Source organism: Martes martes (genome assembly GCF_963455335.1).
Source record: "Martes martes genome assembly, chromosome: 6".
Classification (NCBI taxonomy): Eukaryota; Metazoa; Chordata; class Mammalia; order Carnivora; family Mustelidae; genus Martes; species Martes martes.
This window is the reverse complement of record NC_137893.1, coordinates 90,014,398-90,085,225: the sequence shown is the minus strand read 5'-3', so window position 1 is coordinate 90,085,225 and position 70,828 is coordinate 90,014,398. Positions and strand designations below refer to the sequence as shown.

The window sequence follows — 70,828 nt, the reverse complement described above, 5'->3', positions numbered from 1 at the left end:
ACAAGTCAGGATTCAATGAGTCAGTGAATACAGAGTGTTTAGGGCCCAGGGTGTGGCTGTTCCAACTTTTATTTCCTGAGAACCAACTCTGTGCCAGGAATTGTCATGGCATTTGGTGGAAACCGAATCCCTTACAGGGAAGGAGAGAGATCAGCGCTGGCTTGGCTGAGGAAGGAGGCCTCATGCAAGAGTTGGTACCACAGTTTGGTCTTGAAGGACAGAGCTAAATAAAAGGTAGCCCTGGGGGAGGGCACTCCACAACACCCAGGCAGGTAGGCACAAAGTGTGTTGGGGGAACTCTGGAAAGGCCAGAGAGATTATGGTGTAAGGGAGATAAAATTAGAAAGTGGGCGTAAGCCGGAGAAACTTCTAGAGCATAGAATGTGGCCTTTATCCTATAGGCAAAGGGGGTCCCAGGAAGTTGCTAGGTGAGGGGATCCTATGGGAGAGATGAGGGTGATGTATTTGACTGAGACAGCAGGCTTAGTTTCTCTAGATGAATAATATCAGTGATTAGAATGATAATGAGAAACCTCTCTTTTTGTAGATGATGAAGGTCACGGGGAGTGTTTTCATGGGCACGTCTTGGCTGGTCATCATGGTCAGGCAGACAGGTGAGTAAAACAGAGGTTATCACCGGCCCCTGACAGACAGGAGGAAGAGGCTCCTCCAAAGTCAGCCAGCAGGAGGGATCTAAGTTCCCTTTGGGGGCTTCTGCCCTGACTTCAGGAGTTGGCAGGCCTGTGAGTGTGTGTTTGCTGTGGGGGACAATGAGAGTATCTGTGCAAGGAGCCCCCCTCCCCCACCATCCTTGCTCCCCCAACAGGCCAGTGTTGGGTTTGTTCCACATCTTGCCCACTGGGCCGGGGGTGGGGGGTGGCTGGTGAGCCCCCCTCTCAGCACACAGTAGGTGGGCACCTAAACCCCTGCACATAGGTACTGAGAACATCGGGGACTTGAGTGGAGGATTTGACTGAGCCACTGCCAGGGGGTTTGGTGGGGGCAGGCGGGGCTGGGGTGGGGGTGGACTCATAGCTCTGCGCTTACCTTATGCCCTTGGCTGCCCTAGAGGTCTCAGCTAAGCTGCAGCCAAGCAGGATGGATAGAAGCCTCCAGGTGCTGTCCTGCCGGGCTCCTCCTGTCTTCTCTGGGTTCCTGCCACAGGGCTGTGAGTCTGGCTTCTGATGTCTGATCTTAGCTCTTTCCTCTCTTAGGATCCCACCTGCTTGGCTGATACGCCCTCTCCTTCCACACTGGGGGTGGGGGGACTTCCTCCTCTGATGTTCATTTTCCAGGTCCAGGAGTTCCCCAGCAGAGCCTGGGGGTGGGGAAGGAAACGGCAGAGCCCTGGCTCCCTGAACCCTTCCCCCTACACTACCCCCAGACCAGACCAGGCTCACTGACCTCTCTTAGGGGATCCAGACCAGGGTGCACCTCTTGGCACAGCCTAGGTAGCATCTGTGGGTACTGTCTGCCAGGGCCCCCCTCTGTAGGGGATTCCAGGAGCCTGAGGGGGACCAAAAATGTATGCGCTGGAAAAGGTACATCATAACAGAAGTTCAAGAGCAGCCCCAGCAGAGAGCTTTGCTGGTGCTTGGAGCAGGTGAGGTCATGGAGCAAGAGTGGAGGCAATCGGGGCAGAGGTGGGGGGGAGCTTCCTGATGTGGGGTTCCTGACTGGAGCTGAGCCTTGAAGGGTGTGGGGCTTGGAGAGGGGAGGGGATTATCTGGGTGATTCTTCCCAGAGGGTGGGGAGCTGGCCTTTCTGAGCTGCACACAGCGATGGGTTAAGGGGGAAGAGCAGAGGGGTGTGGGCGCACTTGCCCTGGCCAGCCCTGGAAGACATGTGCATCATGGCCCTAAAGGCTGGGCAGTTATTATTTTTTTTTAAGAATTTATTTGTTTATTTGACAGAGAGAGATAAAGAGAGAAAGAATACAACCAGGGGGAGTGGGAGAGGGAGAAGCAGGATCTCCACTAAGCAGGAGCCTGATATGGGGCTCGATCCCAGGACCCTGGGATCATGACCTGAGCCGAAGGCAGAGGCTTAATGACTGAGCCACCCAGGCACCCCGGCTGGGCAGTTACAGGCTGTTTATTCTCTCACTCGTTTATTATTCATTTGTATTTACCTAGTACCTTCTCAGTGCCAGGAGCTGTGCCTGAGGCTGAGGGCTTAATGCTGAGCAGGACAGATGAGCAGGACAGAGGTGTCTCTTCGCTCCTGGAGCTCCTGGCTTAGATGGGAAGACCGATGAGCAAACAGGCCACCCCAACACACTGATCAGTGCCAGGAGGGAAGAAATGAGTGCCCCGTGAAAGCAGAGAGGAGGGCTTCTGCTTCAGACCCTGGTGGGGGGTGTGAGGAGGACCAGAGACCTGCAGGCTGATGAGTGAGGTGGGGGTGGGGGCTGGAAGGAGAGGAGGCATCCCGGAACGGGGAGGGGTGCCTCCTGGACACAGGCATCGTGAAGGCAGGATGGTGGCCTTCTTGTTTTTACCCCGTGGAGCCCAGTGGGGAGTGTTGCCCAAGTCTCATAAGGGAGGCCATGTGGGGTCCCGGGTGATAGCTTGCCTTCTCGTTCTCAGGGTCCCTTCCTCTGGGGGAGGGGTGGCCACGGTGATGGTGGCCCCATTCTCTGGCACGGGCAGGGAGAGATGAGGAGCCCCATTCTGGGTGAAGGCTGCTGGAAGCAGGCCGAAAACCTGTTGGATGAGGCAGGAAAGAGCCAGCTGTCAGAGAGGGAGCTGCTCTTCACTAATCCATTAATACTGGCATTCCTCTCCCCTCAGGTAGTTAATTTAGCCTTTAAGAGTAAAGCCCTGTGGTTCCCATGGATCAGAGTGAAGATCCCATTGCTTGGGAGAGGGGGTGTTGGGAGGGAGAATAGCTTACCCCAGACTAAGCTCAGCTTGGGAAGAGGGCCGATGGAACCCCAGGGATGAGGGTGAAAATCAGTGCCATGGTCAAGGGGACAGGTGGGGCTGAGCTGGACATCTAAGGCTTCCTGCCCTGAGAAGGATGGGATTTGTGGAATCTGGGCCCCTGGGGCTATCCTCTGTACCTGAGCACCTCTGCAGGCCACCTGTGTGGGCTGGGGGATGGGATGCCAGTGATTCAGGAACCTTCCTTCTCCTCCACTTCCCCATAGCACAGCCCTCCCTTCCAAGGGGAGAGGGGAATGGGAGGGCACAGGAGGGCCGTGTGGCCAAGCCCTCAGTTCAGCCAGGCCTGGGAACCCTGCCCGAGGCACCCGAGACAATGCCGGGAATGGAGGCTGGTCTGGCCAGAGGCAGGCCCCGGGGAGGGGGCAGGAGCTGTGTCCAGTCCATTCACAGTCCTGGCCCTGCACGGCATGGCGGCTCTCAGCACCACCCCCGGCTCTTGGGCTGCCTGCCCAGTCCCAGGCTTCTGCCCACCCACCCCTTGGCAGCTACGAGCCATGCCATTCTTCCAGAAGGCCCCTCTCCTACCCAGCCTGGTCCTAACTGCTGAGGGACGAGCATGTATGTGGGTGTGTGTGTATGAGCGTGTGAGTGTGCATGATGGCAGACGAGTAAGTGTATGTTGTGTGTCTCTGAGTGTGTGGATGTGTGTATGAGTGTGTGTGAGGGCATGTGTGTGAGTAGTGGGAGGGCAGGGGGTGAAGTGTCTACTTTCCCTACCCACACAACCTTGTCTTCGGGGAGGAAGATGCGGCCACCATGTCTGGGGGCCTCCTTCTTCTCTAGGCCTGGGGAAGGACCCTGCAGCCTCCCCACCTGGCCAGTCAGAGGTCCAGGGGAGGTGGAGCCCACTGCTGGGGCTCTGGGCTGGTGGGGTGGGGGTAGGGAAGCCAAGAGGTTAGGCTTCCCAGTTCCCAGCCCCAAGCCTGGCCTGGATTTCCCTGGAGGGGACAGTGAAAGGGAGCTCTGGCCCACAGAGAACCGGGATTTGGTTTTTAAACAAAGTTGCGAGTTCAGTCTGCTTTCTGGCCAAATTTTCTTCCCGCCTCCCTTTCTCCTCAAGATAATAGAAATATCCGGGAGAGGTTCCTTTCCTCCCCGGCCCTGCCATTGGCCAGGCCCCTGTCACGGCAGCCACACCCCCTGGGCCCAAGCCAGCTCCACCCCCCCACCCCACCAGAGGGAGCAGTTACATCAGCGGCTCTCTCCAGCGCCAGTCCTCTCTGGGAGAGGCCTCTGACCCGTTCCCTGAAAGGCCCTTCTCATCCAGAAGGAAAGAGGTCATCCCCGACCCCGCCTCAATGACTTCGGTCTGTCCCTGACCCTGCTAGGTCCCCGAAACCCTGGTAGCAGCAGGGATTGGTTGGGGCAACAGTGGGCTTGGACTTGAATCCCAGTTGGGTCACTTTCCAGCTGTGTGACGTTGGGCAAGTCACTTACCCTTTCTGAGCCTCAGTTTCCCAGTCTGTAACTGGAGATCATAATAGCGCTGCCTCTACAGGTTCGTTCTGGGGATTCAATCAGTTCGTTCAATTAGTTAATATTCATAACAGGCTTGTACTTTGTCTTGCACTGTGTAAGTGCTGGTTAACTAAATACCTCACTTTCCTAAATGATGGCTAGCTAAGGAATTGGTGGGTGGACGGCTCACTGACCCCTTATCTCCCAGTTTCCCACCTTAGCACTTACTCCTACCCTGGCGATAAGCTGTTACCCAGCATGGACCCGAGGAGTCTCTCTGACTTCTGCCCCCTTCCTCGGGGTTGAATCCCACCCCATCACTGAGCTCTGACGGCAGAGCATGGAGCCCCGGGGGGATGCAGAAGAGAGTCTCTCTCACCCTGACCTGTCTCGCCCTGCTCTTTGGGCTCAGCAGCCATCCCCCTGTGGCGGCTCAGAGGAGGAAGAGCAGCTATGTGGCAGGTCTCTCCATAGAGCCTTCTAGGTCTTTGCTGTTCTGGAGAGAGGAAGCGGCAGCTTTGCTGGCTGGGTTGGAGAGGTCGGTTTTGGTTTGAAGATGGAAAAGATTCACTCATGGAAACTCACCGGCCTTGCTGAGACAACCATCCTCAGCCATTACCAGTCACTCGTGCTGGGCTGGGGCAGTAGCTGGGGTGGGGGTGGGCTGTACTCCACCCTTCCGGGGTGGCGGAGGGCTTCTCTGTCCTCTGCCCCCTACCCCCACCCCAAGCAGCTCTCTCCTCCCCACTCTCTGATCTCGCTGGAGGGACAGACTTCAGCCTCGCCTGGTCTTCCCTGCACCTCTTGTCTCAAGGACCACAGGGAGTCTTGGCCAGACATGAGCCCCAGGCGGGGGTCCCACACTGCCCTCGGCCTCCGCCCAGCCCCCTGGCAGCCTCTCTCCCACCCCGCTCTTGTTGCGTTCACTGTGAATCTGGAGACTGAGGTAGCTTTTCCCCTGAGCCTGGGGGCCTGCCTGCTGCCTGGCTTCTTTGGTGCTCAGGATCCTCCGGTTCAATTCAGACTTTTCACTTTTGTCACGAGGAACTGCTCTGTGCTTTTCTGTGCCTGGTACTGGGGGGCAAAGATGAGAAAGGCCCCAGTAGCCCTAGTCACTATGGTGGGAGTTCCTCAACCAGAGAACATCCCTCAAAGAGAAGCCAAGGGCCTCCAGATGCTTTCCTTCCCTCTTGCTCCCTCCTTCCCTTCCTCCTCTGAATATTTACCGAGCCCCTCCATCGTAGCAAGCATGGACTAGGCCCTGCTCTGAAGGTTGGAGAAACCACACAGAGCTTTCTTTTCTGAGGTCCACAGCTCTGCTTGCTGGGGGTTCCCTGAGGGCAATGCCTGAGGTGTCTCCCCCTCCCAGGATCTTCTTCATCCATCGATAGTTGGCTCAGGGGGTACCTGCTACATGCGGGCTCTTGCTACATGCCCGGGTCCTGTGGATGAGAAGAAGCTGCTTTTGGGAAGGGGGTCCTGGGCAGAGGCAGGCAGCTCCTGCAAAGCCAGGAGCCTGTGTGCGACTGGAGGCGGGCCCTGGGCTGAGGCAGGAAGGGCCTTTGCCTGTTGCTCTGACTCACCAGGGAAAGCAGGGTCTGCCCTGGAGCCATGGAGAGAGGAGCCTCTGAGAATGGTTGATTTCACTGCTGTGGCAGGAGAGACAGCCCAGGAGAGTGTCAAGTATCTTGCCCAAAGGAAGACAGGAATTCAAAATGTGTGGAATCCCTGACTCATCGCTGGGGTGGAGAGAGGTGGGAAAAGGCTGGGCAGCGAGGCCTTCCAGAAGGACCGCAAGCTCCTTCCTCCCCGACTGCCCCCCTTAACCCCCCACTTGGCTCCTGGGCCTCCCTGAGTTCTCCCTGTGGTCTCATCGTGGTCTCTCCTGTGGTGTTCTTGCGTGTCCTTGGTGGAGATGGACCACCCTGTGGCCTGGCAGAGGCCTTCCCTATCCCATCCCTGTCCTAGGCCCCCGAGGCTGGGCTTAGTCGCTGGGAGGCAGCTTCCTCCTCAGCCCCAGGCTAAGCCTCCACTGTCAGCTCTAGGATGGCCTGTGTCTCAGATACACACTGAGGGGCGGGGGGGTAGGGGGGTGGGGGGGTGGGCAGTTTTCTGCAGATGGAAAGCAATGCGTTTTAGGGACAACATGGAGCTATGCTGGCCCGAGGCTTGGTGCTGCTGGGGTCAGATGTGCCCAGGCCTCACGTGAGGTCTGCTCAGACTGTGGGGTGGATGAACGTGGGCGGGGCCCTGCGGTCTACATCTGGAAGGAGGGGGTTCCCTGGTGACTTCCCTGGTGTTGGGCCCAGTATGGGTGACTGAGGGTGCTGGAATAGAGAAAATGGGACCCCTCCTGCGTGTGGGGGTCCTCCTGCGCCCCACTGCTGGAGCTCCACAGTGTCCCGCTTGGGTTCTGAGGGTCTCTCTCTCTCTCTCTCTCTCACCATCTTTATCTCTTTTTGTTCTTCTCTCTCCCCACCCTTCTTTTCCGTCTCTGTCCCTTTCTTCTTTCTCTCATCCTCCTGTCTTTCAGGCACTGACTCCTCTGTCAGCTTCTCCTGTCTTTCTACGTCTGGTGTTTCTCTCCAGCCCCCATACCTTGGCGGCTTTGTGATGTCTGGCGCAAGGCGAACCCCCTTTCTCCATCAGGATTCCTGCCATTGGACACCAGGTGACCCCTGTCTGCGTGCGTGCATGTGTGTGTGCAGTGTGTGTGTGAAGGGGGATGCTGGGTGGGTCAGTGGGCAGCCACTGCCACAGGTGGGGCAGCCTGTAGAGGGTCTGGCGGAAGGTAGAGGGGTTGGGGTCTGGGGCTGGGCTGCTGTCCCTCTGGGTAGAGTCAGTCTTTCTAGGCAGAGGCAGCCCCAGCCCTGACCTGGCACCTTGCACATTCTAGGAAAATGACAAGAGCCAAGGGCCCACAAAGGGCATTTTCCCACTCCCCTGTCCTTGCCTCCCACAGCTGATAATCAAGGTAGGGATAGGGGCTACTCTGGGGCAGGGACATGCATGCTAGGCCTGCTGACTCTCAGGAATGGCAACCATACCTCTCCTTGCCAGCTGCCTGCTCTGCACACCTTTTCCTGTTCTGGGTTCTGGCCAGGCTGGTCAGCCCCATATCCCCTGCCCTAGCATGTTCTTTTCCACAAGTCTTTGCAAAGGCTAGGTCTCCTGCATGGGCAGCTCACCCTTCCTTCACTCCATTTCTTAGTCTTCAGCTCCTGGCTACAACTCACCTCCTCTGGGAAGCCTTCTTTGATTGTCCCCTTGGCATTGCAGCCCATCCCTCCTGGGCCCTGCCAGATTAGTGGACCCACCGTGACTGAGGTCCAGGTTTCCTGGCTGAATGCTGGTCCAGGGAAGAGCTTGGGGAAGGGAGTTGTGGGGGGCAGGTGCTGACCCCCACCCAGTACCTGCCAGACACTTCCTGGCACTGGTGGCTTCGCTCACATGACATTTTATTTCCGTTTGACAGATGAGAAAACTGAGGCTCTGAGAGATTGGCTGATTTGCCTGAGGCACACAGCAACACCCCCAAAATAAGACACTCTCAAAGTGACATGGGAATGGCAGGGGCTTCCAGCGTAGAGGGAAGGAGTTTCCCCTCCACCTCCAGGAGTCCGAGCATCTCAGCTACTGGAAAGTTTAGGTGCTGCTACCAGAGTTTGCAATGGAGGCAGAAGGATGGGTGAAATGACCCCTTGAGTGCTTACCTGGGTTTAGGCCACTCTCTTCGTCCTCACTGTGAGACCTCCCGGCACCACCTGCTGAGAGCTAACCTCTCTTGCCCTCCCATGAGGGCAGACACTTAGCAGCTCCCACGCCCTGCACAGTTCACCCTGGATTCCCTTCTGGCTCCCTTCCTCAGGGCTGGCCCCAAGGTGCCTGAGGAGGCTTGGCTCACAGCAGCCTGCTTGTTCTCTCTCACCCTGCTCCCCTAGTCCCCTGCTCCCTCCCAGACCACCTTGGCTAGGATTCATTTGGGATCTCCATCCAGGGCCCTTCTCTGTCTTTCGGAAGGGCCTGGATTCAAATTCTCCATCCCCGTAACACTGCATGAAGGCTGGCCTTCCTCTTCCTACTGTGTATCTGCTTTTCTTTCTCTCTTCCTTCACTCTCTCTTAAGAACCTTCGGGCAGGGGCTCCTAGGTGCCTCAGTGGGTTAAGGCCTCTGCCTTCATCAAAGGTCGTGATCCCAGGGTCCTGGGATCGAGCTCCGCATCGGGCTCTCTGCTCGGCAGGGAGCCTGCTTCCCTTTCTCTCTCTGCCTGCCTCTCTGCCTAATTGTGATCTCTGTCTGTGAAATAAATAAATAAAATCTAAAAAAAACCCCAAACAAACACACATTAAAAAAAAAAAAAAAAAAGAACCTTTGGGCACATGCTATGGCCAAAGCACTGTGCTCCTGTTGGACCCAGGGCCTGATTCCATGGTAAATGGGTCCATCAACAAACAGACAGAAACATGAAGTAATGGAACAGGCGTCCAGGCAAACACACTGTGGGAACTTGGGGGAAAACAATGAATGCGTGTTGGCGCCATCTTGGAAACTGTCCTGCAGAGGACCATGGGACCAAGCCTCCAAGGGCACGTGTGTGTTAACCTGGCAGAGCGGGTGGCCTCGAGACTGCTCTGTAGTGTTGAAGAGCCAGAGGAGCTTTCCGACTTGACTGGGAGCTTCTGGGGAAGACCTCTGTGCTCTGAAGCAGTGCTTCTCAGACAGCCTGGGCGAAGGGCCAGGTTTTTTTTGTTGTTCTTTTTTAAATTCCAATTTGTCCTAGACCAATAATATTATAAAACATACAAAGAAATGATCAGAAAAATAAAATAAGACATATGGAGTACAAGTCCTAATATTTTATTGTTGGAGTCAATAGATATAAAATGGCTGTCCTATTGGGCAGTCTGAAGCTTGCACTTGGCCTCCCTACCAACCCTGTCCCAGGCTGGTCATAAGCGGCTGTGGACGGGCCTCATGGGTGTGGATCACTCCTTGAGTGTCACTGCCCTAGAGTGGAGTTTTCAAGCTGCAGGTCATGACCCGTTGGTTGGTTGGAAATTAATTCAGTAGGTTGGGACCAGTGTTCTAAAAACAGAACAGAATGGAACCAGAACAGAATGGAGAATAGAGGCTTTGCCTGCGTGCAGTGGGGGAAGCATGGTTCCGGGAATGTTTATCCCGGGTGTACACACACATACGTGTGCTGGTCCTGGGTTGGGAGGTGGGATGTGTGACCGTGGGCTGTGGCCGGTGCCTGTCTCCCCACAGTGCTGAATGGACAGAATCTGCTCTCTGATGCTACTACTGACACGGGGCCTCCTTGTTTCCTCCCTCTGGACTCCGTTTATCTCCTCCCCTGGCCGTCTCGGAGTGTCTCCTATTTCTAGGCGTTGATACTGCTCGAGAGACATTGGCCCTTCTGCTTGCCTCTTCCTTTTTTCCTGGAGTGTCTTCCTCCCCCCACCCCTTACCTTCCCCAGATGTTCCCTTCCTCCTGGGCCCCAGGTAATCAGTCCCTAAATGCTGCGCTGGGCCCGGGGGCAGCCCCCAGACACAGACAAGTGGGGCTCTGCCCTCAGGAAGGGAGAGCTGTGCTGGGCGTTGGGTGTTAAGAATGCCTGATATCAAGAAATATGGGACAGGAGCTGACCTGGGATCAGCCTCGGACCCCTCGGCTTCGGCTGGGCTGGGGGAGGACCTGGTTTCCCTCCGTGACCCACGATGGGGGAACTACATGACCCCACCCAGGGACCCTGCTTAGCTGTCGCCTCCTTTTGGGGGCTCTGTGGATAGGCTTCTCCCACTCTAGGGATGTGCCATAATTTAGTCAACCAATTCTCCATCAATGAACCCCTGGGTTCTTTCCACTTCTTTTAGACTTAGAAACAGTGCTGGGAGGAGCCTCTTCATTCTTCTCTTTCACCACATCCGAGCCGCTGGTTCCCAGAGGCCCCTCACTCCACCTCCCATGTTTCGTGTCTTTATCCACACATGGTCCACATTCCTCCTGCTTCTCAGCCCCCGGCTGGCTGGGTCCCATGTCATGGGGCTAAACATGAGCCAGAGGTTTGGAAAATGTGATCTCCTTCCTCCTTGGGCCACACACCCATCCTTCTCACAATGACTCTTGGTTTCTTTAACCAGGCTTCCCAAATACCCAGCTGCGTCACAAGGATCCTTCTTCGACTTGCAAGTAACAGAACACTCAACTCGAGACGGTTTAGACAATTCAGGATGTTTTTATTTCATAAGAAAAGTAAATTCCCAAGGGAGGGTGGATCCTGGGCAGTTAGCACCCGGATTCTTTCTTTCTCCTTTGCCCTCCTCCGATGTTGGCTTGCTTCCCTCATGATTGCAAGATGGCTGTTGAAGTTCCACACATCACATCTAGACATGATATGTCTGGAGGTTGAAGAGAAACTATCTCTTCTTACAGGTCTACTTTTTTTTTTTAAGGATTATTTTATTTATTTGAGAGAGAGAGGGGATGAGCAGGGGGAGGAACAGAGGGAGAGGGAGAAGCAGATTCCCCGGGGGCTCAATCCCAGGACCGGGAGATCATGACCTGAGCTGAAGGCAGACGCTTAACGAATTGAGCCACGCAGGTGCCCCTGCAGGTCTGCTTTTAAGATCAAAAAACTTGGGGCACCTGGGTGGCTCAGTGGGTTGAAGCCTTTGCCTTTAGCTCAGGTCATGATCCCAGCGTCCTGGGATAGAGCCCCTCGTCGGGCTCTCTACTTGTTGGGGAGCCTGCTTCCCTCTCTCTCTCTGCCTGCCTCTCTGCCTACTTGTGATCTCTGTCTGTCAAATAAATAAATAAATAAATAAATAAAATTTAAAAAAAAAAGATCAAAAAACTTTTCCTGAAGTGACCCTAGCAAACTTACCCTCACCTCTCATAGGCCAAGGTTTAGAGCATTTGCTGATTCCTTTGTTAACTCTTGGTGGGAGAATGGGGTTTGGCTGGGGGGCAAGGTGCAGGACTGTGTGAAGGGGAGGTTTGGGTTTGGAGCAAAGGAGCCTGGAGACAGAAGTTGAGAGGACGACCCACAGCATCCATCGTGAGTGAGTAGAGAAAGTTCCTCTGTGGGGAGGACTCCATTTCTGTGCTTCACAACCAGCTGGGCCTGTGGCTCCTGTCAGGGAGACTAGACTTGATTCTGATTCAATTAGAAAACATTTGTTGAGGCAATGAGATACAGTGAGATACAGTTTCACCCTTACGGGAATCTGTTGTAATGTAGGAGAGGAGAAAGGAGGGCCTAGCCCTCCTGAGAAAAGAAGGCTGAATCCGAGGAAGCTGGAGACAGGAAGTACTCTAGCCCACCTCTCTGAGAGATGGAATGAAGGAGGAGTCTCTGTTCCCGCTGGACTGGATGCAGGAGACTGACGGAGATGACCTTGAACTGGGCTTCCCAGCTCCTGGGGTCAACACTGTTTCAGGAATGGAGAGGTCAAGGTGCAGGAGGTCCAGAGACAAGAGGGACACTTACATGGGGCCAAGGTCCTCTTTCTCCTGGCCTTCAGGTGGGTCTTGTCCTTGCCTTTGTGTCAGAGAGGGACAGGCAGGAAAGGGGGTGCTGTGAGTCAGGAGCCTACCTGGGGAAAAGGAAAAACACAGGAAGTGACTCAAGGTCTCTAGGGCAGGCAGGTGGCCTGTGGTGCCCCCGGACAAACCCTGGGGAGTTGCCTGAGGGCGAGGGTCCCCTCCCCAGAGGCTGCCGGTGCACACCGTCCTGGCTATTTCTGCCAACCGTGTTTCCCACAAACCCTTCCCTTTCTCACCACAGCAGGCCGCCGGCCCACTCACCCACAGACCCAGCCACCAGCTGTCGCAATTCCTGGCCCTGGTCCACCCACTACATCCGGGAGGGCTCCTCACCCCTGACCCCAGAAGGTGGGTCAGGCCCTTTCCCTGCCTCTCCCCTGTTCATCGCCCTCTGCCCTCATCCCCACAGGGGCGAGATGCCAGAGCCACTGGACAGTGAGTTCACCTGAGCAAAGCAGCGGCTTCTGCGCGTGCGTGTAAAACAGGGTGGTACTTGGTTGGGGTCAAGGATGTGGCCTCAGGTCAAGTGAGGGGTGCAAACATAGAGGAACACATGCCTTGTGAGCCTCTGGGCCCTCTGCTGTGTGCAAGGTGGAGGGGCCTTCGTCCCACTCACTGGAGTTCAGGCTTGATGTCAGAGTCTCAGCTGGTAACAAAATGATATTTTCCTCCCTTTACCACTGTTCCTAGGTGTTAAACGTCCTTAAGGACCTATGAAGGGGGAGTGGCTGGGCCAAGGCATGGTTAAAGCATGCTATTTTAAATTTTATTTTACAAATGTAAGTTATCACATACGTAGGTTTAACAACCAGTTTCTTCGCTTATCATCTTAGACATCTTTCCGTAATAGTATATATAGAAAGCTTCCTTCTTTTTTTTTTTAAGTACAAAAATATGGGGCTCGAACTCAAGACCCTGAGATCAAGAGTCACCTGCTCCACCAGCTGAGCCAACCAGGCATCACTGAAAGGTTTCTTACTCTTAAAAATATATATGTGTGTGTGTGTGTGTGTGTGTGTGTGTGTGTGGTTTAGTTATTTATTTGAGAGAGAAAAAGCCAGAGACAGAGCAAGAGCAGAGGGGGAGAGGGGAGGGGGAAAGAGTGGGAGAAGGAGAAGCAGGCTCCCTGCCAAGCAGGGAGCCCAGTGTGGTACTTGATTCTAGGACCCTGAGATCATGACCTGAGCTGAAGGCAGACACTTAACCAACTGAGCCACCCAGGAGCCCCAGTATATATGTTTTTTTAAATATTTTATTTATTTATTTGAGGGAGAGAGAGCATTAGCAGGGGGAGGGGCAGGCAGAATAGGCAGAGGGAGAAGCAGGCTCCCCACTGATCAGGGCGCCCGATGTGGGGCTCGATCCCAGGACCCTGGGTTCATGACCTGAGCTGAAGGTAGACGCATAACCGAATGAACCGCCCAGGCGCCCCTTCCTTATTCTTTTTAATAGCTGCATAGTATTTCCCTCCATGGTCGTACTATAATTTATTTAACCAAAGCCCCCTGTAAATGTTCCCCCCAACTTAAAAAAAAATTATAAACAGTGCTGCAATGAACAGCTTTGTCCATTTACCTTTGGGCTCTTGCATAAATACTTTTGCAGGATAAAATCCTGGAAGTTAAACTGCCAGCTCAAAGAGTATGGACATTTAAAATTGAATAGATTTGCCTAATTGCTCTCCAGAATGTACTAATTTCCCTTCCATTGGCACTGTATGAGGCAGCCTCTGTAACCGTAACTTTCACAACACTGTGTTAAGAATCTTCTTAACACTGCCAATCTGATAAGTAAAAAATTATTATCTTGCTTTCATTTGCACTTGAAATTGTGAGATGGAATGTTTTATAGATTTTTATTAGCCAGTTGAGTTTTTTTGTGTGAATGGCCTGTTTATGTTCTTTGCCCATATTTCCCATTGGATTGTTTTTTTTTTTTCTTATTGTTTGTAAAATACGTCTTTTTTTTTTTTTCTCCAGAATTAGGGAACTGAGCATTTTGTCACATATCTTGCAAGACTTGTTCTCTTAGTTTGTCCTTTGATTTCATTTATGAAGTTTTTCCTTTTAAAACTTTTTTCTTTTCTTTCTGGGTAGATACATCTGTTAATCTTCTCTGTTATGACTTCTGTTTTGTTCCATGATTAGAAAAGCCTTTGCCACCCCAGAGTCATAAAAACATTTACACGTATTTTCTTCTGGCACTTTAATGGTTTTGTTTTTCAAATGTTTTTTTCTTTAAATTTTTGATCCAGTCACAATTTATTTCGGTGTTAGGAGTGAGGTAGGGAATACAGACATATTTATTTTTGTCCTGAATGTGTGGCTAGTGTCTCAATTTATTGAATTGAATTCTCATGTTTATTTGGGTCAATTTCATATTTCTGCATTCTTTACTACTGATCTGTCTGTCCCAGTCCCATACTAGTTTAATTATTGTAGCAGTATAATATATTTTTTAAAAGATTTACTTGTTTATTTTAGAGAGAGAGAAAGAAAGAGCATGGAGGAAGGGTAGAGGGAAAGGGAGAGAGAAACTCAAGCAGACTCAGTACTGAATGCAGAGCCCAATGTGGGGCTCGATCCCATGACCCCGAGATCACAACCTGAGCCAAAAACCAAGAGTCAGGCACTCAACCAGCTGTGCCACCCAGACGCCCCTGTAGCTGTATAATATTTTTAGAAGTGTTTTATAGGGCTACTGCCTCCTTGTTATTTTAGTTTTTCCCCTCCAGGAAATTTCTGGCTATTCTTCCATATTTATTTTTCCAGATGACTTTCTAACCATTTTGTCAAGTTATCTCAAAAAAAAAAAAAAAAAAAGGAATTCCACTGAATGTATAGATTTCCTATGGAGACACTGATGTGCTTACAATAGAATTAACTTTTTATCCAAAAGCTGGGTCTCTCTTTCTCCATTTGTTCAAGTCTATGTTTATTTTATTTTATAGCTCTTTCCATGGACACCTGGACAGTTTTTTTCTGTTTCATGTTATGATTTTGTTGCCTTCATGGATGGGACCTTATTTCTTGTGTTGAGGAGATCTTGCTTATTTTTTATTTTTATTTTAATTACCTTATTTATTTATTTTTTAAGTTTTAATTTTATCCCTGTTGGTTAACATGCAGTGTTACATTCTTTCCGGATACAATATAGTGATTCAACTCTTCTATACATCAGCCAGTGCTCATCACCTGTTACCCCTGTTCCTCCCCCATTTCCCCTCTGCTAACCATCAGTATGTTCTCTATAGTTAAGAATCTGTTTCTTGGTTTGGTGCTCATTGTCTTTTCCCCTTTGCTCGTCTGTTTTGTTATATTACACACACGAGTGAAATCGTATGGTTATTTGTCTTTCTCTGACTTATTTCGCTTAGCTCTATACGCTCTAGCTTCATCTGTGTTGTTGCAAATGGCAAGACCTCATTCTATTTTTTATGTCTGAGTAATATTTCATTGTATATACACACCACATCTTTTTATCCGTTCATCAGTCAGTGGACCCTTGGGCTGCTTCCCTATCTTGGCTATTGTAAATATTGCTGCAATTAACATAGGGGTGCGTGTATCCCTTTGAATTAGTGTTTTTGTACTCTTTGGGGTAAATACCCAGTAGTGCAACTGCTGGGTCATAGGGTAGCTCTATTTTTAACTTTTTGAAGAACCCCCATACTGTTGTCCAGAGTGGCTGCACCAGTTTGTATTCCTACCAAAACTGCAAGAGGGTTCTCCTTTCTCTGCATCCTTACCAACATCTGTTGTTTCTTATAGATCTTGTTTTTAAACTAGTCACCTTGCTAAATGTTCTGATTATTACTAAAAATTCTTTAGCTGATTATCTTAGAGTATCCATGTATAGAATATTATCTAATGATAATATTTATGCTTTCTCCTTACATTTATATCTGTTATTTTAATCTTTTATCTAATTGCATTGTCAAGTAATTCCAGAACAATGTCAAATAGTAGTGATGATAGTTTATGGTGACAGCTGACATCTGTCTGTAATATAGAACTGCTCCTAGAGTCTCTCCTTTCAACATGTTGGAGAAAAATCGATCTCTCTATTTTACATAGTAAGATAGTGGATTATGGGGGTGCCTGGGTGGCTCAGTCATTAAGCGTCTGCCTTTGGCTCAGGTCATGATCCCAGAGTTCTGGGATCAAGCCCTGCATTGGGCTCTGCTCAGCCGGAAGCCTGCTTCTTCCTCTCCCACTCCCCCTGCTTGTATTCCCTATCTCGCTGTGCCTCTCTCTGTCAAATAATAAATTTAAAAAATCTTAAAAAAAAAAAAAAAAGAGGGGAGCCTGGGTGGCTCCGTGGGTTAAAGCCTCTGCCTTTGCCTCAGGTCCTGATCTCAGGGTCCCGGGATCAAGCCACATATCAGGCTCTCTGCTCATAGGGGAGCCTGCTTCTCTCTCTCTCTCTCTCTCTCTCGCCGCCTGCCTCTCTGCCTACTTGTGATCTCTGTCTGTCAAATAAAGAAATAAAATCTTTATTTAAAAAAAAAAAGATAGTGGATTATGTTGAGTTTCCCAGCACTTGGTCATCTTGCTTTTCTAGAAGGAACTACTCTTAGCCTTAATGTATTCTGCTTTTATTGACACAATTTTTTCCTTTTTTTCTCTAAGTTTTATTTATTTAAGTAATCTCCATACCCAGTGTGGGGCTTGAACTCACAACCCCAAGATCAAGAGTCTCACACCCTTCCAACTGAGCCAGCCAGGCACCCAATACAATTTTAATCCAGATGCCCTTCTTTAGCTCAGAACGTCCTCCTTTGGAGTTCATTCCTCCCTTGGAAGTAGAGGCACAAAAACAGGGTGAAGTTGAGGTGGGAGTGTGACCACAGAGAAGAACTGAAGCTTAGGGTGTGGGCGCTCAGTCTCCTGTCGCCAAGGGAATGGGGATCTACAAGAAGCAGAGGAAAGAGAGCTGAGCAGGGGGTAAGGGGGGTCAGAGCAGGGCGGAAGGCTAGCAAGGACTAAGGAGCAGGGGCAGGGGGCTTTGGAAGAAAATCAGATACCTTTCTGCTTATCCCCAAAGATTTCTTGCCCCATCACCCTCAGGGCTATCTCGAGCCCCAGTCTTTCGGGGGAGACGTGGTTCTGAATGCGGGGCTTCTCTCAGGTTCATGGAATCGATGTGGGTATGTGTGGACATTCCCATTCTAGTGGAGGTGAGGCAGGCTAGATGAGTCCTCTGAAGCTGTTAAGAGATCAGGGAAGACGTCCAGCCTGGTTTGGCCACTTCTCCACATTTGGATTTTACTCAGCGGCTTCGAGCAATAATTGCTTATCCCCTCCACCCATCTCCTTCAGGGTCCCAACGATTGTTCTTTTGTCCCAAACATATGACCTTGTTCCACCCTCCCTCTGTTTCCTGAGGCAGTTGTGGGGTCACGGCCATGACCCTTCATCAGGAACTTGGCCGACTGCATCATCACCCTTGGGGGAACATGGCTGTGCCCAGGATGGGGGCCAAGTAGAGAGAGAAGGGGACTTTCCAGGGTGGGCTATGACAGGTACAGGGCACGAAGGTGGCTGAGGGCACCTGTGTAGATGATGGGCTGAAGCCAGGGACACAGAAAGAGACAGGAGGACCCTTCAGATGTCTTCTCTGAGCTGGCCTCCCTCTTCCAGCTATGACAGTCAGTTCTAGGGGCACAAAAAGAACAAGTCCTTGATCCAGAATGCCCGCATCCTCCAAACCCACGAACTTCCTCTGACCCTTCACTAACCCAGTCATTTAAGAGGAAAGGAAGCTGTGCTCATATTACCTTGGTGGGTATAGACACATCCCCCCTCTTTTCTCCTGAGAGAAGATCAGGAGCATACAGATAGGTGTGTGGGGTAAACTGAGTTTCAGGCAAAGTGAGGAAGAGCATGGCCAGCCATTGATAGGGGACCAGCGAGAGTGAATGGTGGGCACCCCGCCCAGAGGCAGGGGTTTAAATGCAATGCCCTCTGGATGTTGATGATAGCCGTGAGGAGTAAAGGGTGCTGCTTTGGTGAATCCCACCACAGGCAACTAGGGCTAACCCCCTTTCTCCGCCATCAGGGGTTGGTCAGTAGGAGAGGACCCCTACCATCAGATTGGAGCTCAGGATGGAAATCCAGCTTCTGGCAAGATGGCAGGAGGAAGTCAGATCCTAGGCTTGGGGGAGTCAGGACCGCTGTGGGCACTTGAGTCAGGGGCTTGGACAGAAAGAGGCGAGATGGGCCCTGGAGTTTGGACGTGGGTTCTGGAACAAAGGAGAGTGCAGGCAGAATGAGGAATGTTTGGGGTGTTCGAGTTGGCCACCACCAGCCACAATACAAAAGGGCTTTTCTTAGAATCATCTTGCAAAATCATGATAGATTCTTGACCGTTGTGGCTTCCTGTGGAAAAGTAGGTACCACTGGAAGGTCCCGGTAAGTGCCCTGGCATGAGTCTTATTCATTTCCAGTCTTCTCAATTTCTGCGTGCCATGCCCCGGCCCTGGGGTGGGGTGGGGGGGCAGGGAGCTGGAGTAAACCCTTCCACAGGCTACCTTTTGGAATAACAATGCAATTTCCTCAGAAAAGCCTTCTTCGAGGGGCAGACACCACCTGGTGTTGGAAGCTTGGAGAGACCAGAAGAAGTTGTTGGCAACTCAATTACCATTTCCTTTCCCTGGGTCTGCGCTTTCCTCTGCCCAGCTGGGGGCTGGAAGCCAGGAAACTAGAATGCGGGCCAGTCAGTGAGAGGCACGTGGACGAGCTCTGGCAGGTGGAAGAGAGGCATAAATCACAGCGTCGTTCTTCTGGCAGCGGTGGGCAGGTGCGGGGGCTTGGGCCGACAGATTTTGGAATACCCTTCAGGCATTGTCTCCACTTTCAGTGCTGGAAGTTCAGGTGTCCTGTGGCTTTTCAGCAACCTCCTGATGTCCTAAAAGCTAGCAATGAACTTGGTAGCCAGCACTTCCACAGCTTTGTAAACAATTTCACTGGACTAAGTCTCTTTCTGCTTGAAATAGTCAGAGTGGTTTCTGTGTTTTCTAGCTGACTGATACAGCGATCTTGCTGACCATAACAATTTATAACCTGCTTATTTTCCCCTAATAATAGATTCTGAAGATAAGTCTGTCTACAGGTCAGTCAATAGTTTAAAAATATTTTTTTAAAGAAAATCTGGGTTTCCATGGGTGCGCGCTAGGTCATCATACAGATATGTCATAATTTATTTAACCAGCTGTCTGTTGTTCAATATTTAGTTTGTTTCCTGTTTTTTACTTTTGTAAACCCTCACTGTCAAGTACATCCTTGGCGATAAATCTTTGTACACAGCCAAGAGTATTTACTTAGAAGTAAATATTCTTGAAGCGCAATTTTTAGTTAAAGGGCATTAACTTTTTGGAAGCTTTTATGCATATTTTCAGATAAGCATCTGTGTTTTATTCCCTTGGCCTTCAAGACACCTCACTCTGCTGGTTCTCCCTCCACTTCTCTGGCTGTGCCTTCTGTCTCCTTGGTTGGTTCTTTCTTACCTCTCTGACTTCTAACCAGCGGAGAGCCCCCAGACTCAGTCCTCACTTGTCTTCTCTTTTTAATCAGTGCTCATTCTTTTGGTAAATACTATTTGTATGCTGATGACTCCTTCATTTACACTTTAGGCCCCTGCCTTCCCTGCACTCCAGATTTGTGGAGTCAGATTGCCTGCTCATCCCTTCCATCTGGGTGTCCAGTGGGAATAACAACCACCTGCTTTCCCCACAGTCTGCCCCATTCCAGTCAGGACAAATCCTTCTAAGTTCTCCAGACCAAAGAACCTGGTAGTCACCCTTGATATCTCTCTTTCTCTTGAAACTTTGTGCAGTCCTTGAGAAATCCTATGAGCTCTAACTTCACAATATATCCATAATCCCATCTCTCCTCACCAGCTCCACCTTCACCACCCACTCCAAGCCGCCATCTTGTCTCAGCTGGGTCATTGCCTCCCAACCAGTCTCTCTCTTCCTCCCCCACCAACTTAGTGTATTCTTAACACCAGCCACAGCGATCCTGTTAAAAGATAAACCAGACAGACCACATCACACTTCTGTTTAAAACCCTCTGGCGGGTCCCTTCTCCCTTAGTAAAAGCCAATATCCTTATAGTGGCTGGCAAAACCTTAACCGACCCCCGCCATTGCCTCTCTGATCTCCTCTTCTCCTCCTTCCAGAAGGGGAATCTGCTGTGTACTGAATCTGGCCCCTTGAGACTTCTGGCTGTTTCTCAAACATTCTAGTCAAACACCCATCTTGAGCCATTGCTCACCCTGCCCCCTGTGCCTGGAACACCTTCCCCAGATGTCCACATGACGAGCTCCTTCACCTCCTCAGGTCTTAGGTCAAATCCTCAGTGAAAGCTTCTCTGACCACTCCCTGCCCCGCCCCCATGTAAAATGATAGTGCCTAGCCACCTTGCCACTCCCATTTCCACTTTACTTTTCTCCATGGCTCCCATCACTATCTATCAAATATATAAAAAGATAAAACTCATTTATTTTGTTTATTGTCTCCTCCTATTAAAATTCTCCACCTCTTTGAGGGTGGGAAATTTTGTCCGTGCCGCTCACTGTTGTAACCTCTAAGGGAGTACGGAAAACAATAGGTACTGGATAAATATTTTTTGGATGAATACATACATTTGGTATTTTTCTTTTCTTTTTCCTTTTGCTAAAGTTTACACAGTAAGGGGAAGAGTGAAGCTTGAATCTAGGACTCTGATTCACAATATTTTTTGCATTAAACCAAATGTATACAAAAACTTAATTAAGGGTGTGGGACTCACCCCCAAAGCCGGAAGGCTAGAAAGAGCTAGGGAGCTCTCAATGTCTTTCTGTTGCTTCAATTCCCTCCGTGATGTTTTGGCCAAGTAATCATTTAACCTCTGTTGGAAAATCTCCAGGGCTGGGGGCCTTACTGCTTCCAGAGTGAGGCTTTCAGATACCCATGCTGTGTATTATGCTGGGAAGCCAGGGGGCAGACAGTGTTAGGTGTCCACCAAACACCTATCCTCCCCACCCTCCTTATGTAATTCCGGTTCTCTTCAGGGTAGCCTTGTGTCCAGCAAAAACTAGACCCTCCAGGCTTCTTCACCACTAGGGTAGGCCTGTGACATGGTTATGGCGAATGAGATGTAGGTGGAGATTAGGTGGTTTTCCTGATTAAAAGGGAGGGAGTATTTAGCAATTTGCTACTCTTCCCTTTTCTTTTCCTGCCCGGAATGTGGGTGTGATGCCTGGAGGTCCAGCGGCCATCCTGTGAGCATGAGGAGAAAAGCCACATGCTCAAACTGTGGGAAGGCAAGGGAGACTCGGTTATGGAAGGCAGAATGGACGTATAACATCAGTGTTGGCTGCTGTTGCTGCCGTGCTTCTCAGCATGAGAAGAAAATAAGCCCTCCTTGGTTAACCTTGTGAAGTCAGGTTTCTGATATTTGCAGCCTAATGCAATCCTAACCACTACAGTGACCTGAGTGTTCTGCAAACAGGTAGGCTCTGGGTGGTAGTAAATGAGTAAACAGGTAGGCTCCTGAAGGCAGCCCCTGAGGAGCAGCCATCCCTAACCATAAGAGTTAACATGATGGGAGACTTCCCACAGGGCACTCTGCTCTAAGGCTTTACCTGGATCCATTCACTTAGTCCTCAGAGTCAGCTGGGAGCTAAGTATTACTACTACCACCTGCCTTGCACAGACGGGCCAGCTTAGACACAGACAGGTTCACTAGCCCCTACCAGGTCATGTACCTGGCCAGGGACAGCGTGGAAACATCACCCCAGGCAGCCTGGGGGCAGAATGTGGGGCTGAGGCCCTCTACCCTGTTGTGTGAGAGTTCTGTATCAAAGCGCCTCTTATGGGCAAAGCTGCCATTAGAGAAGTTTGAAAGGAAGAAAAAGAAACAAGAATATTGAAGACGGCAGGATTTTTCCACACTACCTTTTCCAGATCAGTCTTGGGATGGGTGCTATTCTCATACTCGTCCCCTTGGACTCTGGTCTTTTCCTCTCCTCCTCACCGTCCTGAAAACCTTCTGCTTGTCCCCAGAGAACCTAAGCTCTCTTTAATGGAATCGTATTACGGTCCAGGACCCACTCGTCTGGGGCAGGCGTCACGTGGGTGAGGCAGGGGTGATGGAGACAGATGGCAACCAGAGGAAGATTCGATTACCTGCTTCTTCCCAAAGCCGATCTGCCCTGTAACCATGTTATGGCCCATTATTGATAGGCTTCCTCTTGGCTGCTGCTTGAAATTTGGTTTGTCTGGGACTTGTTATATCCGCTGAAGTTCAGAGATGGATGAGCTGGGGCCCAGCTCAGAAGTCTGGGGAGGAGAGGGGAGGGAGGCAGGGGGAGATGAGACCTGTGAGCACAGGTTGGGGAGCCGGAGGTCAGCCGGGGCCAAGTAAGCACAGGGCAAGGGTGTCTGGTGACACAAGGGAGAGAAGATGGGGTCAGAAGATGGGGTGTAGGGGCCTCAAACGCCAGGCTGAGAGGGCTGGTTTACCTGTGGTTTGTCATAGGGAGCTATGGTAGGCTCTTGAGCAAGGGAAGTGACAGGTGAATATGGTTTTGGAGAGGAGGGGGAAGAATTAGGTGAGACTGGGATGGTTGGGGCCCTTTGTCTGCCCGTCTGAGGAGGGCAGGGGATGAAACCAGGGGCCTGGTCTCACTGGGTTCGGACAGAGGCCAAAGGGAAACAGGCATATGTGACAGACACTGTGCCAGCCCCACACCTGTGTTAAATCTCCCTCAGTCCTTGAAGCAGGCCTATAAGGCATCTGGGGAGTCAGTGTGGAAGTGGCAGCCCTGTGAGGAGGAGCCATTGCCGGCTCACACACAGGAGCAGAGGTCCAACCCAGCCTAACTCAGGCCAATGTCATGTTCTCTCTGCTCAACCACACTCCCTCCCAGGGCTCGAGAGTCAGGGACAAGGAATACCCGTTCTTTCCCACTCCTGCTGCCACTCCGAGCTCCTCCCACGGTGGCAATAGGCAGTTAGCCACTGCTTACTGAACACCCCGTGTTACACACATCCTCTCTAATCCTGGTCAGGTTTGATGATCCTCATTTGACAAGTGGGGAAGTAGAGCTTACAGAGGTCAATAGCCTGCGCGGACCGCACAGCGGGTGGCGGTGAGCTGAGCAGGAGTTTCAACATGAGCCTGCCCTCTTCCCTTCACCACACTGCGCCCCGTTCCCAGACTCTGGCTTCTGTATTCCCGGACTCTACTTGCTCTAATCCTGGGATTAGTGAGGAGTGGGAATTGGCAGAACAGCTCAGAACAAGACATTCAGCACTGGAAAATTTCTCTGAGGATCCCCAGGCCTGCCTCCTCCCCGCCTTGTCTCCCTTTCCATCTCCAGCCTCCAGTTCTCCAGGCCTGAGACCCGGGGGGCCTGGGGAAGAGGGACTGTGGGCAGGGCTGGGGAGGGTCTGGGACCCGTGGTAAAACCCGGGCTTCCTATCCCTGGTTCCCATCTCTGGATGGATGTGGTGAGTTGGGGGAGTGATGGGGGCCCTGATAAGTGGGGAACATGTCCCTGCAGGAAGCCAAGAGTCTCGGAGGAGGACCAAAAATAACTGGGCCTCAGCCCAGCCCTAATCCCTCTGCACACACTCCCGTCCCTAAGGACTTTTCCTCAGAAAAATCTGTTTAATCGTCCCAGCTCAGAGACAATGAATGGAGGATTTGGGGTAGGGTGAGAATGGGTGATGGAGGAGGCCCACAGGCCTTGCCCTAGGAAAAGATGAACAAGCGGAAAACCAGTTTTTGACATGTCCTCTCCTCCAGGAAGAAGCCAGGAATGCAGGCTATCTGATTATAGGACTGGCATAGCCCTGAGCAGCCATATGATCAAAAGGCTTTGGCTGACTGTCTTGTCTAGTTTATTTTATTGCTTGCATGTTCTCAGAATAGGAGACCCCAAAGACCGAAACTGCATGTGTCCAGCCCAGGAAATCTTGTATGGGTGAGTATAATTATTGTGGTGGGATGGACAGTGACGGTGGTGGTCATGGTGGTGGAGGCCGTCGTGGGTGTGATGACGGTGGCAGTGTGGTGGTGACGGAGGTGGTCATGGTCATGGATGCCCTGAAATCATGATGGGGTGGGGAGAGGTGGGCTGAGGGGTGGTCTTATTAACCCGGCACACTGGGCCCACCCCAGGCCTGTCTCTCTCTAGCAGGCATGTGGGCAAGTCAAGCTTCTCTGCGTCTCACTTTCCTCATCTGGAAAATGGGAATAATGAGAACTATTGGTGGAGTTCAGGGCTTGCTGGGGGGTGTGCCCCCTCTTCTCCGGGGATTCTTTAGTGTCCATCCGCCCTGGCTCTTTCCTTTCTGCCCACAGATTTCCTCCACTAGTTCCCACTGGCTCCTCCCTTAATCACCATCACAATTCTTCCTTCAGAGTGACACACATTCTAAAAAAGAAGTTTATACACACTGCCTCTGCTTCCTGGCCTCCCACTCGCTCCCTAACCCCTTCCCAGTAGCCTCTGGGTTCCCGACACTCTACAAAAACTGCTCTCACAGTCAGCAGAGCCTCCCCCACATCTCAGCCTCAATCTTTCAGGGAAAATGAGCCCCATAACCCCCAGGCTTCAAGAGAGCCTCTTGCCAGGGCCTTCAGGATCCACAGGGTGTCCCTCCCCACCTCCTGGAATTCATTCTGCCTCCCTCTGCCCTACATGCTGGGCTGGCAGATGCCCCTCTCTGTACACTCCCTGGGCTCAGTTAGTCCGCCTCATTCCAAGTCCAGTTGAGCACAAGCAGCTCCCAAGTCCATTTTTCTGGTCTCTCAGGTCATCCAGCTAGAATCCCACTTCTGGCCATGGACTGGCCTTTTCTACTGGGATCTTGTGAGCACGTTAGAGGAAGGCCATTCAGTGCTGAACTCATTCTGCTCTTACCAGTCTATCTGCTCTCTCCCCAGTCTATCACCCCAGATCAAGCTTTTGTCTCTTTATCCCTTTGTATAAATTTACACCCATCCACTGGTCCAGTCGTTTCCCTCGTCGTGGCTCTTTAAACATGAACACCGAATCTCATTTTATTTCCAAAACCTGAAACCAGCTCATCATTTAACTTTGTTCTTGATAAACCCTCTTTGGTCTTAAAGCCAATAAACTGTATAAGTCTTGGATTTTTTTTTAATTCAGAAAAATAAACTCTGTTATGATAGTCCATAACATGTTAGTCTGTTTGAATAAGCTGTTGGCTTAAACCAGAACAAACACCTTCTTAACACTGTTGCAAGTGTTGTAGAAACACATCATTGTGCTTGCTTTCAGAAACAGCAGACCAGGTCCTACAGATTCACCTTCCTGCTGAGGGCGACTAGAAATGCTGTATATTAAAAAACAAAATGAACACAAAACAACAACAAACTGAAGCATCTGAGGCTGATAGTATAAATAAGGTAGTGGGGAATTGTTGGGCTAGGATTTGGAGGGGACTGAGGTAGAAAGGATGATCGGGACTCTTTTTTTTTTTTTTTTAATTTATTTATTTGTTAGAGAGAGAGAGTGAGCGAGCACAGGCAGAGAGTGGTAGGCAGAGGCAGACGGAGAAGCAGGCTCCCTGCCGAGCAAGGAGCCCGATGTGGGACTCGATCCCAGGATGCTGGGATCACGACCTGAGCCGAAGGCAGCCGCTTAACCAACTGAGCCACCCAGGCGTCCCAAGAATGATCAGGACTCTTGAGGGTTCCTGGGGAAAGAGATAAGGGTTATCAAGAAGAGTGTTTGCTGAACTCTCTTGCTTTGGACTGGGACCCCAAAGGACTGCACTTGAGGACTTAGGATGAACCAGAAGTAGACAGGTTCTCCCAGGGGCTGAAGCTCTGCTTTGACTCATCTCAATTCCTGAAATTGGATTAAGGTGATCCAGTGTTGCCAGTGCCTTCAGGCTACTGTAAATCCTCTCCGGAAGAAGATACCATCCTGGTGTTAGATCATTTCTACAAATGATTTTGCACCTACAGTGTTCAGGGTATACTGGTTAAACAAAACAAAACAAAACAACCCATAAAAACAGAATTAAAATAGAAAAATCAGGCACATAACGAGACAGGACACATGAGCAAGTATATAAAAAATGTATATAACCTCCTCTCTAGATGTTGAAGTTATGTATGCAGATTTAAATGTTTTAAAAAATACAGTACTTAACATGACTAAGGAAATAAAAGACAGGGTTCAGAATTTTGGCTGAGAATTGAAACTGTTTTTTTCTAAATGGAAACTCTAGATTGAAAATTAAAACACCTGACACTGAGAATTCCAAAGATAGGTTTAGCAGCATGTTAGACAAAACTGAATGAAGAATTAGTTAATTAGAAGCTGGATGAGAAAAGAAAATATCCAGAATGAACCACAGAAAGGTAAAAGGATGGAAAATACAGAGGACAGTCTAAAAGACTACAGGAAATAGAAAGTTTAAAAGAAATGGAGCGGAAGCAATATACAAGGGGATGATGGCTGAGATCTTTCAAAAAACTCATGAAAGACATCAATCCATATATTCAACAAGCCCTAGGCTCCTCCCTTAATCATCTAAATCAGAATAAGTCAAAAGAAATCTACACCTGTTAGAGTAAGACTAAAAAGCACATGTTTTCTATTAGAGCAGAAATAAAAGCTGAAAATCCAAGATAAGGAGAAGAACTTGAAAACAGACAAAAACACAGATTAGCTTCAAGGGGGCAGCAATTAGATATAGAGTCAATTTCTCAGTGGAAACAAGGGAAGCCAGAAGACAAGAGAATTCTTCAGAGGGCTGAAAGAAAAAAAACAGCCAACTTATTGTTCAATACCCCTCTGGATTATTCAAGACGGAAGATGAAATATATACATTTTTAGACTAATAAAAACTGAGGGAATTAATCACCAGCAGACCCACATTAATAGGATATTTTTCGAGCAGAAGGAAATAATCCCAAATGAAAAGTTAAGAGATACAGAAAGGAATGAAGACCATTGAAAATGGTAAACATGTGGATACATGTAAAATAATATTGGTTGTGTAGAAGAATAATAATGTAATAGTGTTTAAGGGGAGTTAAGGTCCTAAGGTCCTTCCCTATATTTTGGGGGAAGAGAGTAAAAAAATCATTTAATATTAGGATTTGTTAAGAAGGCATGCTGTAATTTTTTTTTTTTTTTTAATTTGTCAGAGAGAGAGAGAGAGTGAGCACAGGCAGGCAGAGGGAGAGGGAGAAGCAGGCTCCCTGCGGAGCAAGGAGGCCGATGGGGGACTCGATCCCAGGACGCTGGGATCATGACCTGAGCCGAAGGCAGCCGCTTAACCAACTGAGCCACCCAGGCATCCCGCATGCTGTAATTTTTGAGTAACTTCTAAAAAGTGTAAAAGGGTGAATAATTTCTAAATTTATAGAGGAGGATAGTTGAATAAAATAATTCTAGCAGGAGGCAAAGTAAGGAGAAAAGAAGCAATATAGATTAGGTAGGACATACAGAAAACACTTAGTAAGATGGTAGATTTAAGCCCAAATATAAAAATTATATTATTATATGTCAAATGACTAAAATTTCCCATTTGAAATGCAAAATTTTTCAGATTTTCAGACGTATTTTGGATAAGACCCAAAATTCAACTATACACTGTTCATGTAGAGGTAACTAAACTATAGAAAGAATGGTAAAGGATGAGAAAAGGTATAACATATAACACTAACAAAACAAAACTTTATTAGAGTCATATTAAATAGTAGGTTTTAAAGCATTACTAGATATAAAGAGAGATACTTCACAATGATACAAAATTTAATTAACGAGGAAGATACAATTTTATATTTGCATGCACCTAATAACTTGGCATCAAAACATACAAAGAAAAAATTGACAGAACCATATTATTGTACTTCAGATTCCTTCTCTGCCTTTCTGGGGTCACAGAAGCTGAGCATTTCAGCTGTTAGGGCCCGCTCTCAGAAATACCTGGTTCACTTGTGGAGTTGTTTGTGGACATGGAGTCATCTTGGCTAAATTACTTATCTTATATGCAAAGAATGTGTGTGACAGATACTATCAGAGCTTTGCCTCATCTTCCATGTACTCACCGTTTTTGTTTTTCTACACAGCTACCTGGTAGCTTCCAACTGTAACCAGCTGGAACTTTTATTTTTTTGTTTTTATTTTATTTTAAATTTATTTATTTATTTGTCAGAGAGAGAAAGGGGGAGAAAGAGCATGAACAGGGGAAGCAGAAGGCAGAGGGAGAAGCAGATTCTTCACTGAGCAAGGAGCCTGACCCGAGCCAAAGGCAGACGATCAACTGACAGAGCCACCCAGGCATCCCGCACCTGAAACTTTTATACCCGAGACTGCTCCTGCATGTAGGACTTTCCAAAACGTCAGAGCAAGTGCTCCCAGGAGCAACCCTCAAACAATGGCTGGTGTGAGCCAGAGGAGAAATAGCTCCTACTCCTTTGCTCTTCAAGGAAACTCAAGAGATGTGCATTTTTCCAATGTCTTCCCAGAGACCTTCAGCAAGAGTGACCTTCGATTGCCCACAGGGATAACTGACTTGATATAATTCCCCCCATCTTTTTTTTTTTTCTATATTCCCTTTCCTGCCTGAATTCCCTACTTCTCTCCTGTTATTCCTTAAGATCACCTTCCAAATAAAGTATATTCAAATAGTTTTCTTAGGGTCTACTTCTAGGGAAACTCACATTGAAATAATATCCCTTGTTTTAATAAAAACATTATCAACCCCTGCAATGTTGCTTGGCTCTAAGGTGGTCTCCATTCCTTCATCTCATCTTCTTGACCTGTCCTTATCCATGACATCATGTATATCTTTCACTTGGGCTGTTGTGACAGTGGTTTTCTGCCCCCATATTTTCCCTCCCATTGCTTCTCCACAGGCAGCCTCAGTAACCTTCCTATTAAGCACAGAGCTCATCTTTGCATACTTTCTACTCCAGTATCTTCAGTGGCTTTCCACTGCCAACAACAGAAAATTCCAGTACTCAGCTTGGCATGCAAAGTCCACTGTGATCTAGCTCCAGTTCACTTTTCTAGTCACTCCCCATTCTCCTCTGCTTTCTTTCCAAAGCCTGTGCTCATTTCTCAGCCACCTTCACTTGTGGGCAATAGTCCTTATGCTCTACCATTGCCTATTATGTGAGTCACAAGTCCATGAGCCATCCTTCAAGGCTCAGTTCAAATGACACCACTGTGAAGCCTTCCTGATGTCTCACATTAGTCTTTGCAATTTTCCCATAGTGCCTCAAACTTGGTGACTGCTGGCAGATTTTGAGAACAGACGACATGAAATCCTCAAGAACAAAATTCCTAGGTCCTCCTCATTGGGTTACCTGTAAGACAAATGTGTTGTGTAATTTGGGGTCAGTCCCTTACTCTGTTTGGCTCATAGTTACTACAACTGCACAGTAAGTACTTCCAACTAGAATCTGTGTTTCTCCAAGGAAGAATGGGGTCCAATTCTTTATTTTATTTCCAGTAGAGTGAACAAACAGAGTTATATTAGTTTCAGGTGTACAATGTAGTGATTCAACACTTCCATACAACACATGGTGCTCATCACAAGTGCTCTCCTTCATCCCCATTATCTATTTCCCCCATCCCACCTACCCTCTGGTAACCATCAGTTTGTTCTCTATAGTTAAGAGTCTGTTTCTTGGCTTATCTCTCTCTTTCTTTTTTCTTTGCTCACTTGTTTTGTTTCTTAAATTCCACAGATGAGTGAAATTGTATGGTATTTGTCTTTTCCTGACTGACTTATTTCTTTTGGTATTACATTCGCTAGCTCCATCCATGTCATGGCAGATGGCAAAATTACATTCTTTTTTATGGCTGAATAATATTCCATTATATATGTATATCTCATGTGTTCTTTTTATATATATATATATCTTATTTATTCTTGTATGAGATTTATTTTTCTTATTTCAATTCAATTAATTAACATATAATGTATTATTTGCTTCAGGGGTACAGGTCTGTGATTCATCAGTCTTATATGATACCAGTGCTCCTTACAACACATACCCTCCCCAATGTCCATCACCCATTTACCTTATCCTCCCACCCCTCCCCCCACCCCTCCAGCAACCCTGAGTTTATTTCCTATGATTAAGAGTCTCTCAGTTTGTCTCCCTCTCTGGTTTTGTCTTGTTTTATTTATTTATTTATTTATTTATTTATTTATTTATTTATTTAGGTCTCTTCCCCTATAATCCTCTGTTTCTTAAATTCCACGTATCAGTGAGATGATATGATAATTGTCTTTCTCTGATTGACTTATTTCGCTTAGCATAATACCCTCTAGTTCCATCCACGTTGTTGCAAATGGCAAGATTTCGTGTTTTGTGTTTTTTTAATGGCTGCATAATATTCCATTGTAGCTATATATATAACATCTTCTTTATCCAGTCATCTGTCGATGGACATTTGGGCTCTTTCCAAAGTTTGGCTATTGTGAACATTGCTGCCATAAACATTGGGGTGCAGGTGCCCCTTCGGATCACTACATTTATATCTTTGGGGTAAATACCCAGTAGTGCGATTGCTGGGTCATAGGGTAGCTCTATTTTCAACGTTTTGAGGAGCCTCCATACTGTTTTACAGAGTAGCTGCACCAATTTGCATTCCCACCAACAGTGTAGGAGGGTTCCCCTTTCTCTGCATCCTCGCCAACACGTGTCGTTTCCTGACTTGTTAATTTTAGCCATTCTGACTGGTTTGAGGTGGTATCTCACTGTGGTTTTGATTTGTATTTCCCTGATGCCAAGTGATGTGGAGCACTTTTTCATGTGTCTGTTGGCCATCTGGATGTCTTCTTTGCAAAAATGTCTGTTCATGTCCTCTGCTCATTTCTTGATTGGATTATTTGTTCTTTGGGTGTTGAGTTTGATAAGTTCTTTATAGATTTTGGATACTAGCCCTTTATCTGACATGTCATTTGCAAATATCTTCTCCCATTCTGTTGGTTGTCTTTTGGTTTTATCCATGGTTTCCTTTGCTGTGCAAAAGCTTTTGATCTTGATGAAGTCCCAGTAGCTCATTTTGCCTTTGTTTCCCTTGCTTTTGGAGTATCTAGGAAGAAGTTGCTGTGGCTGAGGTCAAAGAGGTTGCTGCCTGTGTTCTCTAGGATTTTGATGGGTTCCTGTCTCACATTTAGGTCTTTCATCCATTTTGAGTCTATTTTTGTGTATGGTGTAAGGAAGTGGTTCAGTTTCATTCTTCTGCATGTGGATGTCCAATTTTTCGAACATCATTTGTTGAAGAGACTGTCTTTTCCATTGGACATTCTTTCCTGCTTTGTTGAAGATTAGCTGGCCATGGAGTTGAGGGTCCATTTCTGGGTTCTCTATTTTGTCCCATTTATCTATGTGTCTGTTTTTGTGCTAGTACCACACAGTCTTGATGATTACAGCTTTGTAATAGAATTTGAATTCTTGAATTGTGATGCCACCAGCTTTGATTTTCCCTTTCAACATCCTCTGGCCATTCGGGGTCTTTTCTGGTTCCATACAAATTTTGGGATTATTTGTTCCAGTTCTGTGAAAAAAGCTGATGGTATTTTGATAGAGATTGCATTGAATGTATAGATTGCTCTAGATAGCATAGATATTTTCACAATATTTGGTCTTCCAACCCATGAGCATGGAATATTTTTCCATTTCTTTGTGTCTTCCTCAATTTCTTTCATGAGTATTCTATATTATCTGAGTACAGGTCCTTTACCTCTTTGGTTAGGTTTATTCCTAGGTATCTTATTATTTGGGGTGCAATTATAAATGGGATAGACTCCTTAATTTCTCTTTCTTCTGTCTTGCTGTTGGTGTATAGAACTGCAACTGATTTCTGTGTATTTGTTTTTATATCCTGCCACTTTGCTGAATTCTTGTATGAGTTCTAACAATATTGGGTGGGAGTTTTTTGGGTTTTCCACATAGAGTGTCATGTCACCTGCAAAGAGTGAGAGTTCAAGTTCTTCTTTACCAATTCGGGTGCCTTTTGTTTCTTTCTGTTCTCTGATTGCTGAGGCTAGGACTTTTAGTACTATGTTGAACAGCAGTGGTAATAGTGGACAGCCCTACCGTGTTCCTGACCTTAGGGGAAAAGTTCTCAGTTTTTCCCCATTCAGAATGATATTCACTGTGGGTTTTTCATAGATGCCTTTATGATACTGAAGTATGTACCCTCCATCCCTACACTGTGGAAAGTTTTAATCAAGGAAGGATGCTATACTTTGTCAATGCTTTTTCTGCATCTCTTGAGAGGATCATATGGTTCTTGTCCTTTCTTTTATTTATGTATCACATTGATTGATTCGCGGATGTTGAACCGACCTTGCAGTTCAAGAATAAATCCCACTTGTCATGGTGAATAATCCTTTTAATGTACTGTTGGATCCTATTGGCTAGTATTTTGGTGAGAATTTTTGCATCCATGTTCCTCAGTGATATTGGTTTGTAATTCTTTGTGGTGGGGTTTTGGTCTGATTTTGGGATCAAGGTAATACTGGCCTCATAAAAAAAGTTTGGAAGTTTTCCTTCCATTTTGATTATTTTGAAACAGCTTCAGAAGAATAGGTATTAATCCTTCTTTAAATGTCTGGTAGAATTCCTCTGGGAAGCCAGCTGGCCCTGGGCTCTTGTTTCTTCAGAGATTTTTGACTACTGCTTCAATTTCCTTGCTGGTTATGGGTTTGTTTGGGTTTTCTATTGCTTCCTGTTTCAGTTTTGGTAGTTTATACATCTCTTGGAATGCATCCGTTCCTTCCAGATTGCCTAATTTGTCGGCATACAGTTGCTCATAATACATTCTTATAATTGTTTGTATTTTTTCAGTGTTGGTTGTGATTTCTCCTTTTTCATTCTTGATTTTTATTTATTTGAGTCCTTTCTCTTTTCTTTTTGAGAAGTCTGGCCAGGGGTTTATCAATCTTATTAATTCTTTCAAAGAACCAGCTCCTAGTTTCATTGATCTGTTCTACTGTTCCTTTAGTTTCTATTTCATTGATTTCTGATCTCTTCTCCTGCTGGGTTTAGGCTTTATCTGCTGTTCTTTCTCCAGCACCTTTAGGTGTAGGGCTAGGTTGTGTATTTGAGACCTTTCTTGTTTCTTGAGAAAGGCTTATAGTGCTATATACTTCCCTCTTAGGACTGTCTTTGCTGCATCCCAAAGATTTTGAAGAGTTGTGTTTTCATTTTCATTTGTTTCCATGAATTTTTAAAATTCTTCTTTAATTTTCTGGTTGACCCATTAATTCTTCAGTAGGGCACTTTTAGCTCCAAGTATTTGAGTTCTTTCTAGTTTTCCTCTTGTGATTGAGTTCCAGTTTCAAAGCATTTTGGTCTGAAAATATGCAGGGAATGATCCCAATCTTCTGGTACCTGTTGAGACCTGATTTGTGACCCAGGATGTGATCTGTTCTGGAGAATGTTCCATGTGCACTCGAGAAGAATGTGTATTCTGTTGCTTTGGGATGGAATGTTCTGAATATATCTGTGAAGTCCATCTGTTCTAGTGTGTCATTCAAAGCCCTTATTTCCTTGTTGGTCTTCTGCTTAGATGATCTGTCCATTGCAGTGCAAAGGGTGTTTAAGTTCCCCACTATTATTATAGCATTATTGAAGTGTTTCTTTGATTTTGTTATTAATTGGCTTATATAATTGGCTGTTCCCATGTTAGGGGCATAAATGTTTATAATTGTTAGATCTTCTTGTTGTATATACCCTATAATTATGATATAGTGTCCTTCCTCATCTCTTATTACAGTCTTTGGTTTAAAATCTAATTTGTCTGACATAAGGATTGACACCCCAGCTTTCTTTTGATGTCCATTAACATGGACATCATAAAAATCATAAAACCATAAAAATGGTTTTCTATCCCCTCACTTTACATCTGGAGGTGTCTTCGGGTCTAAAATGAGTCTGTTGCAGACAGCATATTGATGGTTCTTGCTTTTTTTTATCCAATCTGATACCCTGTGTCTTTTGAGTGGGACACTTAGCCCATTTACATTCATATCTCATGCATTCTTTATCCATTCATCTATCAATGGACAGAGGAGTATAATTCTTCATTGTGCAAACTGCCTTGTGCATTGTGGGATATTTAGCATCTCTGGCCCATGGCACCCACTGCCAGACCACCTCTCATCATTGTTAAAATAAAAAAGACTAACACATTTTCAAATGCTCTAGGAGTATCTCCACTAGACTGGGTGATGCCTCAGGATCTTCCAGTTTGGATATTTTTGGAATCCTCTGGTTGGTCTGTAGGGACCACTAGTGGCCCTACTGCTTTCTGTACCATCCAGAGGCCTGAACAGTAGGTGATGGAGAAAAAGCTGGAACCAAACCATCACCTGCCATCTGAGGACAGAACTAGTGTTCAGTGTCCCAGTCTTCAAAGGGGCACAAACTCCCAGCTGGTTCTGGCTGGCTTCCCAACCTGTGGAGTTTCAGTCTGCCCTGATGGACAGGAGACCAGACAGTAGGTGATGTTCCTGGTGAGGAAAGGGCCACTCACAGCAGGACTTCATGGGTAGGGACCAGCTGGGGCCAGCAGAGCAAGGGCTAGGACTTGGAGAGCACCATGAGTGATCAGAGGAGTTGCAAGAGCAAGCTGAAGAGTCAGTTTTCTTATGCAGGCCATCCGAGGAGGCTGGTGAGGTGGATGGGGGACTGCTGTGACTTGGAGAGTAGGACAGGGCTCAAGACTGATCACCAGGCTTGTGGGCAGTGGTTATGGGCAATAAGCTGGTTGTGACCTCCAGCACTGTTGCTGGAGGAGGCTGCAAACATACCTGGTTGTCCAGTCTTGCCGGTGGCGGAGGGTGGGGGCCGAGAAAGATTGCTGTGTTCAGGAGAGATGAGTGCTGACGAGGGCTGAGACAACTGAAGAGCAGCCATTCCTCAGAGGTTGTTTGTGGCTGGGGCTCTGGGGCAACCAGAATGTTGCCCAATGTTGAAAGCTCAGGGTGAGTTTTTGGGAGGTTCTGGGAATTGCTCCACTCACTAATTCACCGAGTCATCCATCCCACAAGCATCTCCGGGGCTGGAATGAGACCACCCGGATCTTGTACATGTCCTGGGACCATAGTTCCTCTGGTGTGAGGTGCCAGAGCCTTGGTGACTAGCAAAGGAGGAACGTGGCAGGAGAAGAATTTGTTAATATTTATTCAGCGCGGTCCAGGAGACGCTGCTGTGAGTTGAGACGACTGGCCTCAAGCAGGTGAGGGGCAGGAAGGAAGAGGGCGGGCGAGGATAATGCTGGATAAAGCACCCCCCGCCCCCCAGCTCATGCCCGCGACCACCCTGCACATTAGAGGCTCTGCTTTCCCCTGTTTCGCAGATGAGCAGAGGCTCATTTTTGCCTTCAAAAGGGCATTTCTCCACGTTCTTCCAGCTTGAGCTGCCCTGAGAATCTCCACTGGCCCTTGCTGTGATGTCTGCGATCTTGGGATCTCAGGCGGCGGCTGCCAGAGCAGGAGGCCAGCGGCCTCTGGGCCCTGTCTGCTCCTTCTGGCAACAACACCGGCCTCAGCAGGAAACCATACACGGGTTTGCCACAAGCCTGGTTATACAGCTGGCCTCCTGGAATCTGCTCGCCCTCAGGCAAACCAATAAAACCTAATCTTTGAACTTACCACACCAAGAACCAAGGTTTGGTGACTCCACTGTGCACCTAAGCATGCTAGCTAACATGCTTTAACATGAGTTCATGTCAGGTGCCTGGCACTGGTCTCAGAAATTTAGCTAGGTTAACACATTGGCTCCTCACACCAGTCTGGGAGGTAGGTACCATTGTTAGCTTCATTTTACAGATGAGGAGACAGACTTATGGAGAGGCTAACTTGCTTGTAGTCTCACTGGTGATAAAGGGCAAATCAGAGTTCAAATCTGGGCATGCTGGCTCCGAGGTTCCAGAATTGTGGTCAGGGGCTGGCTGAAGTGGACTGCCCCCTCTGAGTTAAGGACACCTGGATTTGGGTCCCCAAAGCCTGCCATGGAATTTCAGTGAATTAGCTATGTGCCCTGAAACACATCCCTTACTCTCCTGAATATCCGTTTTCCTCCTGGTTGAATGGGAGGATTGACATGCATGATCCCAACTTGGTTCCAGCTCTGACATTTCAAGAGGCTTCATCAGGCTAAAATAAGCAGCAAGAGGCACGTTGCGGTTGCGAAAGGGAGCCTGGGACGTGCGTGCGCGGAAGCCGGGAGGCTCTCCCTGGTGAGGAAGCACAGAGGGCTAATTGCGAGCGCATGAGCTCAGCTGGGGGCCACTTTCTCCCCTCTGTGTCCACAGCTGGCTGTGAGTCACTGACGGGTCACTGGCCACAGCAGGGCTGCTGGAGACAGGGCAGGCCCAGAGCACGGACAGAAGACAAGTCCAACCTGGTCCCAGCCTCAGGGGCCCCAGGGTGCGTTCTTCCCAGTCCCTGTCTAGATGCTACCGCAGTCCGGCTAGAAAGTGCTCCATCTCCATCTCCCTGAGCAGAACACCACTTTCTATCTCAGCTCTGTCGGCCCTGGCCCTTGTGTTGCTCACCATCCCTTCTCTGAGCCAGGGGTGGGATAGAGGCAGGTAACACTACAATTCCTCCCGTGGGAAGCTCACAGAGCAGTGGCCGGGGATGGGGGGTGAGGGAGGGGAGGGATCATGAGCATGAGCTGGACCTACATCTCAGGCTTCCGAACATGCTAGGCGGAGCTCAGAGCCAGGGCACCAGCCCTGCCCACCCCAGCCTTTGCAGGCCAGAGGTGACACCAGGTGCCAAGTTCTTCCTTCTCATTCCCATCCCCAGCCCCGAGGAGGAAGCTGCCACAGGAGCACTGACCTCAGGACAGATTCATGCCAAGGGGTCAGCCCCAGGGAAAGTAGCCCAAAGGGGGTGATCTTTTCAGGAAGAGTGAGAGGGGAATCAGGATGGAGCTGCTCCCAAGACACCTCCGTCCTCGCCCTGCTGTGAATGTTATCCAGCACGACACGTCCGGCGTTGCTGGATGGATTAGAAGTGCGCTTTTCTGTAAGTGTGTGTGTGGTGGGTGTCTCGGGGTCCATGGCTCTTTGTCCTCCTGGGGTCTGACTCCGATGCAATTCTGAGACGCAGGTCAGCTGTCAGCAACCTCCTACTCATGTATGAATACTCAGTAGTAATCATCCTCATTCATTCATTCATTCATTCACATAATAGCACCTCTGACATGTGCTCCTCCTGGTTCTGCTTAAACCCATCCAGAGAAACACCGTCTTCGGAGGCAGCCTGGTCCACATTGTGACCATCTGACTTCTAAAACCTTACTATTGATGATCTGAAATCTGACTCCCTAGGCTGACCTTCTGCTGGTGCTCCTGCTCCCTCTGGCCCTGGAGAACCTACATACAGCAGCCCTCAGACGGTTCAAGGCACCTCTTTCCTCCCTCTGTGGATGTTTATGGAGCTCCTACAATGGGCCAGATACGAGGAAAACAATAGCAACAGCAATAGCACATAGGGCCCTTAACCTCACACTGCTTACAGTTTCTTAGGGAGACGGCACAAAGAGAACACTGACATAGGTAAAGCTACTTCTGGTAAGTGCTACCCCGAGACCAGGGCTGGGTGGCAGACAGAGCATATAACCGTGGGACATGGTTGCCAGAGAGGTCAGAAAAAGCCTCCCCGAGGAAGTGGAGCTGTAGCTTAACTAGGCACAAGAAGGTTGCCAGTAGGCAAAGGCTGTGGCTAGAGCGGGAACCTCCCAGATGCCGGAGTCTTTTGTTTTGGGGGCTAAACATCCTCGTGGTAGTTCCTCCTATGATGCGGTTTCTAGATCCTTTCCCGCCCTGTCACTCTGTCAGTGTCCCCTTCAGGGAGAGATCTCCAGGTCTGGACCCACGGCTCCTGAATGGTCTGGCCAGCTCGGAGCCTGGCGGCTGCCCCCCTCTCTTCCAGCTGGCTGCTGTCCTTCCACTAGCACAGCTCAGATCTGCATATTCATTGCTCCCTAAGGGACAAGTCGCTTCCCAGGAATGTTCCCCCAAATCGATCTTACTTGTGCCCCCCCCCCAGCCTGTGTCTGAGCTGTTTGGCATCTGACCTTGCGTTGGAGTCCTTGTGTTGGGGTACAAACGCTCATCTCTGACATGGCCTGTTTGTTCCAGTCCAGCAGGGTCTGTTCTGAGTCTAGATTCTGCTGCTGGCTGTGATGTGCAGGGCTGTATTCCCCGTAAATGTGACCGGCAGGGAGTTCGAACGTCCTGTCGGCCCATCTTGGACAAGGTACTGGCAGGTGAGATCTCAGAGTGTATGGGGGAGGGGGTGACAGGGAAGGCAAGGGGCTTGAGAGCTTGGGCGGGGGAGGGTTTGGAGCATCATCTACCCTGGGGCTCCAGAAAGAGGTGCCTAGGGCCTGAGGCCTACACTAGGATGGAGCCACACTGTCCTGTGATCTCTGACCCCCTGTCCTGTGCCTTTCCACAGCCCTCGTCAATACAGCTCTAGGAGTGGGCGAGGTGCATGTGTGCACGTGTGTGGCACGCCCACATGCATCTGGGTCTGTGGGTGTGGAGTGTGTGAACATGTGTGTCTTGTCCAACCAGGCCTTGCTGTTGGCTCGCAGCCGTCTTTTGCCATTAATAATTGTGTCCCTTGGTGGGTAGCCAGGTCATCACAGCCTTGAAAGAGGTCCCACCAGACCTGCCTTGCCTAATAGCCCTACCAGGCCGTCCCGTCTGCCCTCCTGCCCTTGTCTGCCTACAGGTTCCTCCCTCACCACCCTAGACCCTCGGGGAGCTGACCCGGCAAGTGGGCAGCCCCCCCCCCCCAGTCCTTTAATTTTGTCCGCAGGTCACCCTGCCGCTGGTGCTAGCCCCCCTGGCCCCTCTCCTCACTTCCTCATCTTTTCAGACTCAGCTGAGACATGGTCTCCTCCAGGAAGCCCTCCCCGATCCACCTCTGTGTTCTCACAGACTGGAGGCTCTGACAGGGCAGGGCCCCTGTGGTATTTATTATGGTGTTAGAGGCTAAAACTCAATATATCCTATTAAACAAGTGAAACAGTAACTTCTCTGGGCCTCATATTTCTTATCTATAAAATGAAAATAATACTGTTTGACACACAGGGTTCTGAAGCGGGCGGTGGGAGACAGTGCACATGATTATTCTACTGACGGGCCAGACACACAGCAGAGGCCCCCAAACATCCCTCACTTCCCTGCCCTTCAATGTTTGTGGATTCCTGTTCTTTTCTATTTGAAAATATTGTATATTTTTGGACTCCTTTTGGTTCTGAAGCCTGACTGGCTTCTCAGAGTTCAGGTCTCCCCTCAAATGTCACTTCACCGTGAAGATGGTCTTCGATGACGCCATCTGAAACTGCCCCAGCCACCCCAACCCTCTCCCCTCCTATAGTCCTACCACAACCTGAACTTTCGTTTTTTCTTTCTTTCTTTCTTTTTTTCTTTTAAGATTTTATTTATTTATTTAACACACACACACAGAGAGCACAAGATGGGGAGTAGCAGGCAGAAGAGGGAGAAACAGGCTCCCCACAGAGCAGGGGGAGCCCAATGTGGGACTCGATCCTAGGACCCTGGAATCATGACCTGAGCCGAAGGCAGTCGCTTAACCAACTGAGGCACCCAGGTGCCCTGAACGTTTGTCTTTTCTGACTTGTTGCTCAGCGGTCATCCCTCCCTAGCATGTGAGTACCATGAGGGCAGAGACTTTGGCTGATTTTTCCACTCCTGAAGCCCCAGTGCCCGGAGCTGTGCCTGGCCCAGAACAGAGATCCAGGAGTTTCCAAGGCCAAGGCAGTGAAGTCTCCAGGGGACAAATGCCAGTGTGTGGGTGTTTGGGATAGAGGATGGTAAGGTTCCCTAAATCGGGAAAATTGGTCTCTCCAGGGCTGGGCAGGTGCGCCTGGGGGTGTCAGTGAGGGGACTGCACTCCTTTGCCTGGTGACCCTGGGTGGCTGGGCTGAACACAAGCCTTTCTCAGCACTGCTGAGCACGGTCTATCTGTTGGCGAGGAGGGGCTGGGTACTTTGGCAGTTCTCCCATTCTGGAGGGATCCATCCTGCTGCCCTGTGCTGGGACCCCATGCCCAGTCCTGCCTCTTTTTGGCGCCATCTTTCTTCCCTCTATGGCACCCGCTCCCCTCCTCATCTGGCCTTCCTCTTTTTTTTTTTTTCTTTTAAAGATTTTATTTATTTTTTTGACAGGCAAAGATCACAAGTAGGCAGAGAGGCAGGCAGAGAGAGAGGAGGAAGCAGGCTCCTTGATGAGAAGTGAGCCTGATGTGGGGCTCGATCCCAGGACCCTGAGATCATGACCCGAGCCAAAAGCAGAGGCTTAACCCACTGAGCCACCCAGGCGCCCCTGGCCTTCCTCTTACCAGTGCCTGATGGGCCCCCTCCCACCTGCCTTCCCCGTTGGCACCAAATTCTCGCACTCGCAGCCTCAGTGGTGTTGGGGGGTTCCCTGGGTCTCCTGCAGTGGGGTACAAAATGCCAGTTGGGTTTTCTGGTGCCCAGCCCCCTACAGCTCAGCCACTGAGGGGCCCTTACCAGCCCCCATTCCTTCCATTCTCCTCATCCTAGATATAGTGAGAGGGATTCCAGAAAATAGCTGCAGAGGCTCCTGCCGTAGTGCTGCCCATCCTACTGGGGAAGGGCCCTCTCCATCTCCACGCATCCCGCCCTCCCTCCAGCTGAGGGGCCCAGCACCAGAGAAGCCCCCTGACTTCTGGCTGGGGTGTGGCAGGGGTGGGTAAGGAGGGTGGTGAGCATTTGATAGATCCTGCTTTGGACCCAGGCCCCTGCCCAGTGTCACTGGACTTACCCAGTGTTGAGAGAACACCCGCTATCTGTTAGAGCTCCTTGCCCTGTTACTCCGGGGGCCCTGGTCCCTACACCCGGAAGGCCCACAATCACTGCTTCATGCTCAGAGCCCAGTTCGAGAGCTCTCAGCCATGGGAAGATCCCAGAATGCTTGCAAGGGAAGTATTTCAGGGTTCAGAGGTTTATGAGGTATGCTCTCTGGAGTGCCCTGAAGCTGATCTCTCTCTCTCGCTCTGTGTGTGTGTGTGTGTGTGTGTGTGTGTGTGTGTGTGTGTGTGATGGACTGGGGTTCTGGGCCCCCACTCCTATTTTGACCATAGAACCCCAAACATTTTCTGTGTTACTAGTGGAGATGCCACTGAAATTACTATTTAAACAGAAGGATCCATTATTTGGGGGGGGGGAAGAAAGGTTTAAAAACCATGGAAACTGGACAAAAGTCCCTTTACATATGGGGAAACTGAGGCCCAGAGGAGCACATGGCTTCTCAAGGTCACAGTGGGATCAGTGGCAGAGCTGGTACCATACAAGGCCACCTGGCTCATAGGCTGATGTTCTTGCCAAGACCAGGCTGAAATATCCCTCTCGGGAGGTGGCAGTTAGGGGTGGGGTGCCAGGAAGGCCCCATCCAGAGAAGTGGGTTAAGGTCACAGCCTCCCCACTCCACGGGCCCCCTGTGAAGGGCCTGCAAGAAGAATTGCATTGGAAAGGTGGCTCAACTCTTTCTTTTCTTTTCTTTCTTTTTTTTTCTTTTTTTTTTTTTTAAAGATTTTATTTATTTATTTGACAGAGAGAGAGAGAGAAAGAGCCCAAGTACTAGAATGGCAGGCAGAGGGAGAGGGAGAAGCAGGCTCTCCACCGAGTAGGGAGCCCGATGTGGGGCTTAATCCCAGGACCCTGGAATCATGACCCAAGCCAAAGGCAGATGCTTAACCAACTGAGCTGCCCAGGCGCCCCTGGAAAGGTGGTTTGATTCTTAACTGGAGGCCTGAGGTCTTGAAGTGGGAAGGGGCAGGATGAGGGAGGAAGTGTGGAGAGGGAGCAAGGGACAGGGATTCATCCTTTGGGTCACTCGCACCCGCTTCCCCACTCAGAGCACCAAAGGCCCTCCTGCCAGGTTGAGACTGCTTCTACATTCTCCCATGGTCACTCTGACAGGTGTCCATAGAAGGAGGAAGCTGCTCCAGTGGTCCTCCCCCACCCCATAGCCTGTGACCCGCTGGAGGCAGCCCCTGTCCCCAAACACCTGATTTCCAAGCAGAGGGAGCTTGTGCCAGGCATGGACAGGGCTGGGTGGCTTCCATGTGATGACTTCTGGGGTGGGAAAGCTGTGAAGAAGGGGGTGGGGATTTCAGTCTCAGGGGTCCTGTGGACACCCCCCTACGGACAACAGCAGAAAGGGCACAGTAGGGGGCCCTGTGGCACTCACTGTGTCTCCCCTCAGTGTCCAGATGGGCACCTGGAAAAATGCTGTTGGATGAATGAGTATGTCCATCTTCCCCCCGACCCCCAAAGTCACCAGCTCTTCCCTCACTCCACACCTTTGTCCTTTAGAAACTACAAGGACTGAGTTATTCTTAGTAGGTTTCATTCATCAAAGCATGACAAACGGTGTCCTGGGAGGAATGCCTGGGTGTTGCCAGAGCCAGAGGGCTGGGGTGGGGTGCAAAGGCCCCATCTCAGGAGAGAACCCAATGCCTTCAAGGAGCTCCAGGCTCAGGGGGAGACACAGCCTTGCTCTCAGGGAGCCCCAGTTTGAGGGGGGAGACACAGCCCTGCCCTCAGAGAGCCCTAGTCTGAGGGGGGAGACTGCCCTGCCCTAGGGGAGCTTCCTGTGATGGAGGGTACTACCTCCACACCCCAGTCCCCTAGCCCTCAGTAAGATCCTAGACTAAAGGGAGAGATCTAATATCCTGCCCTCAAGGAAACTTTAGTTTCATGGCAGAAAAGCAGTTGTCATCCCTGCTGAGGAAGGCACACCTAAGGCGCAGATTGAAACTGAAGATGAAAAAAAAATGGGGTACAAAAGGGGTTTCCAGAGGCATGTGCAGCTCCCCAACCACCGCATGTGGGAAGTCTAAAGAAGGGCTCCCAGGGTCACTCACCTGGGCAGGCTTACCAAGAAACGTGCAGACTACCAGGGGGTGGCATTAGTGCAGACAAAAATCCTGGCACTTGAGGAAAGGTTAAAGGCAAGGCCAAGTGGACTGGTCTCAGTCAGGGGTCTCAAACCCAAATGCCTTTGGGGACTAGTTTAACAACACTGACCTTTGTCAATGGGGAGGGCAATCAGACAGCTCACACTGTCAGCTCTCATATTCAATTAAAAAAAAAACAACAACAACCACATACTCATTGCAGGCCAAACAAAACCTCACTAAAGATTAAACCTGGCCCGAGGCCACGCGTCTGCAACCCCCTGGACATCGGGAAAGAATTCCTGATAGAGGAAATGGAGCCTGGTTTGGATAAAGAAGCTGACAGCCAAGTTGCTCCTCCTGCCGCCCTACAGGGCCTGGCTTCTGGGTCTCAGGGCCTCTCCCACCCTCCCTGGGATGCAAGACTTTTTAGCCCCTCCTCACTAGCTCCCTTCTGACCCACAGGCCACAGCTGGTGGGCCTTCTGGCCTCCCAGGGGGGTTCCAGGTCTGCGATGGGGGTATCACCTTTCCTGGTGGGAGGGTAATTTCCCTGTCAGAAGAAGGAGCCTGTGGGGTGGGTCGCAAGCCCTGAAATAAGCCGCGCTGGGAGTTCTGGCTGGGTGGCCTTCCCATCGACAGCTTTCAATTTTCTGTGCCTCAGGGCCAAAATGGGGATACTCTGGCCGTGGTGCCCTTCCCTGGGCAGTTACTTTCCACGGGCCTCAGTGTCCTTGTCAACGAAACGGGTCCTGCCTCCTCCCCACTCTCGGAGTCCCCTGTCCCTTACGGACAGACAACTCAGGGCTATCCGCTCACGCGAGGGAGGGGCGGGGCCGCTTTCTGACCCTTGAGGCTCGGATTTCCAAGTTCCGCTCCTCCCCTCTCTCCATCACAGGTGGGATCTCAGGGCTCTCTTCTGGGGCAGTCTAGGAAAGCGACTGGAGGCGTCGGCGGGCAAAGCCAACGCGCGGGCTCCTGGGGACTGGGGACAGGGGACGGGTTCTGGGACCGGGGAAGGGCGGCCTAATTAGGGCGCGTTGGCCCAGCGCAGCAGAGCGCCGCGGAGGAGAGCGGCGGTGCGTAATTAGAGCGCATTAGCCGTGCCCCTGCAATCCTGTAATTTCTCCGCGCGCTCCGGGTGCGTGGTAGGAGGTAAAGCGATGTGAGCTCGGCTCTGAGTCAGACTCTCCGAAGCCTGGGTGGGGACGCAGGGGGCGGCAGAGGCCGTGGAGAAAAGACTCCTGCCGCGGGAGGCGCCATCGCCTTCCCCTGGCGCGGAGTCACCTGTCCCGGGGCTGCTCGCCAGGCGCCCCACTTCCGCGGGGACGGGAGGGCGTGGCCAGGAGGAGGCGTGACCCGCGCCTCCCCTGGCTTCCAGGGGGCGCTCTCCGGTCCCGCGGATCTTCCCGGGGCATTGAGTGGTGTCCCTGCACCTAGCCATGTGGCCCGCTCCCCGCGCGCAGGTGGGCTGAAAGAGATGAAGATGCAAAGCGCGAGGCAGAGACCCCAAATTCCGTCAGAGTTGGGCAATAGGTCTAGGAGGGCGAAAGAAAAAAAAAAAAAGGAGACAGAGAAAGACAGCAAAAGGGAATGGGGACCCATGTTTTACCTGGTCCCTGAAATCAATTCTTGGGGGGGCGGGGAGGAGCCAGTGGGGGGCTGAGGCTGGGAGGGGAGTTTATTTATTAGCCAGATTAGCCAGCATTAATGGGGAGCAGTGGTGGCCGGCGGTAGGGACATAGCTGGCATAGCTGGCATAGCGGCGGGGCCTCCCGCGGCGCGGGGCTCTGCCGGCTTCAAAGGGACTTAAAGAGGCCCGTGGTGGCACTGCCACGGCCCCGCGGGGGAGGGCGTGGGCGCAGGCGGTGGGGGAGAAGGCGGCCATTGTGCACCAAGGGATTAGGGATCTGGCCTGGAAGGAATTTTAAACTGCTGCGAGCCAGCGCCCCAGGACTCCCCTCCCGCCCCACCACCACTCTCCTGAGCTGGAGCACGCTGTGATGTTTACCTGCGTTTTGGTGTCTGGGGGTCCTTCCCCTTTCTTCTTCCCTTAGATTGGACGCATCTAGACTTGTCAGCTTTGACAAATAAAAATACAGGAAGTCCGGTTAAATTTGAATTCCAAATAAGCAATGGATACTTTTTTTAGTATAAGTACGCCCCATATGTTGTATGGGCTATACTTATACTAAAACATTATTCGTCGTTTATCTGAAATTCAAATTTAACTGGACATCTTGTAATTTTTTCTAGCAGTACTGAAGTCACTGAAATGTCTAATCCATGTTTGCAACAGATTGAGGGCTCCAGAAGGATTCTATGGGGCCGCGTGTCTCTACCCTCAGACGAAGTTTCTTGAAGCCCCGTACTCTTTCTCCCTTCAGAATGGAGCTTTGATGATAGAACACGTCTCCATCGGAGTGGGATCTTCCCGAGGACGAGCCGAATTTCAGACTGGAGCAAGTAGGTCAATGTCTGAGTCCCCTTCATCGCAGCACCACCGGGCTTACCCTCAGGCAAGGCCCGTGTGCTTTGGTGGGGGGCGTGTCTGTCTCCTCCCTCAGGCAGGTGGAGGGCCTCCCTCCATTAGTGTAGTTCCCTGCCCACAGGGGGCGCTAAGGGCCCGGAGCACTGACCTACAGTTGGATAGGTCCTGGTTTTTGGCGCTCAGGGTGGGCAGGTTCTCTCGGGTGGATGCACCTGGGGATTTGGGGGGTGGGGCCCCCAATCCTGTGTAGCTCCTGACTTGGTCCTTCCTCTGGCAGTCGAGGCAAAAGGCCTGCGGTGGCCAGAGGCTGTGGCCAGCATTGTGGGAGAAGCTCTAAGTCTGGTTACTCAGTTTGTGCCAGGAGGGGACAGTGTGGCTCTCAGTACAGAAGGGCCCTGCCCCCCCCCTCCCCATAACCATGGCAGCCAAGCCCCATCCTCCATTAGCCTCACTAAAGCCAACTGCCCAGCCTTTGCCTGTTCCATTCTCTCTGTCCAAAGCACCTGCTCTTCCGGTCTCAAGGACATGTGACGTCTCACCCCTTCTGGATGCCCTGGTCTTCAGCAGACTGGGTACCGCCAGGTATACTGTTTATGCCCCGGTGCCGGCGGCGGGGGTCTTATGGTGAAAAGAGCCCTACACCTACTCCCTCCTTCCTCACCAGCCTAGGGCCACAGGGGCCAAAGAGTGGCCAAGGGCAAGTGTGGGAAACTCGGGAAGGTTGGGGGGTGTTGGTGGGAGGGGAGTAAAGAAGCCTCTGCCACCATCTCCTCCCTGTCCACCCCCTGTGGCCCCTTCTCGAATCCCTTCATCCCCTGGGGCCTCTCAACTCTTTTCCCTTAAAGCTGAGGGAAGCTGGGGAGAAGTCCTTTCCCACGGTCCCAGCCTCAACAACCCCCCACCCCCTGCTCCTTTGGCCACAACCACCTCAGCCTCTGCAGAGCGCTGGCCTGGCCCACCCCGTCCCTGCAGGGCCCCCTCCTTGTGCTGGGGCGCCCGCTTCCGTGAGTGGCATCATCACCCCATTCCTCAGTCTGCCCAGTCATCAGGTCGGCAATTAGCTACTTCCTCTCAGCAGCATGAGGCCACCGAACGTCACAGCCCCTCCCCCCGCCAGCGGCGGGCGGGAGTGCTGGGGGTGCCCCCCACACTTTGTAGTATGTGCCAAGTCCTGGCATGACCCCCCCCCCCGCCCCTGCTCCAAACCACTGAGTGCTGGGGTAATGAGCCTCCCATGTATGGAGCCGGGTGCTCCCTGTATTCCCGGGGCAGGGAGAAGCTGCAGGGCTGCCTCCTCCTCCGTGTCACCCCATCCCATTGGATGAGGACACTCCCGCTGCCTGGGTGGGGCCAGCTCAAGGGCTCCCGTGGCCAGAGCAGGCGGGGCCTCACACTCAGGTGTCTCTGTCCCCAGATGTAGGCTGCTTTTACCAGGCTCTTACCTGGGGGCCAGGAATCTGGAAACGGAGGATGGTGGCAGTTCTATGGTAAAGGGAGAGAAGAGGGGAGTCACGCCACAGACACCCAAACATGAACACCCTCAGGGGCTGACACATATGTGCCTAGGCACACTCACAGATACAACCTGTGCAATGCACATCCCACCGCAGCTCTGCCCTCTGCCCTCCTGTGTCTCCAACGGGCAGACCCTGCTGGAGCTACACCTGCGAGCCCAGACAGCCCCACCCTCCAGACGTGCGCACACAGACCCGCCAGCATTCTCAGAGAGGCAGTAAACTCATGGCTGCACCAAAGCCAAAACCAGGACACTGCAGAGAAGTCCAGGAGGGTGGGAGGAGAAGGATAGACTACCCCCCAATTTGTCCGGCCACCCCATGGGCCAGGGGGTCTTCCTGGGGAAGGGTGGGAACAAGATCACACTTGGAGGGGGCTTGCTTGGTGGGCAGGTGGGCTGCCATGAGAGCAGCTGTGGTCTGAGCGAGGAGGAGCAGGTAGGGTGTGGATTTCCAGGGAGAGTAAAAAAATGCCGACAGACGTAAACACATGTGTATAATTTTAGACAGGCCATTTAACTCCTTAGGACACCTGCAATAACATCTGTAAAATGGGGATGAGGAGAACCCCATTTAAACTTGGTTGGGAGGGTTAAATGAGATCGGTGGCTCCGAGCAGGCCCTAAGCCAACACGACTATGGAGAAGACGCTGCCATGCCCTGTCTCTGGGTGGGGGGTTTGCCTAAAAGAACTGTCCTGGGAGATTAGCAGCCCTCATTCCGGGCCTTAACCTAAACATGTACTTGCCTCTTTCTCTCTCCCCCTGCAGGGCCTTAGGCTGGGCTTGGTGGCTGACTGGGTCGTAGTGGGGCCTGGGGGCGGGGCCTGGGAGGGGCTGGCTACTTGCCCCACCCCTACCTGCCTGGCAGGGCGGGAGGTGAGGACTGGCTTCCAGCCCAGAGAGGGTATGAGTCAGTCAGAGCCTCCCCATCCAGGCAGATGCTGAGCAGGGGAATGGGAGCTTGGGTGGAGGGGCTTTCTAGGAACATTACTGGAAAAGGACCCGGGAATAGGCGTTGCCACCCAGAGCCACTTCCTCAGCCTACCAGCCCTGGCCCAGCTAAGCAAATAGCCTTGTCCTTGCTTCGCCCAGCTCACCCTCGGGAGTTGTGAGGCAAGGCCCCACTTGCCCACCCCCGATAGCCCCAAGCACGTCCTCGGCCACAGCAAGGAGCTGGGCGGCTGGGCGCCATGCTGCCTTACCACCCTCCTCAGCAGGGCCAGCGGGGTCCCTAAAGCCCCGCGCACAGGGGCACGCCGCCACACGGGCTCACATCCACGTGCCCACGGCCACGGAAGCACAGCCGGGGACACCAATGTGGACATGCCCTGGCAAGCACGTGCACACACACACTGTGCTCCCTCTTGCTTTATACACCCACACATACACTCATGTACACTCACATACAAACGCGCTGAGTCATAATCACTTGTTGGGAGAATGTGTCCCTCCAGAGAGAGGTTGAAGTCCTAACCCCCAGTATCTGGGAACTTGACCTTCATTGGAAAAAGAGTCTGGGTAGATGTATTCAGGTTGAGATGATATCTCAGTGGATTAAGGGAGAACCCTAAATCCAGTGACTACTGTTCTCTTAGGGAGAGAGAAAATTGGAGACACAGAGACATACAGGGAAGAAGGTCAGGAGCAGAGGAGGCAGAAATGGTAGAGAGGCAGCTCGAAGCCAGGGAACCCCAAGGACTGCCCGCCACCACTGGAAGCCAGTGGAGAGACATGCAAGACCGTCCCTCGGAGCATCCAGAATAAAGAAAGCCTGCCAATGCCTGGGTTTCGGACTCTGGCCTTCTCAACTATGAGAGATTAAATTCCTGTTGTTTTAAGCCACCAAGTCTGTGACAGTTTGTTATGGCAGCCCTAGGAAATGAATATAATCACACACACACACACACACACACACACACACACGCACACACATGACTGGCTCTGGGTTCAGTGATGAGGTTGGTGGAGTTCCTTTTGGGTGTGCCTCTGTGTCTGTCCTCCTTCCCCCGTGAGTGGCCGGTGGACCCAAAAAAGCTCATGGACTTGGATAGGAGCTCAATAAGTTTTTACTTTTAAATTTTTAAACACTGAAGTACAGTTGAGTGACAATGTCGTATTTGTGTGTCCCGCATAGTGACTCAACACGCCAGTACTCCCCAAGATAAGAAGATGATATGTAAGACGGTAGTCACCATTTGTCACCATACGACTTTACTGCAATATCATTGACTACTGGCTATATTCTCTCTGCTGTACTTTCCATCCTCGTGACTTATTTAGTTTATAACTGGAAGTTTGTACCTCTTAATCCCTTTCACCTTTTCTGCCCATCCTCCTCCCCGATTTGGTCTCTGTATTTATGCATCCGTTTTGGTTTGTTTGCGCCTTTGTTTTGTTTTTTAGATTCCACATATAAGTGAAATCATATGGTATTTGTCTTTCTCTGCCTGACTTAGTTCACTTAGCAGAATACCCTCTGCATCTATCCGGGGAACTCAGAGTAACATTTAATCTCTCCGTGCCTCCCTGGAGTTCTTAATGACACATCCATCCCCAAATCGTGCTCTCCAGAATGGGTCGCCATGTTTATGCCACCAAAAGACGTGTCTAAGAATGCTATGGCTGCCGTAATCATATTACATCAGAAGTGGAGGGGCGCCTGGATGGCTCAGTTGGTTAAGTGTCAGACTCTTGATTTTGGCTCAGGTCGTGATCTCAGGGTCATGAGATCGAGCCCTGCATCAGACTCCTCGCTCAGCTCAGAGTCAGCTGAAGATTCTCTCCCTGTCCCTCTGCCCACCCACCCCTGTTTGTGCACATGGATGTGCTTTCTCTCTTTTTCTCTCTCTACAACCCAAAAGTCCATCAAAAGAACAGATAAATGAGCTGTGAGGGACTCAATGGAAGGCTACTTGGCCATGAAAAAGGAAGAAAAAGACCTGCAGGAACACTCACAGGAATGTGCATAGACCTCAGACTGAACAGACTGGGTCAGACACAGAGGGCATGCCCTTGGAATCCATTTGTATGGGGTTCAAGGACAGGCAAAGCCAGTCTGTGGGGACACCAGTTAGAACAGGGGTTACCTCTGTGGCAAGGGATCGACTGGTTGGGGCTTGAGGGAGCCTCCTGGGGTGCTGGTAATACTGCATGCTTGATATGGGCCAGGTCTACACAGGCATGTACATATGCACGAATTCACTAAGCTTGATATGGGCCGGGTCTACACAGGCATGTACATATGCACAAATTCGCCAAGCTCTACCCTTAAGATTTGTGCGATTTGTTGCACAAATCTTAACACCTCGATAAAAAGTAAATTTGAAAAACTGATTTTCAGGCAGTCCATGACCAGAAGCCAGCCATAGGAGAGCGTCTTCTAGGGTGGATGCCTTGTCCCATGGTGCACCTGTGTCCTCAGGCCTGGGGCCACTTGTGTGGCTGACTTTCCAGATATTTGTTGACTATAAATGCCAAGCCTGGGGCTGCCAGGGGAGACTGTGGAGGCGTGTCAGGGCAGCCAGACCTTCCAGAGATGACCCGTCTTCAGGTGGGAATAGTGCGTGTCCAGGATGCTAATGTAATCCCCCGTTAAAGACCAAAGGCGATGATTTTTTCCACCAAAAGCCCCCACTACAGAGGAATAATGACCTTTTATTCAGCTTCTGCTACCTGCCAGGCAAGCACGGAGCACCTCTGAGGGATGTGGCAGACTTGCCCCTTCATGGACAAGAAAACTTGGGCTCTGAAATGTCAAGGTGAATGCCCAGGGTCACACAGGAAGCCCAGCAGAGGGGATTTTCCCTGACTGTTTCGTCACACTAAGGCTCCCCCAGGACAGGACTGTGTCTCCCCCGTCTCCTTCTAGGCAGGAAGGGCTTGTCTTGAAACTTATTTTCACAGCAACTTTGCATCCTGACTCTCGAGCCCCTTAATCTGGCTTGGGGCTCTGCCCACAGGTGTGCCATCATTTGGGACCATGAATCTGAGGGTGAAGGAGGGAGGTGGGGGACCGTGTGGATCAGAGGGACTGGTCCCTTTGGCATCCATGCTGGGATCAGTGCTGGAGACTCCTTCTCTTCCCTCCCCTCCCTTCAAGTCAGGACCACCCAGCTGAGCTGGGGGGTGGGGAAGCAGCCCCTAGCCCTTCCCAGGACCAAAGCGCTTCTCACCCTGCCCACGCCTGGCCAGAGGGAGCTGGGTCATATGATGGGGGCGAGGTGGCAGGTGTAATAGGAGCTGACATCTTCCTCCTGCCCTGTGACTATATTAAGCTCTGTGCCCCATCTCCCCTTCCCCCACCCTCAGGACTTTCCCTCCTCCCACAAGGGATCTTGATCTTCAAACTAAGGACTCATTCCTCCTCTTCCCCATCCTGGGAAAGGGACAGGAGCCTAATGAGGTCAGAGCCAGCGGGCGGGGGAGTGGAGGCAGTAAATTTAGGCCTTGGGTGCTGATGAGTTGCAGAGGGAGGCCGCCTGCTCCTGAGGCCTTAGCACACCCCTCATGCTCAGTTGTCCCCACACTGCCGCCCACGCGCCACCCGGGCTCACGAGGGCACTCACAGAACAGGCTCACCTGTTCCCCTCACCCGTGGCTAAAGCAGAATGATCCCTGGGGCTGCAGGGGAGGGGGGAATGTAGTCTGGGGGGTGTAGGGTGTTTGCACTCCTTGCCTAGATCTAGGGGCTCAGTCTCTGCCTCCCAACGCCCCCCCCCCACAGTGGGACTCACCGCCCCTGGGGTGAGGGGCCAGAAGTCCCGGGAAGCCCTGCCTTCTCCCCAGGGTGAGACGAGGAGTCAGGGCAGAGATTATTAATAAACTTGCTCCTGACTGGAAAGGCCTGGGCAGAAACCCCAACCTCAAGCCAATCAGAGCAGAGCTTTCCAGGAATGTTACCCCAAAGCGAGCCTTCCTCTGATTCCAAGATTATTTCCCACCCCTGACTTCATCCGCCTGGTGTGTGGGGCTCCCGCCAGGCTCCACTGGCTCTGCCCCCACCGGCCCGCTTTCACTTGGCAGCTGACATCTGCCTTGGCTGCTGCCCAGCAAAGGTCACGGCGTGTCCGTGGTGGGGCTGGGATTAGGACTTCTTCCTCTGTCACCTAGTTCTGTGACTCCCTGCTCCCCCAAATGGAGGAGGGCTGAGCCCGCTGTGTTGGGAGTGCAGAATGGCCTCCGGGCCACCCACCCATGGCATCTGGACGCTGGCCTGGTGCCCTGCTCCAAAGGCAGCGAGCCCAGGCCAGCTTCCTGGCCTTGTGACCTTGGGCGAGCAGAATGGGACTTGTCCATGGCTCATTGTCATCCTTTACAAAATGAGGCTAAAAATGCCTCCCGAAGGCAGCTGTGAGGATTAGGAGTGTGTGATGTCCGGTGTGCCCTGGAAAGGGCTGTCCTGGAGGGTAGAGGAAAGATATGTATGTCCTCGCCTCTATCACTCACTCTATCCCCGACTTCCTCATTGCCTGCCCCTCCACCATCACCCTGCCACCGCCTGCCCCCAACTTCTGCTCAGCTCCACCACACTGTTGTCGGGACTTCTACCACCATGTTAGCACTGTTCGGTCATTCTGAGGACACTTATTCAACCTCTACCACGTTCCAGGTTGTGGGAGTGGCCTTTGGAGAGGAGTCCTGCCCGGGGTCTGGCACCCTGGGAATGGTCTGTCTTTTATGCCCTGACACACAACCCACCACTTCCAGGAGCCCTTCCTCCAGCTACCCTGACCCATTCCGATCCCTTCTGCACCCGGGGGCTCAGCTTCATCTACCCCCTCGCTGGGTGCTGTGTGTGTGTACACGCGTGTGTGCACACTCACACCTATATAGTTTACACTGGTCTGTAACATCAGCCTCCATCCAGACCTCCTGTGTTTAGCATGGTGGCTCTGGATCCCAGACCTGGCTCTGGCTCTGGCATTTTCTAGCTGTTACCTTAGACAACTAGCTTCTCCTCTTTGTGTCTCAGTCTTGGGGACTGTAAATTGGGTGCATAATCGAGTTACTAATAGGCTCAGAGAGTTGTGTGTGTTGCCAGGGATATTGTATCTCTAGCGCTTAGAGCAGAAGCAGGCCCACAGCAAGTGCCTAAGGAGCATGGAAGGTTGTTATTATTATTTTTTATTATTATTGCTAGTCCTTCCGACTCCCCGTGCGGGACTCGGGGCTTTGCACTGTGCCTGAGGGTGAACTCGTTAATGGACATACTCCGGCGTTCCAATATAAGCATCTTAGGAGGAAAGAAGGGTTGAGCCCTTTCAAGAACCGCGTGGACTTCTGCCCATTCTCAGAAGGTGCCTGGACTCTCGGGGTGAAGGCTGGGCAGTGGGCTGGGAAGGAGCGCGCAGGCCGTTTGGAAGCAGGCAGCACTGAGTTTGAATCCTGACTTCACCACCTGGGCAGCGGTGGGTGAATCCTCACTTCGCCTCCCCAAGCCTCCGTCTTTTCACCTGTAAAGTGACTCACTGCGTGGGACCACTGCAAGGCTCTCATTTCCGTCTATCTTGAACGCAGTTACCACAGGTAGCCGTGGGTGGGACCCGGGGCTGGTGTTCCCTTTGGGCCTCAACCTTCCCATGTGGACAATGGATTGCCCCAGCCAGCTCAGCCTGCTTCCCAGAGTAGGTGGAGAAGGTGGTGAGTGATAGGATGTGCTCAGAAAAGTAACCCCCCCCTCCCCCAGGGAAAATTCAAGGGAGAGCAGGAACAATGATTGCCTCAAGGCTCAGCTCCACCTGACGTGAGAAAGTGCCTTGAGGTCTGAGCTAGGGTCCTGGAGCAGGGCAGGGGCCAAAGGGGAGAAGGGCCGAGGGGCCCCAAAGTGCAGGCACAGGGCGGCCATCTGGGTCCAGACTCCCACCGGTACCAGCATATGGTCCCGGGAGACAGGTAGGGCAGCTGGGATGAGGCAGGAGGGGGTGGCGTCAGAGGCCTACAGGTTTTCCTGGGGTCCCCAGCACATGGACACCCAGACAGCTGCAGCCACCCGAAGACTGCCTCCGCCCTCCTCCTCCAGTGGCGCCCTGGCCGTGAACCTTCAGGGAATAAACAGGGGCAGCAGCCAGCCGACTGGTGTGTACTCCTGGTCCCCGCAATGTAAACTCCGGGGATGTGTTTATGTTGTCTGGGTCTGTCCCCAGCCCCTGCCCAGCTCTGAGGGGTCACGCCATGCCAAATGTCACATGTGCAGGGTAGCTGGATTCTTCCACGTGGTGGTGGGGGGGGCAGGAAAGGCAGGGGGCCATGGTCGGGGACAGGGACCAAAGACAGCTGGAAGTGGGGGACCAGAGGGAGAGTTGCAAAGGGGGAAGGGAGAGCTAGTGCCACCCCGAATGCTCAGACTGTGCCTTGTTCCTGGAACTGCAGCTCAGGGCCTTAGCCTATCCCTGGGCTTGCCAGGGGCCTGTGGCGTTCTAGGGCCAGGCTTGGCCCCGGACTCCGGGGTCATGGAGCCTAGATCTCTGCCCAACCCACAGCTGGCCTGAGAACTGGCCCACTGGGTCTTTCTTTGATTTACCTTTCCACTATCCTCGGCCAGGCACCGGGCCAAATCTCTTGTGCATGTTATCTCATTCAAGCCCCCCACCCGCCCAGGCCGGGAGCTGCTGCTCTCCTTAGGACCCTGTGGAAGGTCAGTGGGGAAAGGGGGTGGGGCCTGGAAGTGCCCAGGCTGCAGCTAGAATCTGGATCTGTGACCAGAGCATCTCTGCTCTTAGGAGGCAAGCCAGGCAGGCCATTGCCCTTGAGGGCCAAGTGACCCCAGAGTCACCATGAGAACCCAGGGCTCTCAAGTCCTGGGCCAGCTTTCTTCCCTCTGTACTGGAAACAAGGTGGTGAGTAGAACCAGCCCTGCCCTCCGGGAGCCTCCAGTCTGAGGGCAGAACATAGCTCTGCTGTCAGGGAGCCCCCGTTGGAAGGGGAGCCCCAGACTGCAGGAAATGGCAAACTGGGCCCCCCACTGGGGAGGCAGAGGGCTTCCCACTGCTGGTGCTGGTGCGGGAAGGCTTCCTCAAGGAGGGGACTGGAGTTGGGCAAGTAGCGGGCAGCTTTGGGTGGCCCCCCTGGAGGCCAGAGCCGTGTTCCCACACTGCCCTGATTAGGAAACAAGGCTCCTCTTGGACGGAGCCAGTCTGGCTCTGCCTGGCCTGCCTGGGAGGGGCCAGAGGAGCACAGCCGTGTGACAAGCATTCATCTGGGACGTACGCACATCTCTGGAATGACACCCCAGGAAGGCTATTTTCATCTGGGAATTTGCCTGCTCCTCTGTCCACCCCAAAATAACCCGGCTCCCGAAGGAATCCGCCACACTGGGCCGCCGCCAGGTGAACGGAGCCCCCCACCCAGCCCCAGCACCCCCACTATGGCCAGCCTTTTCCCGCAGATGGGCCTCCCCTCTCAGACTCATGCTTTCTCAGGCAGGGGCTGTGTCTCCCTCCTTAGACTGGGGTCCTCCTCAGGGCGAAGGTGCTGTCTCTCATCTTAGGAGCTCCTGGAGTACAAATGTGGTATTTCTCCACGCAGACAGGGAGCTCCTCAGGACATTTGGGTCCTGGAGCCGGTGCCCCTGCAGGATTTAGGGGGGCGGTGGGTTCCAGGTGGACCTTTTGTTCTTATGGGCTCCTTTAGGGAGGATGCTCTTGTGGTAGAGAAACCAGAGCTCCCTCCCCCTATGGTCGCAAGTGCATCTGGCTAGTAGGCTCAGGAAGGGCCTAGGCCGTGCCATGCCATGCCCTGCCTCTGGCCACATGGCCCCTGGCAGGAGCCTTCACATGTCCCACACCAGCCAGCCACCTGCTGCTTCCTACCTCCCAAAATAGGAAAGTGTTGGCCTTCTCCCGTTACCGCCTGCACACCCCACTGCCCTTGTCCTTGGGATGGGGCTCTCATGCCTTCCTGCACTGCTCCTCAGGGGAGGATGGTGAGGGTGGGGGGGTCAATCCCCAGCCCCGACTGTCTTCGGAGCTGGATAATGAGACGTGACCAGAGCTGGGTTGCTCTGTTCCCCGGACTGGATACCAAATGAGGAGAGTGCCCACTAACCAGGGTTCCTTGTGAGGAACCAGCGTCCCCAGGTCCTGCGAAGAGGGGCCCTGCTACCCACCAGGCTTCTTTCCTCCCCAACTTCCAACACTGGCATGGAGTATGGGGTGGGGGGATGGCTCTTGACCTAGGTGATACCATTAATGGCTGCTTATTGAAGGCTGAGATAACCGAGGCTCAGGCGTTGAGAAGACACTCCCACACACAGCCTTCTCTCCATTCATTTCACAAACAACCATTTTTAAAGTTGTTGTTGTTTTAACATTTATTTGTTTATTTCAGAGGGCAGGAAAGGCAGAGGGAAAGGGAGAGGGAGACTCCCAAGCAGACTCCCCACTGAGTGTGAGCCCAACATGGGGCTTGATCCTACAACCCTGAGATCATGACCTGAGCTGAAACCGAGAGTCAGATGTTTAACCGACTGAGCCACCCAGGCGCCCCACAAACAACCATTTTTAAATGTGCACTTACTATGTCCAAGGCATGGAGCTAGGCATTCCCCATTAGCTACTATGTTTCATCCTCACAACACCCTACTGAGAGGGTGTGAAGTTGTACCACTTAACTGAGGGAATAAGGCCCAGAGAAGTTAAGTGACCTGCCTAAAGTCACACAGCAAGGAAGTGCTAGAGTTGGTTTTCAAACTCACATGAGTATAACATTTGGTGTTTCTTTCCCTTTTTTTTTTTTACATTTTATTATGAAAAACTAAACATTTAGACACCTAGAATAAAACAACAAACTCGCAAATTTCCATTACAAAGATAGAACAATGAACATTTTACCAGATTTGCTTCTTTTTTTGTGCTCAAGCATTTCAAAGTAAATTCTAGACATTATGGCATATCACTCCTCATCACTTCAGATCTCATCTCTGGAAAAAGAAACCCACTTTTCTGTATAAAGCAGCAGCCATTCTCAAATGGAACAAAACAAACAATTCTCTGCTGTCATCTAACACACAGATTACATTGGACTCCCCAAGACTGAATATGGTCTTCCCCGGATTCTTCTTACTGCCCCACCGCACTGCCGCTGAGGAGTGAATGGACAGGGTTTGGGACAGGTCTTCACCAGCCTCTGTCCCCAGTTTCCCTTGGGGAGAAAATCCTTTCCTTCTCTCTTACCCCTTGAGGGAACAGGCTGCTAGACTAGAGGGTACCAGTGACGTATGGTGAATGGTGAAGCTGCGGGGGAGACCCAGGGGAGACCCTTGGTGCTTGAGGTGGGGACCATGGAGTGAAGTGGGTGGCCATCCCGAGGGCCCAAATAGAGCCATGTCCTGATGTAGGGGACATCAGCAGGGGATGTATGTCCTGGCACTCTGCCAGAGTGTGGGCTGTCCCCACCCAGTAGGGCCTTGGACCTAGGAGCCCCTCCCCTACAGTCTCTCTTGACCACCCTGGGCCCACAGACCAAACAGCCCACTGGTCTGCTTCAGCCAAAACAGGAGCTAGAGGAAGGTCAGCTTATCAGGCCTCTCTTACTCCCTCACCCCATGGGCCTGCCTTTCACCATAATCAGTGTTTGGGGTGAGAGAAGGGGTTGATGGGACAAGGTGAGGTCACTCTTAGGGTCCGCTCCTGCCTGGAGAGGAATGCTTTTTAGCAGGATTCTAGGATAGCCTGGGGAAGGAGCTTGCCAGCCAGTGGCCAGTTAGGATAGGGGTCTCTGTTTTCTTCCAACTCTGTGTTTGTCCTATCCTTAATCCTTGGGCTAGGTGGGAAGGACCTTGACATAAGACAGGAGATGGCGACCTCTTGGTCTTTGCTTTCTGACTGGGGATTGAGGTGTTCAAGGCCAAGTCAGACCAGCCCTGAAGGGTCAGTGGCTGGGTTTCCTTTTTGGATTGGGGACTGTCAGAGGGCAGGGGTTCTGTTTCCCCCATTGGGGCAGGCTATTCCAGAAGAGACAATTTTGTCTTCCATCAGGTTGGAAGCTCCCTGGGGCACGTGGGTGGCTCAGTCAGTTAAGTGTCTGACTCTTTTTTTTTTTTTTTTTAAATTTTATTTATTTATTTGACAGAGAAGGACACAGTGAGAGAGGGAATACAAGCAGGGGGAGTGGGAGAGGGAGAAGCAGGCCTCGCGTTGAGCAGGGAGCCTGATGCGGGGCTCTATCCACCTACCCTGGGATCATGACCTGAGCCGAAGGCGGACGCTTAACGACTGAGCCACCCAGGTGCCCAAGCATCTGACCCTTGATTTCAGCTCAGGTCTTGATCTCAGGGTCATGAGTTCAAGCTCTGCATTGGGCTCCATGCTGGGCGTGGAGCCTACTTAAAAAAAAAAAAAAATTGGGAGCTCCCTGAGGTAGGGTCTTGTCTCCCCTCAGACTGGGTCTCCCTGAGCTAGGGCTGTGTCCTCCCTCAGACTGGGGCTCCCTGAGGCAGGGCAGTGTCCTCCCTCAGACTGGGGCTCCCTGAGGGCAGGGTTGTGTCTCCCCTGACTGGGACTCCCTGAGGGCACGGCTGTGTCTTCCCTCTTAGACTGGGGCCCCCTGAGCCTGGGTTAACTTGACCTTCCCTCACCATCCCTGCCTTTATGTGCACCCTGCTGCCCACACACGCTGAGTGGGGGTGCTGTGAGAGTGGAATCCCTCTGAGGACCCCAGATCCTCATCGCTCAGGAACCCAGTGCTGGGCTGAGAATGGAAATGGGTTGGTTTCACTTTGCTAGAGAAGAGCAGAAGTGGGAAAACCTGGTTGGAGCTACTGTCTGGCTGGTTATGGAATGACTGCCTGGTGTGGAGGCAGGAGATGGAAGCGAGGGCTTCCTCCAGGGCTTCTTCTTTCTTCTCTAGAACACGCCATGTATCCCTCTTGTGAGACATTCCCGGACTGTGATGGGCTTCAAGGTGAGGGACGTGAGGGGCTCAGGAGCAGAGGTGGATCCCAAAGGGCCCTCTGTGAGCTCTTGAAGCTCCTTCCCTTGCTTCCTCAACCCCAGCCAGGACTGTGCTGAGCAGAAGCAGGACGAGAGATGGCTCAGCCTTGAGTAGGGCTGAGGGGAATGGGGAGGATGAGCTCCAGGAAAACAAGGATCAAGGCTGCCAGATAAGTGAGGGTGGGATGGGGTAGGCGGGATGAAGGAGGGGCCTTCAGGGATCCTCTCAGGGCCAAAGCTCCAAGGCCTTCAACCTGATCCCAGGGAATGGTCTCATAGGATCTGTGTGGAGGCTACCCGACTGGGGAGACCACTCCTATTTTCTCACCCAGACCTCTGTGTACACCCACCCCAGCACTCAGCCCCCGAAGTGCCCAGGCTTGTCTCCCAGACACTGCAGAAAGGTCCTTTTGGTCTCTGCCAAAGCACCTGCCGCTGGGCTTTGCATATGGCTGGCACTTAAGCCCGCTGACTCCATGCTGAACCCTCTGAGGTCCTGAGCCAAGTACTCAGAGAAGGGACCCTTTACCAGCACTTTCTTCCTCAGGAGGGCCCAGCCTGCCCTGTATCTCTGTCCATCATGTTCGGTTCCCTCGGGTAGGTTACTCAGTGGTGAAGGAATACAGCAGGACAAGCTGATGCTTAGATCACTGCATCCTCCGGGTTGAGAGGGAAAGGCAACCATAGTCTGAAGGGGGAGACACAGCCCTGCCCTCAGGGAACCCAGTCTGAGGGGGGAAACAGCACTTCCCAGAAAGTCCCAGCCTGAGAGGGAGACACAGCCCTTACATCAGGGAGCTCACAGTCATTAAGGGGAAACTTATCCTTTCAGCTCCCGTTCACCATCAAAATAACACTGAGAGTTTGGGGAGGGAGGAGAGTAGTTAATGGCCAAGGGCTCCCGCATTGACTTTTCTCAAGTTTCTGAAATATTTCCGCCTCAGCCAGGGACCAGGTGAGTTGAACTAACTCCCTGCTCAGACCCTGCAGGCTTATTTTCACCATGGGGACCTAAGAACAGGAATGCCTGGGCCCTCTTTAGCCCTTGATGACTTTTTCTGGAAGAGTTGAGCCCCATGTCTGGCCCACACAAGTGCTTGTCATTGGCAGCCATTTGACTTAGTCTTTTCCCATCACTTGCCTCAAGTGAACCTCACGCAGCCCCATGCCATAATGCATCCCAATTTTCCCAGCTGAGGAAACTGAGGCTCTGAAGCTTCAGAGGATGCCTGGAGCCCCAGAGCTAGGAAGTGACAGAGGCCCAGTTCTGCTTGGCTTCAAACTGTCTGCTCTTTTCAGGACCCAAGCTTGGGAGAGCATTGCTCTTCTGTTCATGAGGAGACAGAGCTCCACCCAGTCCCCCAAACTTTAGTTTATATAGTCCCACTGGGGAGCGTGAGGATTGGCTGTGAGGTTTCTGGAGGTGTGCCTCTTGGGGCCTTTGGGAAAATAAGCTGTGGATACTTGGGGAGACCTTAGAGAGGGCTATGGGGCAGGGCAGGGGAGGGAGGAGGGGGAACTTTACTAGCCACCAATGAGTGGGGGCTGCCTGGAGGAATGAAAGAAATGATCTCAGCAAATAGCAACAGTTTCTGTGACCTAGCATGTTCTGCAAACACAGAGAGGCTCTGCAAACCCAGCAGGTTCTGCAAATGCTGACAGGGCTCTGCCTCCCTGACAAACTCTATGTGTTGACAGACCTCACAATGGCAATGGGTGTAAGGGACATGACAGAGGGGAAAACCTTGTGGCCCAGAGATACTAAAGGAAGTTTTTACTTACCTTAGAAGTGAAGGCAGATGCTTGGTTTCCAACAGTGGCTCTGCCTTTATGAGGAAGTGATAGAGAGGGAAACTGAGTCCTTCTGCCCTACTTGCACAACCCTCTTCAGTGCTTCTGCCCCTTAACAGGTACAGAGCCTGCTCCTTAGTAGGCTCCAGGGCAGGAGGACGGTGACTGGGGGAGTCCTGGGGAACACCATAGGGAGTGGGTATGTGGGGCAGGGAGGGTCCCCCAGGTGGAGGCCTGGGAAGCTGGGGTCTGAGGTAGCCATGGAGCAGTTTGGAAACCCCGCCGGCCCTGGCCTATTGCCCCCTGAGCTCCAGAATGCCTCAGTCCTTCATCCTCCGCCTTGGAAGCAGGGGAGGGAGTGGTCAGAGCAGCAAACTTTTCCGAATGGAAAATGATGAAATCGTCTTGGAAAGCTGACTTTCCCAGGCTCTGGTGGGTACAGCTGACAAGGGGAAACCTGAGCCCTGTGGGTAGGCAGGGGGTCCAGTGGCAGGGGCTTGGAGGCACCTCTCCATGGCAGAGGCCCGGGAAGCCACTCCAGAGTCATTGAGGGCCCGTTGCCCATGGGCAGCCCTCATTGGGGTGGGGGAGTGGGCGGCTGAGTTACCACTGTAGCCCACGACCCCCTCGGATCTACACCCAACCTAGCAACTGGAGTGGTGCTGTGACAACACAGTCAATTCCCGTCTCTCCTCAGCTCAAGGCTCTCGTCTCGTGCAAGTCAAGGTCAAAGTCCTTATTATGACCTGTGTGACCCCACGTGGTCCCACCCTGCGACTACTCTGCCCCTCACTCACTCTGCTTCCTTATTCCCCAGATGTGCTGGGCACACTTCTGCCTCAGGCTCTTTACACTGCCTGCTCCCTCTGCCTGGATGCTTTCCCCCCAGGATACCCACATGGCTTACCCCCTCACTTCCTTGACATCTTCAAATATCACTTCTACAGCGAGGCTTTTCCTGACTATCCTATTTAGAACTACAGCCTATCCTCCCCACTCCAGCCCTGGAACCCCACCCCCCCTTCTATATTACCATGCTTTATTTTTCTCCAATAATGTCCAAATTATTTCTTCTAATGTATTTGTACTGGGTTAAAAAGGCCCTCCCAATAATGATATATCCATGTCCAAACCCCTGGTACCTGCAAATGTGACTGTAGTGGGTTGAATGTGTTCCTCTTCCAAAATTAAGTCCACCCAGAACTTCAAAGTGTGACCTTATTTGGAAATAGGGTCTTTGCTGAGGTGTTTAAAGCTCTGGAGAGGAGATCATCCTGGATTTAGTGCAAACCCTAAATCCAACACTTAGTGTGCTTATAAGAAACAGAGACACAGATGCGGTGTACACATGCGCGCGCACACACACACACACACACACAGGCCTATTACTCAGCCATCAAAAAGGATGAAATCTTACCATTTACAATGACATGGATGGAACTGGAGGGTATACGTGGAATTGGGGAAATAAAACAGGGGATCATGAGGAAGAAGAGAAAAAGAACTAAGACAAAATCAGAGAGGGAGGCAAACCATAAGAGACTCGTAACTAGAGGGAACAAACTGAGGGTTGCTGGAGGGGATCAGATGGGGGGATGGGGTAGCTGGGGGATGGGCATTAAGGAGGGCACGGGATGAAATGAGCACTGCGTGTTATACGCAACAGATGAATCACCAAACGCTACCTCTGCAACTAGTGATACGCTTTATGTTAACTCATTGAATTTAAATAAAATAAGTTTAAAAAATAAAAGGAGGCAGAGATGCAGATCGACGCGGGAAGGCACGGCGAGAAAGCCACGTGAACACGGAGCCAACAACAGGAGGGATGCGGCCGCAAGCCAAGGAACTCCAAGAATTGCCAGAAGCCACCGGAAACTGGAAGAAGCATGATTCACCCCTCCGGGAGCCTTTAGAGGGAGCTCAGCCCTGCCAACACCTTGATTGCAGACATTTAGCCTCCGAAGCTGGAGGGGATACATTTCTGTTGTCCTAAGCCACCAAGTTTGTGGTGACTTGTTATGGCAGCCCCGGGAAATGAGAGCAATGCTCTGACATTTACTCATTTATTTGTTTATCATCGATAAACACACTCCCCCTCCTCAAATCTGAACTCCAAGAAAACAGGGGTTTTTGTTTATTTTGCTCATGGACGTATCCCCGGCAACCAGCGCGGAGCCTGGCACATAGCAGGTGCTCAGTAAATATTTGTCAAATGGCCGAGTAAATAAGTTCATTGAGAGCAAGGAGTGCAGGAGTGGGAGGGGTGGCCTTCTGGGGATCGACTGGGCTGCCCAGTGCCTGGGCCCATCGAGTCCAGCTCAGGGTGGCAGACACCCAGCCCCTGCACAAAGGGCTACCTGGAAGAAGAAGAGAAGGAGACCTGGGGTCCCCTGGGATGAGCCTCCCCTGACAGGTGGCCTCAGTTCCGCTCACAGAATGATGAGCAGAGCTTGCCCTGTTCAGCCAGCCTGGGCCGGGTCCCAGCTGGAGCTTCTGCAGGATGGGCCTCTGCAGGGAGTCGGTACTCACCCTCCACGCCAACTTTGGATGCCTCAACAGCTGGCACAGAGAGGACCCCAAGCCCTCCCCACATCCCCCTACTGCCCCGACCCTAGCCCTTCCTGCTGCAAGCCAGACCTCTAGGGCCACTGTGTGCAGAGGACTGGGGAAGAACTGGAGGCTGATGGGAGAGAGGCCCAGGGGCAGGGGTGCGGCCTCACCCATCGCTAAGTCCTCAAGTCTCCATCAGGACCGGGCCTCTGTCCCTGATTCTCCTCATGCAGTGAAGCCGGCCCCTCTCTTCTGGATTAAGGACAGCCAGAAATTCTTTGCCACTCTCTCCCATCAAGAGGTAGAGTCTACTTTCTGTCCCCTTGAATCTGGCTTGGCCGTGTGACTTGCTTCGTTGGGAACAATGCAGCAGACTGACACTGTGCAAGTTTCAGGCTTAGCCCTCAAAGAGCCTGGCAGCTTCCCCACCCCCACCCTCCCCTCCCCTACTCTAGCCTCCGCCATGCCGCCGTGCTGGAGGGAAGTCCAGGCGATTCTGCGGGAAGAGAATGGAGGCCCAGCTGGCCGGGGGTGAGGCCGCTTGGCCCTCCAGCTGAATGCAGCTGATTTGGTGGCCGAACCCCAGCTGAGACTTCCAGAACAGTCAGGATGACCCCCAGTATTATGAGAAATTCACAAACCACTGTTGCTTCAGGCCACTATGTTTGGGAATGGTTCATTTGCAGCCATAAAACCCTTAGAGTGCTGTATCTCAGAGGCCCTTCTGATTCCAACATGGGAGGATTTTTTAGAACTTCGCTTGAAGCCGGTTCCCTAGTGAGTGAGGAAAAACCCACATCTCAGACTTTGTAGACACAAGCTGGAAGGACTTCACTGATTTGAGGGTTGTGAACATCCTGGGAGACCACGCTCAGCCTCTTCTCAGCTTCCCTCCCTATCACCTGCCATCAGAAAACTCCCTTCACACTCACTGGCCTCTGCTCGGCTTCAGCTCCAGCCCAGCCTCTATGGCCTGGGCAGAGGGTAGGGGAGAGAGGCCCCCAAAATGTCTAGAATGACTGGCAGTCCCACCCCCCTGCCCCTGTGCCCTTTGCCAAGGTTAGCTAGCTAGAGAGGCTGCTGGTAAAATGTCCTGTTCCAGCTGTTGCCCAGAGACAGCAGGGGACCCACTAATACTGAAGGCAGCCGAGCCCAGCCAGGAGGAGCACAATGGGAGCTGGGCATGCTGTGTCCTGCTCCAGAATGGCCCATGCTCTGCCTGGCAGCTGGGGACAGAGACGCCTAGGAGTCTTGGTTACTAGAGAAGATAGTGCTGACTTGACCCCCATCACAGAAGACAGTAGCCGTCTCCAAGCCTGCTGGTTCTGTGTCCAGTGGCCTGGGCTATTTGAAGGGAGGGGGATGCCGGGCAGTGAGGGCCTCAGTTGGACCCCTTGCTGTTCTAATGAACTGTCCTGGGAGGTACACAGTGGGAGGGGGCACCCCACTTCTGATCCATATCCTCGGGGCCATGGGAGTGTTTGATAAGGGTGATGGACAAAACCCCAGAGGTCCCTTCGGACCCGCAGGATCTCAGATGCAGGGTTTCCCAAGAAATGCAGGGCCTGACCTGTCTCCTGAGCTCTGGTGGTCGTGCAGGCCCACGTAGGCTGCCTGAGGTACCCTTTGGCCTCTGGAGATGAAATCCCTGTGGTCCCTCCTGGGGGGTTTTGGGCCTCCGGATACTGCTGAGAACATCCGGAAACAGCTCCTGCCTCCTGGATTATCCAGCATCCCTTCCCCCTCCCGGGAACCCAACCAGGGCGATCATGTGCTGTGGCAAACCCGCAGGGGCAGGCTGCGGCATCCCTGCGTCCCGTGTATCTTGCACTTCTCCTCGTCTCTGGCGGGTTAAGTCCAGGCCTACACCTTCCTTCTTTCCTGCAGGGGGTGTTTCTCAAGGTCATGCTCTGCCCCAGCCCTCTCACCCCTCTCGGTGGCCCCAGCCTGCCTCAGGGCCCAAATCCCCAAGCCCCAGCTCAGTGGGGGGACTCTCCCCCGCTCCCAAGAGGGGTCCGGCTCTGCCATCTGTGCCATCCTAGGATTCTCTGCAGAGGTGGTACTCATGGGTATCTCCCTCCTTTCTTCCTTCCTTCTCCCCATCCTTCCTCTCCTGCCCTCCAGCCTCCCTTCTTCTCCACTCTCCTTATATAAGCTAACGAACCTCTTCCAAGCCTCAGTAGTCCTTATCTGTCAAATGGGAATCGTAATTCCCACGGTGGAAGTTAGCTGTGAGGACTACACAAGGAAGGGAAAGGGGGAATGGAAGCCAGCGGCCCGGGGGACCCACAGCTGAGAGAGGCCTGGACCCGCTCAGGCCTCATGTCTGCAAGCGGTGGGCCACCTGTGTGCCCCTGAGGAGCCGGCGGGCCTGATTTCTGCACCTGCCATGTGGTTGTCTGAGAGGTATGTGTCGGGCCTTGAGGGACGGGTCATGGCTGGACACAGCACACAGGTGGAGCCAATGACCATGGGTAAACACCCTTTCTCCGTGGCCCCGTGAACACGATGGCCCTCCCTTCCTCGGTGGACAATAGTTACCTTGTGTGAGCGAGAAGGAAACGCGGGTACTTGTGATTGCTGATTTGGGCTGGGCCCCAAATGGGCTTGGAGAGGGCCAAGCCACAGGGGGTCCCGGGCAGCCAGTGCCAATGTCTGGGGCTGGTGCGTGGGCAGAAAGGCCCTGGGGTGCAGGGTAGGGGAAGCATCCCAGGGAAAGAGCTGAGATGTAGAGCAGAGAGAGAAAGAGCTGAGATGTCAACCAGGTTCTTGAGAAATGAAGTGACTGGCTGGGCAGGAAATGAATGCGTGCTGAGAGGCCGGGCGGGGCTCGAAGCTGCCAGGTGCTCTGGGGAGGGCTCCAGGGGCTGTTCCAGGCAGGATGGGTTCTGCCTCCTTCCGTACCTAATACCCCCCCACAGCCCCCCAACCCCCCTCTACCCCACCCCCACCCCGGCGAGGGATGCCCTGTTAGAGGGAAGTCAGGCCGGTCCTTGAGCCGGACAAAGCAGAGCAGAGCCCTCCAACCCTGCTGTGTACTTATGGCGGACCCCCTCCCGGCTGGACCTCCAAGGCTGAATGGAAAGATTTTTACGCACCGAAAAGCTCTGCAGGAAGCTGCGGATACCGCCAATGGCCCAAAGAAGGCGGCAAAGTGAAGAGGGTATTGGATACTTGGGTCCAAGTTCCTCTGAGCCGGTTACCTCCTCCAGCCTCGGCCGTGGCATCCGGTTCCATGCAGGCTCCGTGCGCTCAGTACAGGTGCGGTCAGGTGGCGCCCTGCCTTGGCCCAGAACCTCCGAGACTTCTCTGAGGTCCTGCACTTATGGACTGCAGCCTGCGGACGCTGGAGAATCTCTGAGGTCCTCCCATGGGCAGACCTCAAGAAGGGAGGACAGAAGCCAACAGATATGTCTCCCTTTGGCCCTCCTGGGCAGACGGTTTTGAGTCGCATTTCATGAGGCTCTTATGTAGGTCCTTGTGGGGTCACCGGTCACCCACAGGGGTGGCAAATGCATGAGAACATCCTGGGATTCACCAATTCCCTTCCCTGTCTCACTCTGTGCCCTGCCCTCATCTCTTACTTCTGCTCCCTGGAGTCATCTCCCATATCAACTGTCTGCACCCCAAAGCCCACTCCAACTCCACTTCTAGAGGCAACAAGTCTAGCACAGAGGCATCCTATCTGAAAGAGTCTAATTTTGGGGGGGCTGGGGTGGGCAGCCGGTGGGAACACGGCCCATGGAAAGAGGCCACCTTTAGCTGTCCTCAAGTTTAGTATTTTATTTTCAAGTTTACTGTTTAAATTTTTTAAAAGATTTTATTTATTTACTTGACAGACAGAGATCACAAGTAGGCAGAGAGGCAGGCAGAGACAGAGAGAGAGGAGGAAGCAAGCTCTCTGCTGAGCAGAGAGCCCGATTCGGGGCTCGATCCCAGGATCCTGAGATCATGACCTGAGCCAAAGGCAGAGGCTTTAACCCACTGAGCCACCCACGTGCCCCAAGTTTACTGTTTTAAAGCATAGCTCCAGGCTGCCTCCCTCCCTGCACAGGAGCCCGTAGCAACGTTAACCTGGTGTTTGCCTCGCTGCCCCATAGACTCGCCAGGCACGAGCATCTCCCCAGGCCCTGACAGCCTGCGGGAGAACTTCATGGCCGGTGCTTCCAATAATTAAGTGTATGTTGCACAGTAGCAGGTGCAAACATATTGTCTCTCCAATGGGCCCTGTTTGGGGAATTTGTTGGTGGTGAGTTGGCCTGGCTTGGCCTCTGATTCATAATTCCCCGGGGGGCAGGGGCTGGCCTCCTCCATCCAGTTCCTCCTGCATGCAGCAGGGCCTACAATCGGCAGAGACTCCGACTGTTCTGCTCAGGACACATGCAGGTACAAAGAGCCCGTGAAGACCCTGCCCACGGACGCCCCTCCAGATGGGTCTCTAAGACCTCCCTGCTTCCCTCTTCTGATCCTCTGGGACAGCAGGGCTGGTGTCGTGGGAACTATGCGGGGCTGACCTGCAGTTAGGACCCAGGGACACAGGAGTGGTGGGTGGGAAGCTGCATTGACCTAGGGCCTTGACCTTGACCATACTCCAGACCCTGACCCTGGGGGTTTGAGGAAGCCCTGGTTTCCTCCCTGAGGTAGACTCTGGCCGCCACTGAATCACCAAAACTCCCTCGTCTCCAGAGGCCTTCATCCCCCACGTGCCCAGCTTCTGTCTGGGGCATGAGGGGAAGTTTCGCCTTTGGCCTCGTAATCGCCACCCTGACTTCCTCCTACTCTTATGTTGAGCTTGCCCTAAGTGCTCCCCAAACCCCCCACCCTCCAACCTGCTGCACTTCTTAAGGTGTGGTGAGTGAATGGGAACATAGGAAAGAGGAAGAGGAGCGAGGAGCCCCTGCCTGAGAGCGGACGTGTGCGCAGGGGACTGATCTGGGCTAAAACCTCCTGTAGAACCTGATTCCTGGGCAGGAGGACCTTGGAGTTGAGCGGGCTGAACCCTGTCTGCAGCTGTGAGGCTGGAAGGAACCTGGATCTGTCTCCCCGTGCCCTCCCAAGTCCGAGGTGTGCTCCCGGAGATAACAGAGAGGAGTCTGGACCGAGCTGATGGCTGATCCTCAGGGTTTGAAGATGGTGTCCTTGGAGACCCCAGGTTCTCCTTTTCTGAAGCTAAGGAAAGTGTGGGGTCCGGGCCCAGGGTGGGTAGGATGCCGATCTGAATCTAGTTTTACCACTCATTGACTGTGTGGCCTCTCAGCCTGTTTCCTCAGCTGTGGAACGTGACCCCAAGCCAGGGTGGTGTGAAGAGTAACCAAGGTGATGAGCATAAAAGGCCTCCGTGCAGGTCACACCTTCTGGCCCTGGGCGGTGGGTGCTGGGTTTCCCAGCCCCCTCTGCTGGCTGTGTGCCAAGGGACCAGTGTCTGTTTTGGGGTATGCTGTTCCCTGGATACAGATGGGCTGTAACCTTACTTGTCCCCTCCCACTCAGGTCCCATCCACCCTCAGTCTGGCAACCAGGTGTCTGTCGCCTTAGAGAGGTGTATGGGCAGAGTCGGGGCTGCCGCTGGCCACCTCTAAGGGTGCCGACAGGAATGAGGCTAGAAGAGGGCTCACTTGGGGAGACATCAGGGTGGGCACTCAGACCTCCACTGTCTCCACTGGGACAGGCCCGGGGCTGCTTGGGGAAGGCCAGGCCTCTTGCTCCCCTTGGTTTCTGTCATTACCCGTCACAGCCCTGGCCCTCAGGAAAACATCTGTATGTCACCGCTGGAGGCAAATGACGGTTCGGCTGCATCATGGCCATGGAGTGGCCTCCCCGAGTTTGGTCTCAATTTGTCTTCTTCCATCTGTCTGCTAACCAAAAGAATCTTTTGAGTGCTTCCTTTTCTGGGGAAGGTGGGGAAGCTCAGGTGTGCATCCTTTGGGACCTGGCACCTGTTTGAACTTGAGCTGTTTCAGCATCAGGCTTGTCCTTTCTACTTGCCAGGCCAAAGCCTCTGGCTGTCCAGCAGCTCCAAGACAGAGGGACGGGCCGAATTTGACTGCCCCATCCCTCGCCCCAGCCATCTCTCCTGCACTGTCCGTCCTCTCTCCATCCCAGGGGTTTAGAGGCACGGTGCCTCCTCCCTCCACCTGTGTCCACAATGCCTGGGACCTTATCACCGCCCCCACCCCCCAGCCTCAGTCTAGCCTCTGCTGCCCCCAATCCCTCCTGGAGGGGACAGCAGGGCCAGGGGCCAGGGAGCGGGGAATGAGTGACAGATGTTATTTTCCTAAATACCCAGGACAAAATCTCCCATCCTACATGTTTTTCCTGAACCTTGCCACATCCCTATCAAGAGGTGGAGTCCAGTCCCCCAGCTTTGAACCTGGCTCAGGTGCGACTTGCTTGTACCCAATAGAAGAGACATGGTATGACTGTCAGGGCCAGGCCAGAAAAGACAACAAAATCCTGCCTCCTGGAATACTCCTGCTGGAGCCCAGAGGCTGCCATGCTGTGGGGAAGCCCAAACGAGTTCACGTGGAGACACAGAAGACACAAGATGGGGCCTGAGCCAGACAGGCCTGCTGAGCCCTGCCCCAGCCCCTGAGCCGCTCGCCCAGGAGACACTGTGAAAGGGTTTGCTTGAGCCGCTCCATTTTGGGTAGTCTGTTCCACAGCAGTAGGCAATCAGAGGAGGCAAGGGAAACTTCATTTGGGGTGAGGGTGGTGGGAAGATGCTGGCCTGGAGTGCCAGCTTCTCTGCCGCTTCCTGGCCCTGGTGTGACTCCTCCCTTCTGGACCTCGGTTTCTCCACGCGGCAGTGTGGGGCTCAGACCAGCGGTGCCCCAAGGCACAGTTCCCCACGCTGTCCTACAGTAAAGTCTGGGTGATGCGCTTCTCACTGCCCCCCACATCCTCCATGTAAAACATTGCTCCTGCTAAAGGCTCCATGCCTCCAGGGACTGCCCCCCTCAAGAACCTCCCTGCTTCCTCTCTAGGGAGGCGTCCTGCACATAGGCATCCCCCCTCCCCCACCGCTGCTCCTCAACCCCTCCTGGTGCCTGGGTCTCCTCTCATAGTTCCAGGGTTCTGGCTTTTTCCTCTGTACAGGTGTGAGATCATGAATCTCCAGGGCTGTCCCTCTCTGCCGTGTTGTCCCCACAGCTTTTAGACCCAGTGTCAAGTACACGGTTGATTATCCTCCTGTCCCCTCCGGTAAAACTAGTTACATGAAGGAATAAATACATGATATTGACTAGCACCCCGATTGTCATTACTGAGCACTTACTACATGCCAGGCCCTGTGCCGACCTCTTTGCAAGCTCATTGAATCTTCACCGCCCGGCAAGGTGGGTTGCATTTTCAACCCCACTAACAGTTCAGGAACTCGAAGCGCAGGAAGGTTAAGTAACTCATTCAAGACCATACAGCTCCTAATATAAGTGGCAGAGCCAAGATGGGAGCTTAAGGGGTGAGCTCTTAGCTGCCCCATTATGGTGTGTTTTATCATCCCCATTTTGTAGATGAGGAAACTGAGGCGTGACAGCCCGAAGCAAGCTGCCTAGTCACACAGCTGGTAAGGGGTGGAGACGAGATTTCCATTTGGCTCTGTCTGCAAAGGGCTGTGCCCCATCC

General features: G+C 51.8%; 1 long non-coding RNA gene across 1 annotated transcript; it reads left to right on the top strand.

Annotated features, from left to right (window-relative positions):
- The first annotated feature begins 43,822 nt into the window (after positions 1-43,822).
- On the top strand, positions 43,823-48,779 carry LOC308344879. The gene is made up of 3 exons (XR_013967017.1): positions 43,823-44,086; positions 45,231-45,397; positions 48,534-48,779. It is a non-coding gene; the product is annotated as an uncharacterized lncRNA (long non-coding RNA).
- Positions 48,780-70,828: the final 22,049 nt, after the last annotated feature.